General features: G+C 36.5%; 1 protein-coding gene across 2 annotated transcripts; it reads right to left on the bottom strand.

Annotated features, from left to right (window-relative positions):
* Positions 1 to 13,289: 13,289 nt before the first annotated feature.
* LOC149800948 (protein prenyltransferase alpha subunit repeat-containing protein 1-like) lies at positions 13,290 to 54,232 on the bottom strand. Of its 2 annotated transcripts, none has more exons than XM_089955023.1 (8): positions 54,137 to 54,232; positions 45,419 to 45,588; positions 40,712 to 40,787; positions 34,850 to 34,954; positions 30,550 to 30,651; positions 28,624 to 28,855; positions 26,845 to 27,071; positions 13,290 to 16,354 (listed from the first exon to the last, which is right to left on the bottom strand). In XM_089955023.1, exons 1-8 carry the CDS (start codon positions 54,205 to 54,207, stop codon positions 16,075 to 16,077), a joined length of 1,263 nt encoding a protein of 420 aa, XP_089811149.1. In that variant the 5' UTR covers positions 54,208 to 54,232; the 3' UTR covers positions 13,290 to 16,074. The 2 variants fall into 2 exon arrangements, with proteins under 2 accessions (XP_089811149.1, XP_089811150.1); XM_089955024.1 differs by lacking the exon at positions 54,137 to 54,232 and adding an exon at positions 53,532 to 54,089.
* Positions 54,233 to 70,540: the final 16,308 nt, after the last annotated feature.

Here is a 70,540-nt window from a genome sequence, read left to right as displayed (position 1 = left end):
AAATATGGTCAGCTAATACATACTGTAGCAAATCATATCTGACATATGTGCAAAACATTAGACGTTGTCAACCAGTGCAGAAAAAAAGCCATAAACGTTTGCACTGTATGGAACTATATATGTTGGGTTGTTTTTCAAGCAACAAGATTTTCAGAGGATAGTGAAAAGTAAATGCTCATGTACAAAAAAATTGCTTCTTTTGTTTTAAATTTGGATCTGATTTTCATTTATCCCAGAAAAGTTCAACTCAGAAGTCAATTGCAGCCATAGATAGAGCTGGAGAGCATGTGGAAATTACTACTATGAACAATATTCCAAAGAATTACAAGAGTCATCTAAATGGAACTAATGTATAGGGGTTGTGAATGGTGGGAGAGGGTTGTGCTAAAATACACCTCACACGTTTGGCTTCATGGTTTGAAAAAAAAAACAGAAAAAAAACCCAACATAATCTAAACAAAATAATTTGCACCCAAAGTGCATTTTAAGATTACCCAAAATGACAAATATGCAGATATTCATAAATAAAGTTAAAGAATAGAAATTTGTAATCCTTGGCAGTATTTTACCTGAGAACCAGACACTATAATATCTATACTGAGTTAAAATGTTTTATTCCAACATTGAAGACTTTATAAAAGTCCAAATATGAAAGTTTTATTTTTGTTGCGCCCATGTTAGTTGGGGAATGGAGCATAACAGTTACTTTTCAAATCACAACAGTGGTAGCAACACTTTGTTATAGTTTTTGGATCAAGTTTTTCATTTGCATTCATTTCTTAAATATTTTTTAATTCTCTTCATTTTTATTTTTTCATTTCCTATTATTTCTTAAATCCCTTGTTAGATTTTCTTCATATTCGGTATGTATCATTATGTAGATAGGACACATGCCTTTATTACCTTCGAGTTGAGGTCAAAGACCTAAAAATTGGTATTAAGGTTCTGGTTACAGCTCTTAATTTGCATGTTTCCTAAACCCAATGATGGAATTTGTTCATATTTTTTTAAAACCCCCATGAAGCTAACACAAGTTAGTAAGATGCTTGCTTTCTAATTTGACCTTAGAGATGAGTTAACAGTTAAAGAGCATTTGCATTAGGGTTTGGATTAAATTTTCTCATTACCTTGTATTTCCTAAACCCCTTGGTGGATTTTGTTTATACACTTGATGAGTCATTATCAAACTAAGACTGTTCATTCTGTGACATGCTTTTGCACTCTCCTTTTTGACAGTGGTTTCGATTCTACAGCAATGCTTTGATTATGGTGTTGACATGCAGGGCCTGACCTTGTTAAGTTTTTATTTTCATTTTTCTTTAATTATTCATATTTAATCATAAACATGCACTTATGTAAATGATAAAGATCAGTAAAACTTGGAAAACTATAAATTTGCAGAGCTGCCAAACATGTAGTGGACCTTAATGGATAAGTGTAAGACAGATTTCTGTTTCTTTTTGTGACTGTTCCAGCATTGAAGCCTATGTAGTATATACTATTAACTAAGTACTTATTATTATTAGTACAAGGATATAAAGTATATTAATATCAGTATAAATTATTTGATATCTTTATACACTATTTATGGCCTTTAGATCACATGATGTTTAGTCCTTCTGGCAGACATGTAGGAGCTGAAGAATCCTGTTTTTCACAAATGTTTCTGAATTCATTTGAAACTGGTGATAGAACCTGGGATTTGTTTGGTTCACGTTGGTTGCAGGTGTAATCTCATTTAATTTTTGTGCTAGGTTTGTATGAATGTAGACCTGTACAATGAAATCAAAATCCATAGATGAACAAAAGAGAATTGTCAGGTTCAATAACATCAGTGATATATATATCAGTGATATATATATATATATATATATATATATATATATATATATATATATATATATATATATATATATACACACACACACACACATACAGATCCAGATCTTCTGGTGCATTGTGCGATGTCAGAGCTGGGACTGTTCAGTTTACAATTTGACTCAACTTGAATGCTAACAATTTACATGCAGCTTGGTTAGGCATATATGAGATTTGCAAATACACTGTACCAGGTAATAAGCAGTAAATTTATTGACAAATTAGAACTAATGGATTTGTTTTTAAGTAGTTATATATCCAGTACGCAAGATTCATAGTATACATACATTTGTATATATGTATGTACACACACACATGTACGTCATGCTAAATGACCATACTAGAATAAGCATGGCCACCATTATATGTTGGGAACATGATTTAGAAATACTGTGTATTGAATGAGAGGAAAGACAATTTTATCAATCTTTACAAATGAGTAAATGAATGACGAAACTGAAAATAAACACATCATTTATAATTATATCGCCCGTGTTCTCCATGAAACACATTTTCATTTGTAAAATATTCTTGTATATGGCAGGGCAACAGAGTACTGGCCAGTAGAACCTTTTAGCTTCATGCTGAGGAAAACAGCTGTTGATTTTTTTGTGGTTGAATGCTAGGACAGAAACATGAAGCCATGCTTACTGTCTTTAATGTGTCATATATACTTGCTTATAAGATGAGTCCAGCTGCAAACTTCAAGCAGCGGCAGATCTGAGTCTGTGCAGTTTGTAAGGAGTAATTAGTAGAACAAGCAACATAGACACAGATCTGCTGGCACATTATATGATGACAGATATGGGTCTATGTAGTTGCATTTGAACTCATTTTATAAGCATCTTTATAGGGTATGAATTAACCCTTTAAACTGAAGTAATATTCATTGTAATAAAGTTTGTTATCATTACTTTTTAGTCTGTCCTTCAAGCTGTTATCCAAGTGTAAATTTGTAAGCCTCTGTAACTCTGGTTCGGTCACTTGTACATACATTTAACTCAAACCGGTATTATTTTGCTAATAAGGTGTTTTCTGATCTTCATGGGAGGGGAATTTAGTTCACATAGAAACACCAATGGACAGCACAAGATTCAATACCAATGTTTGCTCAGTTTTTCATAAATAATTGAAAGATTTTCAAAATTTTTTAAATGCTACCAAACACATCTTCACCAACAGCATTTGGCAATAACTGAATGCAGTTCTATGTTGTTTGTCTTATGAACCCAGTTTCCAGATTGCTACATCTGGATAAAACACAAAATTAAATTTTAAAAAATTGGTACAAATTTTTTTTTAAAAAAGCAAAAATATTAACATTTTATTAAAACTTACAACTTATTTTTGTATGTATTTCTGCAGTTTTTGAGGAACAAACTACAGATTTACCAAGGCTGAAGACTGATCATTAGCTTCTGTCAGGTGTAAAATGACCATTAAGTTCTCAACAGTTGCCAAAACAATGCCGGTTTAGCCATCTAGTAAGCACCTAATTAGGTTCTCATGTAATCAGTTGCAGACATCACTGTGTCAGTTAATTCTTTCCGGATCTGAGTAGAAGCCATGTCATTTTAAAACCAAAGTAAAAGCTGAAAAAGGTGGATTTCACTGGGCACAAATTCTTCATTTGGTATTTATTTCTTACAGTTGTGCTACCAGTAGGCATTTGCCACCAATTTCATCTTGTGACATTTATTGAGAAAATATTTTTTGCTATAGAAAATCTTACAAAGTCTATGATTATTAAAATTGGTAAATTTCTTATGGATGATTCCAAATTTCCATGCACTAACCACAGTTTTGAACAATAAAGTGAGTGATATTGAGCTTTCATTGACCAATTTTTATATAATTTTTTTTTCATGTAAAGTTAGGGAAGCATTAAGCTGCCATTGTCATGACAAAGTATTTCCAGAGCATATGTGATCAAGATGATACCATTTACATCAACAAGACAATCTACCAATTGCAGCAAGCTTACATTATGTTGATGGTGGTAAATTGGTACATCTGTATTGTCTTGCAACCAAAAAGCAACACTGGTATGTAAATTTGTCATGTCTACATAATGATAGTGACAAATTGCTATAGGTAGCATGCCCTGGTAATGTATAAATCATATTCATGTATGAAATTTAAAAAACGTCTCATATCAGTGGTAACCTAATATATTCCTACTAAGCAATTAGGACCGTATTGACTGGCATCTTTTTGTGTAAAATTGAAAACCCTCTGTGCCAAGATGTAGTCACAGACCTGGCAACTTTTACGACTTTGCCGTAAGTCTTATGAAAATTATTCTTAAAATATGGACTTGTGACATACTAGCATGAACTACGGGAAAATAATGGTTGCTGATAAATCCAGATAATTGGTTCATCCGTGTTTTATTTGGATCCAAGTTTCATCTTAGAATTAGTGAAATTAGTCAGGGAACCAGACTAACTTTACAGCAGCACCCCAGACACTTTAAACTGTACCTATTTGTTCATGAGAAGCATCTGCATGATCAAACTGTTGATTATATAATTTTTTTAATGGCGTCCAGAAAGCAATGCATGTTTAAGATGTAAGGGAAAATGAGCTTCTAGAAAAGAGATAATAATCAACACAGAAGAATAAAAAGGAGTATTCAGAATCTTGTGAATAAAAGCTGGAAAGGACACGATTATGTTTATTGGACATCACGTGCCAATGTGAGTATGTCTCATGGAAGGAGATATGATTGCCGTCATCATGTGAAATCGAAAAGAATTTCCAAGAATTATGTTGAGAGATAGCAACAAGCCATTGAGCTGCACAGAGTTTGTGCAACTGTACTAGTGGTAAATAAAGTCTACGCTTACTTTACAAACTTTTAGTTGAACATAATGTTTATCGTCGATGCATCAAACTTTTAATTATGTTTTCCACTTTTACATTTATTTAGCAGTTAATGCTATGTTGTTACTGAAAAATAGTCAATTTTACGGAAAAAAAGTCAACTGCCTTACTGAGACAGACTGGTCAGGGTTGGCAGGTCTGCTGTCAAACTTGATCAGATTCTTTTAAGCACTTTTTGATTTGAAGTTGCTAAAACAGATTTCTATTTTTAGTTATAATGGCCATGTTTGATGGCAGAGCATCATTTACACAAATCTGAAAGGTCTTCATGCAAGAATGTTTTATTAGGTTTTGTCCAAGTCAGTTCAGTAGTTGTAGAGAAGAAGCCATTTTTAATTTTGTTTTTATTAATGTGGCCATAATTCAAGGCAGAGTATCAGTATAAAAGCCAATTAATCCAGGATACATTTTAAAATATTTGGTTAAGTTTTGTGAGTTGTTTTGGAGAAGACATTTAAAGGCTTTTCTATTTTTAGAAAGACTTGTCCTATATAATGGTAGATCAGCAGGGGTTGTACAAACTTAAAGCCAGTCTTCATGCAATGATGTTCTCTCTGAAGTTTCATCAAGCTCTGTTGAGCAGTTTTTGTTTCAGAAGTACTTTGCTGGTTTCCCTTTTTTCAGTTGTGTCAGCTATATATAATGATGGATTAGCATCAAACTTTGTGCAAACTAAAATGACTTCATGCATGATGATTTCTATCAAGTTTGGTAAAATTCTATTTAGCAGAAAGAAGAAATCCTTTAAAGGTTCATCTGATTACACTGGACAACAAATTTTTACAAAAGTCATGTTACTGAAATAAAATTAGTCAATTCTTATCAATTTTTATGTGCTGAACACGAATATGACAGTCAAATTGCAAAATTGGCTCTAGTTTTTTTGTAATCTGCAAGAAATTAATGTTTACATAACGAAATGCATTCCAATAGTAAAAGGTCAACTGTAATAGCCTACCTATAAAAAATCAAGTCATTGACTACATCTTAGATTTCTTCGCCTGTCTCTTGTACAGCTGTTCGGGAGCATCTCTGAGGAGTGTCCAGCAGTAGTCAGCCAGCATTGTAGTGGACCATTTTCCCTGGTATCTTTGTTCCACTGTTGCGATATCTTGATGAAAACGTTCGCCGTGTTCATCACTAACAATACCACAGTTGCTAGGAAAGAAATCCAAATGGGAATGAAGGAAGTGAATCTTTAGAGACATATTGCAGCCAAGTTTCTTATACTTCATCAACATGTCTTCTACTAGTTCCTTATAGTTTTCTGCCCTAACATTTCCGAGGAAGTTTGTAGAAACTAGGCGAAAAGCATTCCATGCTTGTTTCGCGTCACCTTCCAGCAAGTTGTTGAACCGGTCATCTTTGAAAAGCTCTCGAATCTGAGGACCCACAAAAACTCCCTCTTTAATCTTTGCTTCGCTGAGTCGAGGGAATTTTTCATGCAGGTATCGGAATGCTGGCAAAGTCCGGTCAATGGCTTTCACGAAGTTCTTCATCAAACCTAGTTTGATGTGAAGGGGTGGTAGCAAGATTTTCTGAGCCTCAACCAGAGTTGGGTGTTGGATATTCTTCTCTCCAATGGCTACATTCTGCCTGTGAGTCCATTCCTTCCTCATGTAGTGCATTTCCCTTGCTCGGCTATCCCACTCGCATAAGAAACACATGTATTTTGTATATCCTTGCTGCAGTCCCATTAAAAGGCAACTACCTTCAAATCACCACAGAGGTGCCAGCTGTACTTGTTATACTCAATGGAATTCAGTAGCTGCCTTAAGTTATCGTATGTCTCTTTCATGTGGACAGCATACGCTACTGGAATAGATGGAAGAATGTTTCCATTGTGCAAAACCACAGCCTTGAGACTCAGTTTCGAAGAGTCCACAAATAGTCTCCATTCTTGTGGGTCATGAGTGATTTTTAAAGCATTCATGAGGCCCTCAATATCGGAACAGAATATCAGATTACTTTCCTTTCTGAAGAAAGGCTCCAATTGCTGGTGGCGCTTTCGATATGCAGTAATTGTGACATCTTCTTCTAGAAGATTCCATTGTTGGAGTCTTGATCCTAGCAATTCTGCCTTGTTCTTTGATAAGTCCAAATCACGAATCAGGTCATTTAGTTCTTCCTGTGTTATTCTGTGTGGGGTTGATGATGCACCACAGTGAAAATCTGGATCACTGCATGCTGATGGACCAGGAGAAGAACAGGTCGACTCACCTTTGTCTTCGTCAGATGAATCAAGAGAATATTCTGCTGGAGGTTCTGGAATAGGAAGTCCCTCACCATGTGGAACTGGTCTCAATGCAGACGGAATGTTTGGGTAGACTATTCTCGACTTCTTTCGCTTCGTTATTCCGCCGGAAAGAGGAGGAACCAAGCAGAAGTAACAGTCATTTAGGTGGTTGCTTGGCTCTCTCCACACCATTGGGACTGCAAACGGCATTGATGACCTTTTGCAATTCAACCACTGTGAAAGCTGTGTTGTACATGTAGCACAGCATATATGCGGAGCCCAAGGCTTGTCTTGGTCACCAACCTTGCATCCGAAGTAAAGATGATATGCCTTCTTCACTTGAGAATTGATACTTTTCTTCTGATTGGCAAATGTCACTTCCCCACAAATATAGCAAAAATTGTCCGCGGTATTAATACACTTTCGAGGCATTACTGTTCTTTATTGTACGTAAATGGATAAAATAATAAGTTTTATGTAACAGTAGCTTGAACTGTCTCGCACAACGTCTAAAATATTTTAAATGCTGAACCTATCTGATTGGGCTTTATATAGTACACTGCTTACGTCAGCTTCAGCAGCCGCCTGGCATTAGTATAATAGGCCTACACATGTATAGTACACTGCTGACGTCAACTTACTTCAGCAGCCGCATGGCATTAGTATTGCATTGCATCAGAAAATGATGCAATCAACTGTGGATGATGTGAGCATGATGGTATTATGCAATGTTACATCATTATTCCGGATGTTGCTGCAGTCCTACTGGAGAAATTTACACAGTGAAACATAGAAAATGAGGTATATGAATATCTTCAAAACGAGAGCCAATACAAATTTTTCACGGTTATATTCGTGTTCGGCACACCAAAATACAACAGATTAGGGCCTTTTCAAGTCAGTAATGATTTCACTGTTGACCAGTGTTATAGTAATGGTGACCATATTTGATTGCAGACAATAATCTTTTTGTTCCAGTTTGAAATGTCTTCTTGCAAGGAGGTTTCTTTCAAGTTCACTCTAATTCTGTTCTGAGGTTTTGGGAAGTTGTTTCAAGATTTTTCTATTTTTTAGCAACAGTGCCCTTTCTATTTGTAGTACCAGCAGTCATATTTGATGGTAGATTGGCATCATGCATAAAAAGAATGCCTCTGCTAAATTTTTATCAATTTCTGTTCAGCAGTTTTTGAGATGTCATTTAATTGTTTTTATTAACTTTAGTAATATTGCCCAGATTTTATGTCAGTGTCATCATTTGTACAAATCTGAAAGTCCTTCAGCCAAAATTCATCTAAACTGGCCTTAAAAATAGTGATTGTTTATGCAGTATAAAAGATGCAGGGTCATACTGATCTATTGAAAACCGAGACTAGTTGTGCTTATAAGCTTCTGACATACACTACATTAAGCTTCAAGAAAAAGAGCAATAACCCTAATAAACATAGCTGAAGTGATTTGTTGACATGTGCATCTTCAAGTAATAACCATAATTTGTACCAAGTTTAACTCGCACAAAAAAACACTTGTACTAGTCATGCTCTTTATTCTGCCATGCACTGCATTCATTTGCAAGCCATAAAGGGCAATAACTCTTAAGATAATTATGGGGAAAATTGTGATTTCCAAGTCAATCAACAAGAGGCCCAAGTAACCTTGAGAATACAAATCGGGCTGACATCAGCCTAGCAGCCAAATGCAAGAACAGTTGGCCAAGTAATCTGGGTCCCTTGAATGCTTTGTTAAAATTTCTTCCAACACTGTTTACTGCATTTATGAAAACAAATATTTCAAGGTGTTACTTTATTTTTCTATTTTTATCCATATTTGACAGCACATCAGATAAAGGCGTTACAAATTATGAATTCAAGCTGCGATGCCATGAACCTTAAAGCAGTTAAAAGAACAATGCAGGACAGACTGGTTTACTTTTGGTACATTATTTCCAGTTGTTTTAGATATTTAATTCTTTTGTACTTTGGGTTTGCATGTCTTCAGTAGGGGTATACATGACAAAAAACCAATTTGTATTGAAACCATCTTATAGATATTCATGAGGGACATACCAAATTTTTTTTGTTGTCATGTCCAAGTTGATGATGTTCACAAGATGCAATACAAAAGTCTGTCATGACCTATGAATTTTAACCTGATATCATGACCTTTACATACTATCAAAATACACCCAAATGCTAAATTTGGTTAAAATCCAAAAATTATTATTTGTTTTTAACTTGCATATTCATGACCATCACGCATAAAAAAACCAAGTTACAACTTGACCAAACTGGCAAAGATAATCTTCTATAGATAATCTTCTATAGATCAACAAACAGTGACTGTTTGGTAATGACAAATTCATACTTGTTTTGTCATGCCCACAAGTCATTACAGATAAAAGCACCAGTCAAAAGCACTGGCTTTTAAATACAATGTAGATGTCACAGTGCTGACAATTAACTTTGCTTATTGAAAGCAAATGAAGAATATACTTACTTATATACTTATAAGACAACTACCATATATACTTGCTTATAAGTCTACCCCCCCCCCCCCCAATTATGGGCCACAAAAGCCCATTTATATTTGACCCTCCTATAAGTTGGAGTGTATTTTGCAAGACAGGAAAAGAAGTCAAACCAGTGTAAAATACAACTATTGCGTGGGATATGCTGCAAATATATGGACAACTTAAAGTCTGGCCATCTTAAAGTAATAAAATCCATTAAAATCCATACTGCCTGACATTTTAAATCCATATAGATGATAAATCCATGCATTCAGTTACAAGTTACATACTGGTATAGAAACTAGTTCAGAATGATCTGTATCACAATATCCCCAAATTCCACATTTTATAATTAACCTGTGAATGTTAAAAAGTCCATATTTTTGTGATTTCACAATATCCGATAAATGGCACTATATAATGTCATGTGGTACAAAGTCCTAGAATTCATCTTCACTGTATGATAAAGTTCTGAAATTCTCTATCATCGTCTAGTCATTGTATATCATCTAGTCATCATAAATATCCAGCTCTTCCTCTGCTTCACTGTCATATGTGGGTACTTATGTTCAGACTTAGCTTGGGCTCTAAAAGTAACACATTGACCATGCAGTCTGTGAAATCTATTAAAGGATGCAACTTAACATGTGTCAATTGTGTGGCAAGATAATGGAGTTCAAATAAAACCACCTGTTACTTGGCACTGAGCAAGTATCAAACTCATTGCTTGATCAATGGCTTGTCATGTGGTAAACAAAGGGGACACTGACTTTATAAGCCAAGGTGGTGCTCTACAGTTTCGTATTTTGCATAGGGTTAGGATTTTAAAGAAAATGAATTTCCCCTGCTTTCCTCACTGGTTATACTGGCTATTTAAAAAAGACCTTGTATATCTTAGGTATAATGCAAAGAACCTTTAATTCCCTTTATTTTGGTGTATGATTGATGGGTGTACTATGGGTTATAGAGTATACAGCTTGGCCTTACTTCAAATGTGCACCTTTCAAAAAAGTGCTAGCTCTACTTGGTCATTTTCACTTCCTGAACTTCAGAGGTAAATTGCATAAAAAAGAGCCGATGACTTTTTTTTACATTTTATATATTTGGTAATTCATTCATTGCACTTTCAGAAGCTGCTATTGTCTAGTCTGGCAAAATTCATTTTCCCTATTTTAATAGTTGCTATGTATATTGTACTTTAGACTAATTCAGACTGATTTTTTAACACAAGGGAGCAGTCATTTTAGTTAGCAGTGTGCTTAAATCATGTAAAATTTCCAAAAGTACAATATCCAAAAGAAATATCATCCACATTACATTAATGTAGCATAGAGGTATGCCAACATTCTCTCCACTGTGCATGTTTTAAATGCAAACGACTTCACCTTACATATGTCACTCTCTCAAAAGTACATATTATCTGGTGAGCGCCCCCATAAAGAAGATATAGGTATTATTTTTGTATGATTTAATTATGTTTATATGGCTGAAATATTTAAGTCGCAAGCATCAAAACAATCCTTTTGAATAATTCTCCTGCCTTTCCCCCCACAGAACAGTATTTATGAGTGTCAGAGTCTCTAACAAGTCCAGCCTCCACCCCCATGATAAAAAGTGAGCTATTTTAAGAATGCACATTACATTTTGTAAACATAGCAACCAATGTTATGCTGAATGACAGGAACATGAAACTAGCCAGAATTATTTCTGAGATATCAACAATGAATTTTACAATTAGAAAAGGGAGGTAACTCATCAGGTTCATAAAGGTCAAAGGTCAAAGTGTAAAATATTTGCCTATTGTTTAATATGGAAGAAGCGAATTCACTTTCTCTTCATTTATTTTTTTATCTCATTGCAAATAAATGAAAAGAAACATTTTCACCATATATTTCTGTCACTTATTGCAACAGTTTTAAATTTAAGTTGACTCTATTCCTATATTCCAAGACTTCTAATTTCCCCATAATTAAGGTCACTACTCACACAAACATACCTCATGGCAAATTATGTAAGCAAGAGCAAAATGATCATAATTAGCTCATTTTCATGCTTAACATCAATATGAATGTACCATTTTATTCAGAACATCATACATAATTATACGAAAATAAAAAAAATAATTGCAAACATTTTTATATTTGTTTTAAGGTGGCGCTCTACAGTTTCGTATGTTGCATAGGGTTAGGATTTTAAAGAAAAAGAATTTCCCCTGCTTTCCTCACTGGTTATACTGGCTATTTAAAAAAGATCTTGTATATCTTAGGTATAATGCAAAGAACCTTTAATTCTCTTTATTTTGGTGCATGATTGATGGGTGTACTATGGGTTATAGAGTATACAGCTTGGCCTTACTTCAAATGTGTACCTTTCAAAAAAGTGCTAGCTCAAAAAAGTGCTAGATCATTTTCACTTCCTGAACTTAAGAGGTAAATTGCATAAAAAAGAGCCGATAACTTTTTTTACATTTTATATATTTGGTAATTCATTCATTGCACTTTCAGAAGCTGCTATTGTCTAGTCTGGCAAAATTCATTTTCCCTATTTTAATAGCTGCTATGTATAGTGTACTTTAGACTAATTCAGACTGATTTTTTAACACAAGGGAGCAGTCATTTTAGTTAGCAGTGTGCTTAAATCGTGTAAAATTTCCAAAAGTACAATATCCAAAAGAAATATCATCCATATTACATTAATGTAGCATAGAGGTATGCCAACATTCTCTCCACTGTGCATGTTTTAAATGCAAACTACTTCACCTTACATACATCACTCTCTCAAAAGTACATATTATCTGGTGAGCGCCCCCAAGGGATTATTGTCAAACAGGCACAGGAAGTTGTAGAACCCTACATGGCACTGAACAAGTATTAAATTCAACACACAATCAAAAGGACTGTCAAGATGAGAACAAAATAGGGCTACCTTTACAAGCCAAGGGATTATCAGGCAATGTGAACTAGCAGAAATAATTGGGAATTTTAATTCCAACTTAAGGAAAAGGAAGACAAATTAAATCAAAACTTTAATTGTATTAAACAGTGTTTATAAAGAAAAACACAAACAGTAATACAAATACAGGTTATTCGGACTTTCACAAAATCGGAAGTAATATATTTGCTAGTAAACAGCTATGGTAAATAGCATTAACAGACTCTTTACTTTGCAGTGCATATTATTTAATGTATCAGTAATATTTTTAAATCATTAAAATTAAAAAAACTGAAGATAAAAGTATTGTGTGTAAACAGTGTGTGTGATTTGGATTTTTAACGTAGCTTTAACTATTTTTCAGTCATATCGCTATGATGTACTACAGTGTGACAGTTGATAGTGATGTCGAGCACTGGGGCATCTTGCTGCAGACATGTAGCATGATGTCCCACCCAGTCACATTATCCTTACATCAGGCCAACCAGTCCTAACACTAACCTTTTAATGCTGAGCACCAAGCGAGACAGCTGTTTGTACCATTTTTGTAAGTCTTTGGTATGACTCAGCTGGGGATCGAACCCACAACCTCCCGCATCCGAGGTGAATGCTATAACCACTAGGCCACTGATAAAAACAGTGCATACCATATATATGCATTTGTGAATGGGAATAATAGCATGAAAACTGACATTATTTTTATGTACTGCAAACGTCAACTTTTCACATTACCCTAAATTTATCAAATTTTTGAGTATGTCACTCTTATAAGATCACCCCTCCTCTGCATCAATAGAAATTTCAGAAGAAAAAGAAATTGTCAATTTACAAGTAAGTACAGTAAATACAAAGTCTGGGCATAATTTATTGATGTGCAAGACACTTTGATCATAAGCTCAATGAATTAAACATATGTAATAAAAATTATCACTGTTTCCAAACTTATTCACAGATCTGCACCATTATCATTCTGTCTCAATTACATACTCCAAAAAGTGATTTAGTAAATTTTCCATGTCGATATGACTAACCCTTCAAAAGAGTAATGATAGGAATTTTTGTGATTGTCACAAAGGTTGACATTTCTGAAGTCAGATCTGCACAATTTTTATTTAGTCCAACTATATACTGTACAAATATTTTAGTGACAATTCCAAGTCGATATGACCATCTGTTCTGGGGGTAAAGTATTTTCAAGATGGCACTGTTGGCCATTTTGTAGGCTAGATCAAGTTCATTTAAATGCAGGACCAACTATACATTACAAAAGTGTCTGTGAAAACTCCATGTTGATAAAACTATGTCTTCAGGAAAGAAATTATACTATGATTTTCAAGATGACTGCCTGGAATGTTTTGGTGAGGTCAGAATGGCACAATTTTCATTTTTGAAACCTGAATACTACAAGAAAGTGTTTGCGGGGAAAGCTGCATATCATTGCAACCATTTGTTAAGGAGGAGGAGCAATAACAAAATTTTCAAGATTGACTCACTGGTTGCCATGGTGGAGATCACAATGGCACTATTTTAATTTAGGACTAATTAAATATACTTCCCGTAGAAACCATATTTTGATGGGACCATCCATTTAAAATTGTAGCAATAACGACTTTCAATCAGTACAACATACCATCAATTACATATATTTGTGGGGGGAAAAAACCATGTCAATATGATCATCTATTCTGGAGTAGTCCTAGCAAGATTTTCAAGTCAACCACTTCATGTTGACAGGCTGGCACCAGTTTCATTTAAGACCAACTACTAAATCAGAAAGTCATCAGTGAAAACCCCATGTCAAAATGACTATATGTTCACTGTAGCAATGACAAGATTTTAAGGAGATCACAGACCAACAACATAAGAAGTCTTTTAGTAAAAACATTGTTTCATCCATCTTTTTGGATTATGCAGCAATAATCAGATTTTCAAGATAGCCGCCATAGCCACCATAATGGATGCCATTTTCATTCAGTGCCAACTAGACCATGGGATGAAGTTGAGAGCAAAGTTTTGTGACTTTACTATCAGTAGCTAGGATTACAGATACCATGTAGATAATGGATGACGATTCATCTCTTAAATTCTTCTAGTCTCTGACAATAAGAAATAAGTGATCTTCTGGTCTTTGATAATAAGAAATAAGACGAATTTTGGTCTTTGACAATAAGATACAAGACTTCTTCTGGTCTCTAACAATACAAAATATGAATTCCAATGAAATGAATCTAGTAAGAGTCATAACCAAAATCTAAGTCTACGTCATATTTGGTTAAAATGGTTTAGGATAAATGACAGTGAGTTCAAGTCATGTTTACAGTATTCTTTATGTAGCAGAGGAAACAATACAAGAGAAACAAGAAACAGTTTAAAAATCTACAAAATTTTAATCACTATTTGCATATTTTATTTCCATTGTAAATGTAAGGTGTGATATTAAAGCAATTATTCATAAAATACAAATTAAACCACCTGGATTTAGGTGTTACTAAATATCTTGTACAGGTGACATAAATGACATTAACACCCACAAGTTAAACTTTGTGATTTAATATGTGTATCTAGACAGCAGAAGTTGTGACTAGAGAATATAAATGCATATCAAAGAACATATCACAGATCTTAATGTTATCTAAATAGAATAGGTACACCAAATATTAACAGTTTACAACGACAAGAATTCATTGGAATGCTTTATCTCACCAGCTCCATAATTCCAAAACACCAGCAAGATCACTAAAGCAATATGTAGATCAATGTCATAATTATAAATACAAGTCTTCAAAATGAACGTATTTACCTATGTCACAGAAATGGAGATTAATACAGATTAATACTTAGCATGAAAGTTAGGTCATGGTCCAACACTTTTGCAGAGGGAACAAAGAACTCTGGATGAACAGATCCATGAAGTTTCATGGCTGCACATGCAACAGTGTCACAGAAATGGACCTGAATACAATTTGTTTTTATATCTAATCACTGGAGCATGACAAGATAACTTCAACCTACTTTTGCCCATGGTGAGTGGTCCTTCTAAAGATTAATGCAACAAGTTTCATGATTGTATAAGCAATAAAAACACTGCATTTACAAATGCAAAACCTTTACTTCTCAATGAAGCATGAACAAAATGTCACTATGACCTAGTTGTGCTGGAAAGTGAAAAATCTGATGAATGGATCCATCAACTTTCATAGCTGCACATCCAACAGAGCAAAAAAAAAGAGCCAAATGCAAAGACTCAACCAATGAAGTGTGAAAAAAGTATGTCCTTGTAACTTATTCTTACTGTGAGAACAACTACCTGAGAAAGACAAATGCATGCATGAAACTTAATGACTGTAAATACAGCAATGTTACAGAGTTAAATACAAAACCTAAACCATGAATCCAATGCCAACAACAATGAAGACAACACCATCAGAAATATGATAATACATATGTCTTGCCTTGGCTAAAGAGGTGAAACAATGCAACACCATCACATATTTAAATGACATTTGTAAAATAAATAAATAAAAGATAGCCAAAGTACTTCCTGCATTGCTTGTAATGAGTATTACAACTGAAGATTACTCAAAAAAGGTGTTCTGGATTAACAAGGCATTCACAGTAATACTGTGTAGAAGGGACTTCATCTTGAATGTTCAAGACTAATCTTTTCCATCCATTCTAGGTACCGTTTTGCAAGGTGTCTTTGATACAAATTTGATGACTTCAACTCCTTTTTAGTTACACTATCTACTTCTTTAACTTTTAATACATCATGGTCATTTTCAAGTCGAGTCTTTTTTGAAAGTTTTGTGGATTCAACAGGCTTTTCTGGGTGGTCTCCTCTGTCTTTCATGTCAATGAAAGACACTGTTCCATCTTCTGGGCTAAATATTTGGTAATTGATGTGGAAGACGAATTTTCTGAAACAAAAAGAAAATTTTCCTATGGTTAGGTATTTCTCTACAAGAAAGCAAATTTGAAAGTAAACTATGTTTCTCCGAGAATACTTACCCAATCACACTATGTTAGGAATATTAGCCTGCTACTTTGCGAATTCAGCCCTACAAAAAGACAAATATTGTCTTTTTCTAGTGCAATTAACAAAGGGCAATAGCTCTTGTTCATTACCTCCCCTTGGCACATCCAGGTGTTGCTAGTATTGGTGGGGTGGTTGGGAGGGTTTTCAAGTAATGTGATTGGATAAGTATTCTCAGTGAAACATAATTTACTTAAAAATTTGCTTTCTACTCTGAATACATTCCCCAATCACATTACAATACGCAAATAAATAACAGGAGGAGGGGATGCTGAGCATCCAATCTCTACCTAGGGTATCCTTCAGGGAAGAATAGCTGGCTTTCCCAAGCAAACGATAACCTGTTCTCCTAATTACATAAGTTACACAGCCTGGGGTCACTTGACCTGTGACCCTAACATATAGTTAAGAAGATGAATACAGAAATAATCTTACCTACAAAATTTAACTGGCAAATCCAGTAGAGCTAACAGGCTGTCTTGATTAATTTAGTTGGGTCTGGTGGCCATCTGTGTTGCTGCCACTGAACCAACGAGATTCAAGGTCCCCTGAGACATTAATCTGAGATGAAGACTTGAGAAGGTTGACTCTGCATGCAAGCCAACAGCTTCTATTACATCTTGGATCCAAATTTTGCACTGGAATGCAAGGCTCACAGAGATGGCTTGAAGCATCTGAGTAGTAATCTTCATAAGGAAACTCTGGTGAGACATCAGAGTACATTAAGCACACAACCCACTTTAGCCACTGAGTATGAGCTCGAGGGGTTATATCATGTGTTCTGGCTCACACTGGAAGGAAGAGGTGTTTGCGCATGCATCTATGTGTGTTTCAAGTAGTGCTTCAGAGCAGGATCAGGACCTTGCATGGCTGCTGTTCTCAAACCATGGAAGAGACTGAGCAAGTGATGACTTTTTGGTTACCAACAGGTGGTAACCTACTTTGGGCTACAAAGCCTAGTTGTGTAAATAGAACAACTGAACCCTCCAATTTGAAATGAAGAGAGGTTGGGTCGACATAAAGTGCATGTAGCTCTCCTACCTAGCATGAGGAAGCTAAAGCTATCAAGAAGAATGACTTGTGCAATAGTGTCTTTAGCAAAATGTGGGCTAGAGGTTTGAATGGCTTAGAATCAAGCCATGTTAAAGCCCAGGATTGGTTCCATTTGGAAACAGAATGAGGGATTTTGGTTGACTGAGACCAAAAAGGTCTAAGAGATCAGATAGGTCTTTATCATGCCCAAAATCAAGATGCTGGAATGTGTCCAATATATTGGGGGCAGTAGCCTTTGACAGTGATTGGGGACATCTATTTCTCCTCAAAAGCCAGAGGAAAAAGTCAGCCAGTTGAATTAGATGAATCTCATAAAGAGAGGACAGCCTTTACAGTGGGTCCATTCGGGTTCTACAAGTCTGAGATACTGCCCATGGGGTTCTGCAATGCACCAGCCATGTACCAGAGATTGATGGAAGAGTGCCTTAGAAATATGCATCTGACCATCTGCATGATCTATCTAGATGATATCATCATTTTCGGTGAAACCTATGAAGGGCATTAAAAAAATCTGGAGGTCTTAACACGGCTCAGGGAGTGTGGCTTGAAGTTATCTCCGAAGAAGTGCCAATTCTTCATGGAAAGGGTCATATAGGTCAGCCATGTTGTATCAGAGGCAGGTGTTGAAGCAGAACCACCCACGATTGACAAGATCATTATCTGGCCAGCTCCACACAGCCCAGAGGAAGTGAGGCAATTCTTTGGATTTGATGGTTACTACCGCAAATTTGTGAAGAACCTTTTGAAGATATCCAGACCATTATCAGAATAAATGCCAAGCACTTGGAATAAAACAGGTAAGCGTCAGAAGAAAATTCAACAAAGACCATGGAAGTGGGGACCAGAACAGGAGAAAGCCTTCAACAGCTGAAAGATGCCCTCTCTTCACCACCTATTCTTGGCTATGTTGACAATGGGCAACCTACTGAGCTGCACAATGATGCCAGTCAACACTGCCTTGGTGCAGTTCTGTATCAGATTCAAGTTGGCATCAAGCGAGTAATCAGCTTTGCCAGCAGAGGCTTAATAAAAAGTGAGTTGAAATTATTCAGCGCATCGACTGAAATGCCTAGCATTAAAGTGAGCAATCACTCAGAAATTGCTGAGCTTGAGGGGTACTGAACAAGGACCTGGAGGATATGACAGACTTATTCAAGAAATGGCATATACAGCCAAGCACAATAAAGAGTCTCCTGCATCTTCCACCTTAACAATGCAAATGTAAATTGAGAGCTTTGCATCCTCCTCAATGGGCAACAACAAAAGAACATCCCAACACCAACATACCTTGGTATGACTCTGGACATCACTGACATTCTACAACCAACTGAAGAAAAATGCAGTAAAACTTAGCACTCAAAATAACCTACTCCACAAACTGGCTGGCTCAACCTGAGGCGCTAGCGCTCAGACACTCAAGACATCAGCACTGACCCTCTCTTATTCGACAGCCAAGTATTTCACTCCTGTCTTGGCTCGATCATCCCACACTAAGTTAAATGATGTCCAGCTCAACACAACAATGCGCATAATCTCTGGAACACCATGTCCTGCTCCTTTACCATGGCTGCCAGTACTCAGCCAAATATTCGCAATGAAATCCAAGTCCTGTTAGAGACAGACTTGATGAGCTTTATGATTCTGATCATGCAAACATGATTTCATCAAACCAGTTTCCAGTTTGTTAAAAATTCCATTTTCCAGATGGACAAAATTCAGGGATGGATGGTGGTTTGATATTTCCCAGTTCATTAGAAAGCTGGTATGATCTAGTGATCTGAAAGAGAGGTGATCGTTCCTGCCCTGGGGTAGAATAGAACTTACCAAATTTTCTGGAGGATGTCTTCCAGGTATGCTACCTCATTGTAGATGATGTTGATTGGAACAGGATAACAATGTAATCCATAATCTCAGTAAAAGCCCAAGGCCTGATGCTGAGACCAAGGTGAGAACTTTTAATGATTAAACTGTTGTGGTAAGCAAATTATAGAAAATGTTTGTGACATGGGGTGGATAAGGATGTGAAAATATGCATCAATCAGATCGAGACTGATACTTGTCCCATCTAACAGAGAGGTGGATTGAACTCGCCATATTCATCTTGAATTGGTTGAGGCGACTCGAGTCAATAGTGGGTCTCAACTTGCTGTTTGGTTTCCGAAAAAGAAAACAGCCTTGAATAAAACCCCAGGGGACTGTGGTCTTTGTACAAGTTCCACCACCTGTTGTTTTTTTTGGGGTTAATGAGCAACCATATATCTCCTGTTGTAGAAAGCCTCCTTCTCCTGATATGACAGTGCATCTGTGAAGAGGGGACAGGAGAGGGGAGGGGATTACCGATGAAGGAGGTTCGAAGCCCTTCCAAATGATCTGGATAACCCTTTCCCCTACATTCGGAGGAAATACGGAGATCCAGTGATCTCAGAATTTGGTTTCTTACCACCTCTGTATGATTGCTTCCTAGGGATCAATATTGGTGCACATGTAACAGAGAAGATCCCCTGTCCTTAGGCCATTTAACATCCCATCGCTCTGGTGGAAGATGATTGGTTCCAAATGCCCATGTGGGTTAAGTGGCAAGGTGCCAGATTCAACAATTAAGAAGGTGCAATGACATCCTGAACCAGCTCTGACGGTCATGGAGCAATTTGTTCACCCTAAACATACATAAAGACACTTTAAAAAAATATATGCCAGGGTACTCTAATTACTCAAAGTGTTCATATGAAAATGGTACAAAATTCAAAACTGAATCTATGGGTGACTACTCTACATTAAAAGTGCCTTTCCTAAGTACCAAGTACATTTTAGTGGAACAGCCCTAATATGTATTGAGAATTACTTCAGTGGAAGAATTTAAAAACTGTCAAATTCTCAAATAATGATTATTTTCTATGTCTACAAACAAAGAACATTTTCTACCATAGCCTCTGTTTCTTTTTTTGTATGTTATCAATATATGATACCACATGTGTTCATTAGTAACTGCTATTGGTTAAAATTATTAGTCTTAAAGCTGACTTTATTTTCAAAAATTATTACTGTCACATGTGTCACTAACAATTAATTAGTTTGTCGTTAAATTGTAATTTTAAGTGGTTTACTTAATCAAAACTGGTTTCAAATCTCATCTAAGGACAAGTGCTATAAATGATAACTAAACACAAGAATGTTTCCTGTTATGATGGGCTTTCGTTATTAACTAAAGACTGATTTCAATAATTTACAACAACAACTATGACAAATTAAGTACTAAAATAAAATTTACATAGAAAGAACATCAAAGTCAAGTTACCACTTGATGCAGAGCAGTATGTAAATTTTCGCACCAGTATATGCTAATATGTAGTTGATCAACATGAATGCATGCTGTACCTAGGCAATTTTTCTTAGGAATACTCTATATATGGGCACACGTGGACGAATATCCAAGAAATTAAAAAGATAGTATTTTTTCATGGTTATGCACACTTGCAGAGATGCTGTCAGAAGAAAGCAAGTGTGAAAATAATGCAATTATAACAAATTTGCACATTTGGAAAGCAGTAATGCATGAGAAGTTCCACAAATTAGTTAAAAATCATGCATATAAAACTGCACTCTCTGCAGTGTTTAATTTTTATTTAACTATTAAGATAAACAAATGTAAATCTGTAAGGATACATATTTGATCAAAATAATACCTCAGTACATTCAAAAGTGTGCATGTGAAAACATTAGCCAATTTCTGAAAGAAGTTTAAGTCGGTCAAGTATGGCTGTGTGGGAAATTGTTGATTATTTTCAACTTTAAGTCAGCAGTGGCACAAATGTGTGAAGTGACTGGCAGAATGAAGTATATGAAGGATAAATCAGAGCTTCTTGCTAAATAGAGAATGATTATTTTAAAATGATGTTAGATGCTAGGTTAGATGAACTGTTGAGTCACTAAATCCCATGCATTTTGAAGCACAGATATCCACGAAATGATACCTGTAAACTGGAAAATTCTACAAAACAACCATAAAAAAACAGTTTCCCAAAATGCTGAAGCTGGCTAAGATAGCAAACCATGAAAAACCATGAAAGAAGGTTCTCACCACTGAACACTGTTCATTACATAGATAAGGAACAGATTCAACTCTGAAACAGTCAAAAAATTAATGCTTATATAACTGGAGCGTGAATCTTTTCAGGAGTTTGATTTCAGCATAGCTGTCACGGAATGGTGTAAATGTTGTTAATTAAATACATGTACTTGGGTTTCATTTCTTTTCTCTGTACAACGATACCCGAGGGTGATTATAATATGGTCTATGTATTTCGAAATCGTGAGTACGATTCATCCTGTGCCACACGTGCAAGGTGCCTTTGATAAAGAATAACGAAAATTCTAAAGGTATAAATACGTTACTACATGTAAAGGACCTTTACAATACTAATGGTTTTGTCAGCAAGCGGCCTGCTTAAAGGATTCGCACAACTCCAGCTGTAGGGGTAGGTAATTTTTGGGTTTTAAGTGATAACTAGTGTATTACCATATTTGCCTTTGCATGTTTGTTATAGTTTTCTTTACATACCATAATGCGTGCATTTTTTATTCTTGTTGCGATGTAGATTTATATTGGTAATGTAAAGCTACATTTTTTAAAAGAATTGTTTACTATTGTCTTATCAAGCAGGGTTAGGTTTACTATTGAACCTCTGTTTTGTAATTGCCATTATAATATAATCTTTTTAACTTACCATGTATAACGTCCTTACGTTATGTCTGTATCAAGTTTAGTACACTGTATCGGGTATATTTTCAGCTGAGTGAGTGAGTGTTTTGATGGTAGGAATATCCGGGGTGTCCGGTGTTGTCAGAGGGTAGAAACGTCCGTGTGTCCGGAGCGTTTAAGGTGCCGGAGCGTCTAATGTCTAGCGTCCGGAGTGTCCAGAGGGACTAAGGTGACCCAGCTGTAGAGCCGTCAAAGGACCAGGGGGTCCGGAGGGTTTAATATTTCAAGTGTCCGGAGGGTCTAATGTTTCAAGTGATCATAGTATTCCGAGGGTCCGGAGTCTATATTGGTTGTGAAATTGATTCTTCGGAGATGTGGAGCGGATATGGTGCACGGGTGACGGAGTGCATCTCCACACAAGTATTTTTAGCTGTATGGTAATTTTGGGTTAGTAAGACCCAGTGTATTATTCAGGACTGGAAGGATAGATTGTATATCCGTTCTTGTTTAGTGACATAATTTCGCTACCTGAGCGAATACATTTTTTTCTATTATGTGTAAACGCTTACATTGTTTACTATTTGAGTGAACTATATTCATCTTTCCATTATTGAATCATTTGCGAAATCATTTATCCTGTATTTTAGGGTTACTGAACTAATTTATTTGTATATTTTTTAAATCTTTGAAACTGTGCGGTTTTTTTTATGTTAAATAGATCCAATATTTGGATTATAAATACGCACACATCTTCATAATCCACTACTCATATAAATCGCCACATTAAACCATATATGTGTCGTCAAAACGTGTTCTGTTGTTAATCCGAGATATCCCACCCGGTTATCTTGTTACAATAGCCCTAACAGACTGGAACTGGAAGAAAGAGAACTGGAAATTCAGGTGTTGAGTAATTAATGAATTATGGCAATTCCCACCCCCTTCTTTTTAACCTTACTCTTTCCTTGTTTTGGTGACAAGGGGGAAGATCACTCCTTTAGATACAATCCTCGCAGTATCTTTGCATTTGTGTTTATATATATATATATATATATATATATATATATATATGAAACTAGCAAGGCCACTGATAATTACGGCCATCAGTGTTACTACTGTACAGGTGAAGGTATGAAACTGACACCTGCTACAGCTGGGGTTTACAGTGTTAGGGTTTCTCCTATCTATTTGTTTCATGTGTCAACTTGCAGGATCAATGCTAGAAAGTCAGTAAGGGGTGCTATAAGACCCACTATGGCTGCAATAAAATTTATGATTGAGTTCTACTAGATTGAGCAGGAATTCACTAGGCTCAGTGGATATCCACCTCTCATAGTGGACATCCACTAGACACTTAACCCCTTGCCTGATGTGACCACAACCACTGCAGCGAGTGGGCAATCCAATATCCACAATGCATGTATTGTAGCTTTCTGCTTACTAAACTGGTGAGATGGAAAAATTCTAAATCTGAGTAAAACGTTAGGCATAGAGTAAGATTACATCAAAAGTTTTAGTCACACACACTAACTGATGTAGAGGATATATGGCTTTGAAAATCTTTATAACACATATTGTTGATAATAATGTTACCTCCAGAAAAGTGATAACTATTACACACAATTTTTTAAATATCCACGTTTATAAGCATGTTTAACCTATTATGGAGTAATCATTATATCAATATATTTTATGTAAAGAAAATGTAAGAACGGATTTTGACCAGACCAATTGCTTTATTCAAAGAAAATGTAAGAAAATATGATGAAAGTTTGAAAAGCCCCACTAATACTTTTATATAGAGAAAATGTATGATGAACTTTATACTAGGACCATTATCACTTTCATGCTGATAGAATGTAAGAAGAACATTTGACTAGGCCCATTATCACTTTTATGTAGAGAAAATGGAAGAACAAAAGGCACGACTCACTTCAATTTAATCCACAGGGCCTTAATCAGCAAAGCGTATATTGGGAAATAAAGTTAGGAGAACAGGCATACTGGAGCTATATTGCCTCTAAACGATGCTATGAAATTCTGGAAATCAAACTCATTCAAATTCTAATCAGTATGAAGCAGCAAGATAATTTTAGTTGAAACCCAACATTTCTTAGTAAAGTTGTGCCATAAACTTCAAAGTCAGTATGATGGGCAATCAGGGGGCATAACTCCTGTAAGTTATATCATAAAATACTTGTAATGAAACTCATCTAGATCTCATAAGTGTAAAGCCACAAACAAAATTTGGCTGAAATCCAACAAAATCTAGTTAAGGTTTGCTGCAGAAATTAAATCAAAAGGATGATTAATTGGGGAGGGGATGGCTGCTGTCAATCACTAGAAGAAGGCTGGAAATAGCAGTCTTATAAATCTGCATTCAATTGGCTTCAAATCCTACAAATCCTAGTCAAGGTATCTTGCAGAATCCAATTTTTAAAGTCAAATTTGTTTCTTTGATAATACTTACCAGATCACAGTACATCAGATGTACATCCACTACATGGCAAATCAAGCTAAATAAATAAAGATAATCACCTGGTCTTGTGGCTTGTTTTAGCAACAAAAGTGCTCAAAGGTCACCTGCTTTCATTGGCAGAAGCTGAAGAAGAATGATCTCTGTTTATATTGAAGGACTAGTACCAAATTCCATCAATCAGCAGTTTCTCCTGGGGTGGAAGTCTACCATGGATGTGACTACTAAGAAGGCTTTGGGAGGGTGTGTCTCCTATTCCAGGGCAACTGTGTGTCCTCACCACAACATTATGAAAAATATGTCATGTGCATGTCATCATTTTCTGCATAAAGGTTGAATGGGAGAGATGTCAAGCCGATACTAATACATTTCTTAGAGGAAGGTTCATTCACCTGGCATGCCTCATTGCTCAAAGGAAATGATGGTTGGGTCACTTCAATTGATGCATGGAAAGGTAAGTCTTTTCTTGACATAGCTGAATTGAAGAAAGATGTTGGAACCTGTGAGCATTATTGATGCAATGAGCTGGCTGTGGGAAATGGTGCATGAAGCTGAGGGTATATCCATGCTTGCACACTGTGCATATCACAGAAGGTCTGGGACAGTTACTGGGTGTCCAGTTATAATAAATGGTACTGGGTTGTGACATGGCTCGGTCAGGTGATGGACACATCTCCTCTTGGTTAGTGATATCGTCATGGATTTGGTACTGGATAGTGTGGGATGGTTCACAGAATCCAGTGCCATTTATACTCTGCAACTGGGGAAGAACCAGAGTTGCAACTGGTGTGACTGGGTGTTGAGCACTATATATGTCTCAGAGCTGGGACTGCATATATTATTATAGTATCCAGTCCCAGAAATCAATGGTCAAGACTGCTAGTTTAAAAGCTGAAATGGCTGTGGTCTAGGTCTAGCTGCCATTTGGTGCCAAAGCCTGGTACTGGCAATCCAGGGAATGAACACCATAGCCCAGGGGTGTAAAACATATACTGCCAACTGACACAATTTGTGTAACCCATGGCCCGTGTCCTTACATTACCCATAAGTAAATATGCTTCTAGTATAGAAAGACAACTTTTGCAGTGGTGCCTGCTTAGTTCCAATCAAGGTTGATTCTGGCCCATGTAAACATTTGAGTTGTGCCACAGCCAGTACCAGAGTTTGGTCATAACAATAGCATCATCATGAGTGGTCCAGGTGGCCACAATTCCAGGTCAGCACTGGTCCAAGACATTGTGCAAAGACAATATGTCCCGGTTGTGGCAGCAAGGTATGTAGATGAGAAAAAGCCTGTGAAGTCAGAGATTATCAAATTTTCTTCTAAATGGGTGATATTTACATCTCTAATGAATATGTACTGTAAATCATTAATATGACTCCTTTTTGCATGTATATTATTTTAGCACACACTGATGCATAATTTCTTAAACAAACAATGATTCAGCCATTTTGTGCATATCCCCTTACTTAGGCCTTAGCCTACTGATAATATACAGTAAAGAAGGATACATGTTTTAAACTAGGGTACATGTTTTAAACAAGGGTACATGTTTTAAACTAGGGTACATGTTTTATGTTTGCCAGATGCTGTAGTATCTCTTTTGCACATCCATACATTTCTTTCAAAGAACATGGAAAACTTTAGGTAAAAGCTGTAACTACATCTCTGAAGAAATGTAATGTCTGTATTTTTTGTAGAATGGTTGATTTCAGATATTTGTGGTACATAATACACTGACTGCCCCTGAAAACAAAATGACTGTTTACAAAATGTTACTGCAACTATTGTCTGACTTAATCTCAACCAAAAGACATAATGAATGTCTTGTTAGCTAGTGGGGTAGCAGATGTACTCCTTATGCATAATGATTTGGTAATTTATTTGAATATTATAAGCAAACTGCTTTACAGACTGACAGATGGAAGGAGAGACATGATTACTACATGGCTCTACCTACTTTTCATCAAGCGGGGCCCTAATTAAAATCCTGTTTACTTCAGAAATGACAAGAAATTTAATTAAGAAAGAGCAACATGGTACCACATCCCTTCCCATTCACAACAGGATTTTGCAACATATGTATGTCACTTACTTATTGTCGTTCTATTTCCTTTACTAAATTCTATAAGTTTCCTCTGTTACCTGTGTGACCAGAGGGCCTCATGCCCTGGATAGGTGTGAATGAGATCCACAATGAATTGGTGTTCCTTCTGTAATAGATTCTGGTACAGCAGCTTAAATTGGTTGTGTAGACACTCAGCCTGCCGTTGTAATGAGCTCAACAAAAACTGTCTATAGTGAAAGCCACTGTGGTCTGACACATGTTTGCTAACCCATCCTTCTGTCTTCTGTAGTTCTCCTAGCAACAGCTGAAATTGACCAAGCTGGTACCAGTACATTAAAAATGAAGGATTTCTGAGATGATGAATATAAAATACCAAAGAATATTTAACTGTATTTATCACTCTAAATTATAAGACTGTGATAAAATCTAGACTTCACAAAACAGTACAATATGGTACAGAAAAATCCTTTTGGCTTGAATAAAGTTGGCTTCAACAACCTGGCTATCAAATGTTTTTTAAAAACCCTACAGAGCTTATATTTATTTTAACCTATTCATGATAAGGATGAATTTCAAGAGATGATAGGAACAGTTCATTAAGTGTTGAAGCTATAAAGAACCCACTGTACATAAGAATTTTCCTGGAAATGATGGAATAATTCTGTTTTATTCCAGTAGAATCATCTTTAATGGAATTGACAAAATAATTCAGTGGTTTATTCTAGTAGCATCATCTTTACATTTTCAGATTAAAAGGTCTTCTACAATTTAATATTTTCTTGACCTTGACTTTTGATTCTGCTGTTATGAAAATTGAGATAAAAATTTCTTGCACACTGAGATCTTGATTATAAGTTGGGAATTCATCAAGGTATTGTGTATTATGAGGTTGCAGAAATCTTTAGCTTCCACAGTAAAATTTGACAACTATTCTCTACAAAATTTGGTACCCTTATTAAGCTAGTTGTCCAGATGTGCCATTTTCTATTCACACTTCTTCCATTTCAATAATTATAATACTTTTAATGTTTTGTCTGTTTGTCCATCCATCCCTCAACTGATCATCCACACTTTCATTTCTAGGGTAAATCTCCTAAACCCTTTAAGATTTCTATCTCAGATCTGGCACAAATATTAGACTAGTGTCAAACATGTGCCTTCTGCTATTCAGGGTTCTTCATTTCAAAATTTTGAATGTCTACGTTTCATCTCTCCATCCTTTCATTAACCATAATTTTTTTCTCCAGAAATAAAGAAATCTGAACCTCCAGTCCAATAAATGTTTCATATAGATAACTTGAGCAGACTGAAAGTTATGCTCAGGAAATGAAAATGCTTATACATAGAAAGACAGATTATTGTTGTTGTTGTAGGGTTTAACGCCATTTTTCAGCACACAATAGGCTATACATGGCAGCCAGTATTAATGTTGGAGGAAAAACCAAGGAAATCCCTGCAAAGAACCACTGACCCTCGAGAAGCTACTGGCAAGCTTTCTCACCTACCCACATTGGCCGAATCCGAGACTCGAACCTGTGCAGACAGAGGGGAGATGGCAGTGATCCATAACGGAGAACACTTTATATCCTCACTATACTACATACCAGGAAGATAATGAAAGTTAGACTTGACTGCCCCCACTGGGTACACAGTCAGGACTAAGTGAGGATTCATTGCTACCCTTGGCAATACACTTACAATGAAAGCTTATGTAAAAGTGATGCCTGAGTATTCACATTTGTTACATATTCAAACCATGATATTATGCAAAAAAAAGTGAGGCTTGAATGTTCCCAGTGGGCACATGTTCAAGATAGAATGTTGAATGTGTACAAGTGAGTACTGGATACTTCTACCTGTATGCAACAGTTGTGACAGTGTTGTATCACCCATATTCTATGGCTCCAGGCATAGTAGTTACAGGCATATTTCTCAGCAGCCTTTTCACACAAACGCAGCTCTGCTTTCATTTGGGCTTGGTACTCACTCATGGGCTGAAGTTTCAGATCCTGGTGACCATTCTCCACCCCATGCTGTACAACAGGCATGCCACCAACAAATTCTAAACTGAGGTCTATTGCTTCCATGCTAGAATGAAATTGTACACATTATCATATATGTGTGCATATCTGAAAAACTTCAAGTGTTTTTTTTTCACTACTGCTCAGTAAAAAGTTCAGTAATCACTGCATTGAATTCCTAATGCTAAAAGTGACAAGATAAATTTGGCATAAACCTGGGTTTTCAATAGATGCATACCCTCGTGTTTTTAATGTATGGAAATTAAATATGACCAATTTTTGAGGTGTGGAATTTTGACTTGTGCATCTTTTGGATGCACACAGATTTGCAATCGAGCATCAGTCTTAATTACCCTTGATTTGCTGCTTAGTTTCTTTCTAAGCGTATGCTGTCCATAAAAAATTTACTGTAGGAGGCACTGATTGACATCTGTCCGACAACAGTTTACACCTTGCCGGCCAATAATATCACATCAATGGAAGATATATATGAACTAGGCAGAGATAACTGTTCACTGATGATAGGTCAGGCTTAGGTACAACTGAATTAGGTTGGAATGTTTTAAGTTTGAAATTTATGACAGAGGAAGAGGAAACACTTATGACATAAATGGACTGCCTTTTGATCAATTAGTATTGGTATGTTTGGACATCAAGTTATAATCAACTGGTCAGAACTTGGCATATTATGGGGCTCTCGAGGCCGGTTTTCAAAGTAAGTGGACCAAGCTGACAACTTTAATTGTTTTATTGGCAATTTGCTTTATTTGGCAGGAAGTTTAAAAATTTGGAATCATCTATGACTTCACTTACATCTGTTGTTTTTATTTATCCTTCTGATAATTGCATTTGTGCTATTCTTCATAACGCATTATTTTCCTTGCATTTATTCTGCTTTTCATCCATTTTTTGCTTCACTTAAGTCATAAAAAAAAACCATTTCTGGGTCTATACAATTGGTGCCACCAGTATGTTATTGTAAGACTGAGTTAACTATAAAATCAAACAGTTCACAATGTGAATATGGTACCATTAATCCACACAATTATGTATCAACCCCACTATGACTTGGTATCAATTTTAAATAGCATTTTTATCCTTTAATTTTTAATACCATTACAAATATTTATAAAGTATTTCTTGTAACTGGCAAAAATAGATACAATCACATGCTTTTAGTCATTAATAATTATCTTTAATTTCATGAAGTAGTCTTTATACTGAAGCTGGTAGGACAGACCAACTTTATCCAACATCGTTTTATACTGACAACAGTAAGGCTGCAAAAGTTACCAAAATTGCACACATACACAGTATTAAATAAATAAAATAATGCCATTTAACTGAACTGATCTGAAACTCAACCTCTGCCCAGATCTACAAGTTAAGCTTACAGCCAACATATTTATATGCAATCCCATGAAAATATGTGTGCCTTACATTATATACCTCATACTGCAGCTGCTTCATTTGCTGTACAACTTAATCATGATATTGTTTCACAATGATATATAAATATATATGTACCTGATGAAATTTCAACAAAAAAATCAAAATGCAGTTGGACCTACAACCTGGACATGCACATATGAAGCTTTTGCAGGATCTACAATGTCTATGAAAATGTGAGATGTCTCACAAGCTTGAAACAGTGTTTCTTTACAATAAAATTTTACTCATTAATGGTTCAAGTAACGAATATGTAGAAAGCAATTTTTGTACTGGGAATCATCCCATTAGAAAAGTACATTGATGAGTTACCTGACAAGGCCCTGCTCGTAAGAACAGGTGCTCCCATTGCTAGCTGTGCTGTCATGGCTGGATGACAAGAAACTGTCCAGAAACTTGCCAAGTACCCATTTCCTGGTGGAGGAGAAATATGGTTAATTGGTTAATTATTGCAGTCTAACTCTAAGAACTGCTTGGTATGGCTCAGTTTTTTTAGGTATTCAGAAAGAAAACTGGAAGTCTCTGTCCCCTAAAATTCACAAAACACAGACTTCAACAAGTTTAATGAACCTGGTTGGAGGGGGAAGGGAAATTAACAAATATTCTTAATTTGTAAACATATAAAAAATCTTGCTATTGATAATAAAAATAGCACTTTTTTACATCCTTTAATTAAATTAGATAATACACATGCCTCTTCCTTATAATAATTGTATTATGGCTCAGTAAAAGTTTCAAGTATCACCCATGCCCTTTTACTTGTATCAACAAATGTCATAATGTAATCCACTATAGTGATACATGATCAGCTAACCTTTTGACACAACAAAAATTGGCTGCTGATACTCCAGACTTCTCTCACACAGTGCTTGTCTCTCACACTATATCACTGACCCACTTCCTGTGAAGTCATATTCACGACACATACATACATTTAGCATAGTTCCTTGAACTCAGATATCAACATCAAACTTTAGGATTATATTGGCCCTCTTGGATATAGGAAGTTACTAAAGCATGAAAGTGGAAATGAATAATACTGCTATAGAAAAACAAGTAGAGGGAACAACAAGAAGATGGAACATACACAATCATTTTAAATGACAAGACTGATGGAAGACAAGTATAAACAAAGAATGAAAGGAATGACAGAACATACACATACACTCAAAAGGAAAAACAAAACAGACACATCCAGCCAGTGGTTACTATTGAATCAATGGATTCATTATTAATCTCTTGGTGTTTGCTTTAATAATTGTGCTTGTCACAACTGAAAGTGAATTTTATGGAATATTATTTGTGAATAGAATTTTACAGATATTATGTTCTTACTGGCACAGTACAGAAGCTGTCTTAACTTCGATGTTTTAGCTGACAATAACAGACTCTATTATATGTGAACAATTCAGTGTAAATGCAGTTTAATTTATTTCTCTGATAAGACTGGGCTATGTATCAACAGTTTTTTTCTTCACTCCTCGAATACAAGCATTGTGACTTTCAAATGGACTCAAAAGGAAAGCAAGTAATGTTTTGTTTGAATTCTACGATATTTCTCATGTCCACTAAATATTTCCTCATTTGTTGCATAAGTGTGCCTTATGTTTACTTGCCCTCTATATGAATTATCTTGTCCAGCTGTTGGCATCCCACTCAAAGTTTCTCTGCCTATTATATCAATAACATAGCTAGTAAAGTGTAGGCTTCAGTACCTACATTTCCTATTGTTATAGAAAGCTCTCTAGTGTCAACACATTGTATTTCACTGGGTGTCATCTATAGTGTAAGCTTAATCATCCCACTTTAGTTCCAGTTTTGACTATAACTTACACAATTTTAACAGGCAGGCACATAACCAATTCATACCTGACCTTTTAAGTTCTGATTTTCTTTTCAGCTGAAATATTTTAGTGTCTATTTTCTCAATTAAATTTTGTTCAATTAATATAATGGATATAATATAGTGTAATTGTGGTATAAATAAGAGCAAGAAATTCTTCCAGTGTCAAGTCTCTGCTTTGAATATTATATTGTTTATCCGTATTATAATTGTGGTATACTATGGAACGTACTGCTGTATGTTCTGAAAAACCATGGTTATATTGCAGCAGAACAAAACTGTTCATGGTACCCAGCTCTGCCATTTCATTTCATACCAACTAGATATCATAGGAATTTTTGGGGTGAAAACCCCATGTTACTATGACTACTCCAGAGAAGCAGTGATAACATGAGTTTCAGGAAAACTCACTGATGTATGATCATCCATTCAAAAGGAGCAGTAATAACAACATTTTCTAGATGGCCACTGTGGTAGCTATACTGGTTGTCCAAGTGGCCCCATTTTCAATCAGGACCATCTAGAATATGGAGTGACTGTGTTTGGAAAGTTTCTTGGCAATGTTCCAAGTAGCTTAAGAGTACATATAGTAGTGGTAACACTTGTTCTAATTGATGGGCAGACAATGAGCAAAAGACCATCCCATAAGCTCTTCTGGTCTATGGCCAGTATAGCTAAAATTAGAAAATAACATTATTTTTTTAAGACTGTACACAATCCTACATTTCATACTGCACTACTTAATTTGCCTAAACACAACTGCATGTGTCTGAAGATATTTGCTCAATGACATTTGCATTGGATCAAATACTGCACACTAATAGCAACAAAAAAACTCCACATCTCTCTGGTACCTTTCCCAACCCATAACAGAAAGACTGACCAGCAGAAGCCATCAAATAATCACAAAGATAGTTCTGTTTTTGTATCACTAGATTACAGGTCCATACAACAGAAACCCTCAATTAGCTAGTGGTATGAACTTAATATTGTTAAAATTCTGCATTAAAACACAACACAGACTCCACTGGTATTTTGCTAAGGCTTGCTCCAACTAACAATAACAAATAACAGAGAGGTCAAGGCAACAACTAGATTTGTATCTGAAAGACATAATATTCATTTATGTGCAGGAAATGCACAATCAACCACTCCAATGTCAATACTTTCAGGGCTGTTCCATTTACAGACCTGCCAACCCTGATGAGTCTGTCCCAGTAAGGCAGTTGATTTTTTTCTTTAAGATTGACCAGCTTTCGGTAAGGTGTAACAAAATATCAATAACTGCTATTGTAAAGATGGAAAACATAATTAAAAGCTTGACGCATCGACAACAAAATTATGTTCAACTAAAAAATTTGTAAAGTACGCACAGACTTTATTTACCACTAGTACAGTTGCACAAACTCTAGTTCCAAACCCTATGCAGCTCAATGGCTTGTTGCTATCTCTCAACTTAACATAATTCTTTGGAAATTCTTTTCCATTTCACATGATGATGGCAATCATATCTCCCACCATGAGACATACTCAAATTGGCATGCAATGTCCAATAAATGTAATTGTGTCCTTTCCAGCTTTTATTCACAAGAATCTGAATACTCCTTTTTATTCTTCTGTGTTGATTATTAACATGTTTCAAAAGTTTATTTTCCCTTTCGTCTTAAACATGTATTGCTTTGTGGATGCCACGTTTAAAAATTCTATAATCAACAGTTTGATCATGCAGACGCCTCGCATGAAAAAATAAGTGCAGTTTAAAATGTCTGGGGTACTGCGGTAAAGTTAGTCTGGTTCCCTGACTAATTTTACAAATTCTAAGATGAAACCCGGATCCAAATAAAACACGGATGAACCAAATTTCTGGAGTTTTTGGCAACAAACATTTTTCTGTAGTTTTCGCCAGTATGCCATAAGTCCGTATTTTAAGGGTAATTTTCTTAAGACTTATGGCAAAATTGTAAGAGTTGGCAGGTCTGCATTAAAACATAACTTGTACCTAGAGAAAGCAGTGTTTTCAAATTATATGCTAGGGATTTCTGGTTACTTAAAGAGTTCATAAGAAAATGATACAAAATTCTTAACTGCATCAATGGGTGACAACTCCACATTAAACTGCCTTGACAGGGTCTCAAGTATATTTTATTGGAAGAGCACTCAGTACCTTAATTAAAGGTAACTTTAGTAGTAGTAGTAGATGAGCTATGAAACTCAATAATGTATTATGCAGTCAGTGCTAGAATTGGTATGAACATTAACCATATACAACAGGCCTTTCACATTCTAACACTTCTGAATCAATGAGAAAAATACCCAAAAATATTATTAAAAACAAATGACCTTAAAAATGGCAACACACTAATTTTCTGATATTGGATTCACATGATATGTTCTGCAGTGCTTTGGATCAACCATTCTTTCAGTTGTTACTATGGCAGGCAGATGTTTAGCACTCACACTTATGGATGAGGTATGCTTTGTGAAAAATATTTCAATAGCATTAACAAAATTGAAAAATGTTTATACTGCACCAGAATTAACCAAGAGATTTTAGTGTCACTCGTGCCTTTAATATATATATATACATACATACATATATATATATATATATATATATATATATATATATATATATATATATATATATATATATATATGGGATTTGTTTTCCTTGTTACTCAGACATTGACATTTCTTGCTACTGTGATCAAATTTGAAAGGCCTATGTACATACATCCTTGTAGTTTTCTGAGTCTTCTTCTAACTCACCTGTGCGAGAAAGCCTCTGCACTTTTGGGATGTTTAGAGAGAATAAGAGCACCAAACTTTAGCTCTTCCAACACTGTTATGTCACCCGCTTCAATCAGCTCCTTCCTGTATAAATAAAACATGTTGCTCAATGGAATGTGGTTTTTCATCTATGAATATTATTATCATAATGTTACTTTCTGCAAAGGCAGGAGAAACAGGTGCAATCCTGGTATATAAGGGTAATAATAAATATATGAATTTGCAACAATATTTCATGTGAAAACAGCAACAAATACAAATTATCAAATTAATGATTTACAACTAAAAATGTGCTCCTGGAACTCTGATGCCTCATAAAAGAACCTATAGTAAACACAAAATTTCATCAAGGTGTGATAGATGGATGAATGGATATGATGGGGCATAAAATCTAATCAACAAAAGACCTAAAATTTACATCGGTACCAATGTCTTACCATTCATTGCTGAGTCAATAAAATGTAAATGAACCAAACATTCATGTTGTGAAGCACAGGTACAGAATTACCATTAAAGTCAGAAAAAGGCCTAGACCAGCCTTCTGAATGACTGCTACCTGCAGTTTGATACTGATGTTTGACTATATGACTTTATATAAAAGATAAGCAATATTATGTTACAACACTTTAAACCAAAAAATATATTGTAGCATTGCGTGATCATAATTGGCACTTTGCAACTGTTGTTAAAGATAGCATACATGGTCTGTGATTACAGTGTTAACCAACTTGTGTTATAGGTCTATTTTACTTAAGTTACATACAGTCAGACATTGAATAACCATATTTGTTACAATATCATAAATGGACTGTAATAAAGTGTCTATTTAAATTAAAACACTTCCAACAATATCAGTGCACTGTAAGGAGCACTCATTACATCAGTTCTAATGGAAGATTAATTTTTTGGGGCATTCCATGTGCAATGAACTCTACTATAATCAATGGCAGTAATCATTATTTCAAATTCCCTTGTAAGTAATACTGTATTCCAAGACCCAAACAGTATTTTGTGTGTTTCATGAAATAATGGGTAATACGTCTTCTCTAATATTTTAAATCTCCACAACCTAAAATAAATTGGAAAACACAACTGAGTGACATAATTCTTTGTGTTCTGCAGTTCAAGTGTTGTCCATTGGCATTCTTTCTTGATAATCACATTAATATTTACACTTAATCATTTCATAAGTATGGTCTTAACTTTCACCATTGAGCCACATACATGCCATAACTTAACTCAAATGAACAAAACAGAATGTCAAAGACACTATAACTTTAGTCAAAAACCACTCTCACCCTGTGCACAGATGATCCTAATTGTTGCTAATGTTCATTAAATTACTGAAATTTAAGTTGACATACGGTAAAAGTTGGCCCTGTAATGTAACAAAGTTGACATCCAGTAAAAGTTGGCTAAGCATTGTAACAAGATTCACAAAAGCTTCTGGTGACAGTGGCATGAGTGCTTAATCAGTGCTTTCTATGTCTTCAGAGAGTGGGTCATCAGTTTTTTTAATAAGATCTCATCATGTGAATCATCACAGTCTTGTGGATCTCGATCCTATTGACAAAATGTGTCTCCCACTGTACCCGAGTCTGATCTCAGCATAACAATGTGGGGAAGCTGTATATTACTGTCATCATAATGGGATACTCTAAAAATAGAATGAGACATCAGAAGTTTCACTTCGTCATGGCTTTTGTGGGTTTTACTAACTTGTTTGCAAGAATCATTGTCTCTGCAGTCTTTTGATTGCTTTCATGGTTTGAGCTTGATAAAGGTAAAAAACAGATGTTAGCCATCCCTGTACAACTACTGAACTTCTACAGGAAGCTTAGCTGCCCTTACATATGTAAATGACTTGTGCAGAATGCAGAGATTAAAAGACTCCTTTCATTTAGCAACAATTTGTGACTCCTTGGGTACAATTTGAGAATCCATTTGATTCTCAACCACTAATCTTGAAAGTGCATACAATCAAGTTGTAGTGGACTGCTACCCTACTAAATGTGGACTTTATGCATTTAAAGTTATGAACTGTTGGATTGTGCAGTGTTACAGCTACTGTTGAGAGTCAGAAAACTCATTCTTCATGGTCTTCACTAGAAACACTAAAATACTTCTATGACATGACTGTGATTGCAAATGCAATAAGTCTGATGACTTAAAAAGCAGCAGCAGAAGAGTTTAACAACATATCAGCACAATAATGGTCATAAGGTGCAGATTAAAAATAACAGTTCTACAATGAAAGAGCTGGTCTTAAAGTGTTTCTCCTAATGAATAAAATATTTTCATGAAAGGTGTCATTTCTGGGATACATACAGTTTCCAACAAAGGAATCTCTACTAATCCAAAGAAAACAAAGGCTGTCCACAATTCCCCCAACCCAAGAACATGTCAAATTAATTGTTTTCTAGATCGTTGTTTAGATTTATCAAAAATTTGGCCTCAACAAGGAAACATCTGATAAACTGACAGAAAAACAAGCACAGTTTCACTCAGTGGAAAAGAGTCATGCCACGTTTGTACAGTTAAAGACAACACTTACATCTGCTCCAATCACTTTCATTACTTTTCATATGGAGTTAATTATAAGTACTAATCATGGTCATGACAGGGATGTTGGGATTTAAGAACACAAAGAAACCAACAACTATTACTCGACTGAAATTCTCAGTGACCATGATTTCAAAATAACTGATAGTACTGGCAAACACAGCTAAATTCTGACAGTTTAACAAGAAGGCCTTGTGAGGATGTAATTATTGTGAACAACATGAATTTACTGGTGCAATCTGCAAGAAAACCATGTGAAACATGTAATTGCTGTGAACAAGAATTGACTGTTGCAATCTATATGAAAACTATGTGAGACATGTAGCTACTGTGAATAACAAGAAATGACTCAAGTAATCTGTATGAAAATCATGTGAAACATGTAATTACTGTGAACAAGAACTGGCAGAGACTGTTAGAAAACCAAATGAAACATGTAATTACTGTGAAAAACAAGAATTTAGACTGGTGCAATCTGTATAAAAACCATGTGAGACATATAGTTACTGTGAATAGCAAGAACTGACTCAAGTAATCTGTATGAAAATCATGTGAAACATGTAATTACTGTGAATAACAAGAAATGACCCAAGTAATCTGTATGAAAATCATGTGAAACATGTAATTACTGTGACCAACAAGAACTGGCTCAAGTAATCTGTATGAAAATCATGTGAAACATGTAATTACTGTGAACAACAAGAACTGACTGGTGCAATCTGTATGAAAACCACGTGAGACATGTAGTTCCTGTGAATAACAAGAACTGACTTGAGTAATCTTGTGAAAATCATGTGAAACATGTAATTACTGTGAACAACAAGATTTGACTGGTGCAATCTGTATGAAAACCATGAGACATGTAGTTACTGTGAATAACAAGAAATGACTAGAGTAATCTGTATGAAAATCATGAGATACATCTAATTACTGTGACCAACAAGAACTGGCAGAGACTGTCTGTAAGAAAACCAAATGAAACGTAATTACTGTGAACAACAAGAATTGACTGGTGCAATCTGTATGAAAACCATGTGAGACATGTAGTTCCTGTGAATAACAAGAACTGACTTGAGTATTCTGTATGAAAATCATGTGAAACATGTAATTACTGTGAACAACAAGAACTAACAGAGACTGTCTGTAAGAAAACTATGTAAAACATGTAATTACTGTGAACAACAAGAACTGACAGAGACTGTAAGAAAACCAAGTGAAACATGTAATTACTGTGAACAACAAGAATTGACTGGTGCAATCTGTACGAAAACAATGTGAGACATGTAGTTACTCTGAATAACAAGAAATGACTTGAATAATCTGCATGAAAATCATGTGAAACATATTTACTTTGAACAACAAGAAGTGACAGAGACTGTCTGTAAGAAAACCAAGTGAAACATGTAATTGCTGTGAACATGAACTGACAGTGACTGCCTGTAATAAAACCATGTGAAACATGTAATTACTGTGAAAAAGAAGAATTGACTGTTGCAATCTGTATGAAAACCATGTGAGACATGTAGTTACTGTGAATAACAAGAACTGAATTAAGTAATCTGTATGAAAATCATGTGAAACATAATTACTGTTACCAACAAGAACTGGCAGAGACTGTAAGAAAACCATGTGAAACATGTAATTACTGTTAACAACAAAATTTGACTGGTGCAATATGTATGAAAACCATGTGAGACATGTAGTTTCTGTGAACAACAAAATTTAACTGGTGCAATCTGTATGAAAACCATGTGAGACATGTAGTTACTGTAAATATCAAGAAATGACTTGAGTAATCTGTATGAAAATCCTGTGAAACATGTAATTACTGTGAACAACAAGAATTGACTGGTGCAATCTGTATGAAAACCATGTGAGACATGCAGTTACTCTGAATAACAAGAAATGACTTGATTAGTCTGTATGAAAATCATGTGAAACATGTAATTATTGTGAACAACAAGAACTGACAGACTGTCTGTAAGAAAACCAAGTGAGACATGTAGTTACTGTGAATAACAAGAATTGACTAGAGTAATCTGTATGAAAATCACATGAAATATGTAATTACTGTGAACAACAAGAACTGACAGAGACTGTCTGTAAGGAAACCATGTGAAGCATGTAATTACTGTGAACAACAACTGACTGGTGCAGTCTGTATGAAAACCATGTGAGACATGTAGTTACTGTGATTAACAAGAACTGACTTGAGTAATCTGTAAGAAAATCATGTGATACATGTAATTACTGTCACCAACAAGAACTGGCAGAGACTGTCTGCAAGAAAACCAAGTGAAACATGTAATTACTGTGAACAACAAGAATTGACTGGTGCAATCTGTATGAAAACCATGTGAGACATGTAGTTACTGTGAACAAGAATTGACAGAGGCAGTCTTTAAGAAAAATGTCAGCTGTAAGATTACTGTGAACAACAAGAACTGATAGGTGCAGACTGTAAGAAGACCATGTGAGACATATAATTACTGTGAATAACAAGAATTGACAGAGGCAGTCTGTAATCCTAAGGAGTGTTATCCAGTGATTGATAAATTCTCAATACATGTAACTACAAGAAGCCAGTTTAATCTTTAATCAATTACAAAGAAATGCACAACTCAAGCTATAGTAAAGCAACTGTTACAGTTCATTAGTGAAAAAGTGAAAAACAGAACAGAAAAAATGCCACAGTAGCTAGTATGATAAAATAACCAAAGAAGGGATTACATTAAGATTCAAGATGAAACTCTACTGGATTCACATCCAGTTTAGTTGGAAAACATTTTGTAGTTAAAGATAGCACTTTATACAGAAAATGGTGGGAAGATGAAACAATGGCATTAACTGATAACTTTATTCAAATATCATTCTCACTCTGTGCACAATTTATCTTTATTGCTGAATGTGTTCACCAAACTGTGAAACTTAAATAACTCTGTGTTTGATGACTAAAATTACAATTTGACATTGCACTGAAGCAAAGCCTGGTTTGCTTTAGCTACAAGTAAAGTTGTTTGCTGCATTTAAGATTCTGAGGTAGATTCAGCTGTTTGTCATTCAAGGTTGAATTTTTTTCTTTCCTCATTTGTAACAGCCAAGTTCGTAGCATTTGTTCATGGCAGTAATTATCACAAAACCACTTCTAATGAAGTCAAACATCCTGGGGTGAATGTTGCAAGATGCATATGATGAAGTCTCAACCATGTTCTGTAAAGTGCTTTATTTCTGTTCTTGCTACAGATGTATAAAAAATAACAAGGACTGACCGAATCTTACCTAATGTTCCAGGCAGTATAGCATTCTGGGTTCACCAGTAACACAGCCCGACTCATGTTAATAAGCTCAATGGGCTCTGAAACAAACCAGGTACACAAATGTTAGAATAAATTGGCGAGGTACATGATTATCAGTATAAACTGGCCTGGTATATGATTAGCAGTATCAAAAGACCCAACATGATTTACAGAATTAGCAGACCAGGCACATGATCTGCAGTACACCCAATTACTAAACACATGAGGATTTATTTTGTACACCATAAAAAAAATACATGAATCCCAGAAATGTTTGAGAATCTGCTTGTGACTCCCCAATGTAGCAAAAACATAGGCCAATAGCATTGTCTCTTGCCAATGTAGCAAAAACATAGTGCCAATAGCATTGTCTCTTGCCAATGTAGCAAAAACATAGTGCCAATAGCATTGTCTCTTGCCAATGTAGCAAAAACATAGTGCCAATAGCATTGTCTCTTGCCAATGTAGCAAAAACATAGTGCCAATAGCATTGTCTCTTGCCAATGTAGCAAAAACATAGTGCCAATAGCATTGTCTCTTGCCAATGTAGCAAAAACATAGTGCCAATAGCATTGTCTCTTGATCAGACTCTCAGTCCTGAAATCCTAAGAAAACTCCAGACCAAGCATATAAGTATCAGCACAGCAGGCACACCATTAGTAGTTTAAACAAACCAGACATATGATTCAACCCAGGCACATAAATGGAGGTATAAATAGACTAGGCACAGAATTCATAGTATAACAACCCAGGCATATAAAGGCAGTATAAATAGACTAGAAATAGGATTAACAGTACAAAATGACCAGACACATTGTTATCAGCATCAACAGAATAGAAACATAATCAGCAATAGAAAATGAGCAGACATCTGGTTACCAATTTAAAAAGACAAGATGCACGATTAGCATTGTAAACTATAAAAAGACCAGAAGCATTCTCAATTGTATAAACAAGACCAGGCATATAATAAGAAGTATTAAATGGTGAAGCACATGACTGAATGTATAAACTGACCATGGTTAGGATCATAGTGGATTATTTCTCAACATGGTTAGAACCATACTGATTACTACTGAGTATGAAAACAAATTCCACAATTTAAAAACATAATTAACTATGATCTTTCTCTGAAAACAATAAGACCCATTCCACAAATTTAAAAACACAACCGACTATAATCTTTCTCTGAAAAATATAAGACCCATTCCACAAATTTAAAACTCCAAAGAACAATGATCCTTCTCTGAAAACAATAGGATCCATTCTACAAATCACAAATTTAAAGACCCAATTAAAAATGATCCTTTCCTGAAAACAATAACACCCCTTCCACAAACCACGAATTTATGTCATATATTGCAAAAGCAATGAAACTTAATTTAAAAAAAAAAAATTTAATTCACAGTATTTGAGTTGGGGAAAAAAATAAAGAAATATGTCCAGATCTCATCAGCAAAACCTAACTGCTGTTGAGTGCTTTCAAATACATCATCATGTAGCTACTTTTGAATTCAAATCAATTCAATCCAGAGGCTTGCAGTGCAAACACATAATTAATATCAAACACTGGCAACATATGTCATGTTCATAATTTTCTATAAATAGGGATAAAATTATTACTTGGTGTTTTATATGAGTGAATGAGAATGTTCCATCCTATCTACTACCATTCCATCATTGCTTTATTGCTTTATCAAATTCTATTCAATTATATACAGTTGTGGAAAATATGTTGACTTGTGAAGCATTTGTGAACTGTTAAATCACAATGGTTCAAAGATGTACATTTTCTATTATGTCTTTGTCTCAGAAACAACCTGCCATCAATGATCACTCCAATCCCCAGATTTAACAGATTCCACAGAAACAGAAAGTTTGTAATAATTCTGTGAAAAGTGAGAATAAATCTGCTAAAGTTGTAAGAAAATTTAAGGATGAGTAGCAAATTGAATTTTCATGGATTAATATGTTGTGAAAGATGATATGGTGTAATGATGCTGAAAAATCAAACCTTTTTGCCACCGATGGCAGTTCCAGTCTTCAGAAATAAAGGAAAGAATAATTATGTTTAATATACCATACATACAGTCATAACTAATTAGAATAAAGAAACATTTATACAAAACAATCAGTAATGGCAGGTCTCTCTCATTGTCTGCTTGTTTGTTTCTTACAAAATGCTATAAAATAATTTCTTCTTATTCAACCCAACAGATTGGGGGCATGAAACCTGAACAGTTTACTCCATGAATAGACACTTCTTAGAATGTATTCAGGTATTTATGTGACCCCAGGTCATTAGGTCAATATTGTGGCTAAGTTAAGCACATGAAATAACAACTGCATCAATGATGCTTACCACCGAATACTTCCAAGAGCACAACTATAATGAATAAGTAGGAAATGTTAGAATGCATAAAGACATAAGTTGCCAAAATATTCTATCTTTGAAGAACAAGTAGCAACGAAATTAATGGATTTGCTATACATCGAAATAAGGTACCATTCACCAAGATAAGGAACATCATTTTAGTTTGCTGAACATGCAGCCATTTCCTTTAAAAATTTCAACATTAAACATTATTTGTGGTATTTTACATGTTTTGTTTAGTTTAAACATAATTATGCAAAAGGGTTCTGGCTACAAGTTCTCACAACATTAGATAAACCCTTCCCCATCCAATAAAGTGGTACAATTCAAACATAACAAGCAGCAAAAGAAAACAAACAAATAAGATGTGCTAATAAATGGACAAAAATTTGAAATCTTTCATTTAACAACGAACATGAAGTCCAAGAACAACTAGTCTCGTTTTCTAACTCACTAACTTATTTTTATTCTTATCATGATGAAGTTAATAATTAATGCACACAACGCAGCTTGAAAACAGCATCTTGACTGCCAATATTACGGTAAGAAGTGAAAAACTGAAGTAATGTCTCTGAATTTATATAGATTAGTATAGTTATTTATTGACTGTGTTGTTTATACCATACCAAGTAACATAATAATAATAATAATATCATCATCATGACACAATTACTGAAGGTATGCAGTACATGTTCGTCTGTAACTACTCATGGAAAAATTTAAATGCATTCAATTAAAGATTAATGGAATATAAACAATACCAGTATCATTAATAGTTACTGCACATAAAGTCCATTCACATGTAAGAACATGTATTATAAATGATTCAAGTAAGAATGCAAATAGGCAGATGAATTACATTATATGAATATATCATGAAAATTGAATTTAGTAATCATTATGCAAGCTATTTCAGCGCTATGTAACTATGTTGTTACTTTGTTCTTTTCTCTTTTGCATGTTAGCATGAGTGGCGGTATCTTCACAGTCTGATTTTAATTATACTGAAGTGAATGATGTTGTGTGTTGTTCTTTTGTTTGTTTGCCAAACTGCTTAGCTTTGTTTTCCATAATAACACAGGAGGATCTTATTAAGAATAGTCTATTATGAACAATCCCAGCTATAAGCTTATGACAGTCAAAAATGAATAACTATTGAGACTTCAATTTTGATTCTGGTGATTTTCATTTTAACTTGAGAGCTGATGGGGTCAAGGGTCAAATAACTCTTTAATATTTAAATCTATTGAGATCCCTGTAAATATACACAGAGAGCCGTCCAGAAATCCTGTATTTGCTAGCATGTCTGGCAGATCAGAGGTTTTAAATAGTGCATACTCAGATCAACTGTACATCAAATATAGGATATCTCAAACATCTTTATATCAAATTGTCTTCTACTGGTTTATCCATTACACTGTCAAATAAACACATTAAAAACAAAGTAAAATTAAAGCATCACCAGGTCTAGTTTACACGTTGTTTCCTTATTTGATAATGAAAGGCATCACCAACAAAGTTTAACTCAAAGGTGACTAGGTCAAGTTTATACATTATTTCTTTCTCTTGCAATCAATACAGGTGTCACTGACTAGACTTGTTTTGTCATTACATTGGTTCCCCTCTTATACATGTGTGTGTGTGTGTGTGTGTGCTTGCGTGTGTAACAACAATTGTAGGAGCCATGAGATACCACAAAACATGTTTATGCATAGTAATTCTGATGGAACCATCATGTAAATAACTTCATATACTCATGAGAATTACAAGTTTTTTTATTGCGTTATACTACTATAGTCTTCCCTAACAGCTTACTGATAGACTAATTTTATGAATACTGAATAGTCCAACTCATCAAATCTGTGCTCTATGAATATAAAAAACCAAGACTTCATGAACCTGACACACTAGGTAATACTGCATAAGAAAAATCAAAGGCATATGATGGAAGAACTACTATCAAGAAAGCTGAGAAGGTCAGATTACAGTTCTGTCCCATTCCAACAAGTTACTGGACCTGTTGCAAACCAAGCACACTGTTTTGTTCCTGTAAAGGTAAAGAGATATTATCAAGCATCCTTGCTCTCCATTCATTCATAATCAAATTAAAATAAAATATATTTAATTTTGATGGGTAACACCAAAATTAACCTGACCTGTCAAAACAATAGTTTGTTTATGTGATTCCACTTGGATAGCATTGAAAGCTAATGCAAAAGAATTCAATAAAGTTTCACAGCCTACCTGTTTCTCCATGCTGATACTTATATGTGCATGGCTGTATGTATGCATATGTGTGTGTGTGAGAGAGGTTACCTAGAAACTGTACAGGAGGCCCCTTGTTTCTCCAGGCTAGTACAGTGTGATAGGCATACTGGTAGAGAACCTTCACACTCCAAGTCTCCAGCCCCAGTTTGTGGTCCACCAGAATGATAGGACTCTTGTTCTGCTTCGGTTCCAACACTGGGAGAAAGTCATACTCATCACTGGAAAGAACAAATTTCCAATACAATCATGAGTTAGACCTATTTGAAAAATTTTCAACACAAAGCTAATTGATTAGATCAATATTCCATCAATATCTGCTCCATGGAGCTCAATTTAATGATGATAATTAAAAATTCAGTAACAAACCCTGCTCCTAAAAGTACATAAACAATTCCTGTAAGTGACTGATTGATCACTAAATTCACTTTCAAATGAATTAATAAATCCCATGCAACACCTCATGAAAACTGAAAACTCATGAATCATAAACAAATTATGGTCATCAGCCTGAGGAAAAAAAATCATCATCTGGCCCGTCTTTTGGAGGCTCTTAGCTTTTCCATTCTTAAAGAACTGGCCCTGCTTAAAAATTGTAAAACCACAAAATCTATCCACTGCACAGGCAAAGTCAGTGACAAAAGCAGTAACAGATGCCAAGTCAGTGACAAAAGCAGTAACAAATCTATGACATACACAGTAATATGTGCCAAATCAGTGACAAGAGCAGTGATGGATGTCATGCAAGTGAAAAGAGAAATAACAGATGCCAAATCAGTGACAAGGGTGGTAACAGGTGCCAAATCAGTGACAAGATCAGTAACAGGTGTCAAATCAGTGACAAGAGCAGTAAAAGATGCCAAATCAGTGACAATAGCAGTAACAGGTATCAAATCATTGACAAGATCCGTAACACATGCTAAATCAGCGACAGGAGCAGTAACAGATGCCAAATCAGTAATGAGAGCAGTAACAAATGCCAAATCAGTAACACATGCAGTAACAGGTGCCAAATCAGTGACAAAAGCAGTAACAGGTGCCAAATCAGTAGCAAGGGCAGTAACAGGTGCCTAATCAGTGACAAGAGCAAAGAGATGTTTATATGCTTATAAGACCATCCACTGAGCTCCTTTGGTCTATGACCAGTAGAGCTAAAACATGAGCTGGAGGCATTGACCTAGATCCCAAGTCAAAATCCTCTGACATGGATTTAGATAATGATGTCCAGTGCACTCCCTAGAAGAATAAAGGAATTGTGTTAGCTTTTGCTGTTGTGGGTTTGATACCATTCTGCAGTACCTGATGGCCTATACATGGTGGCCAGTAAAAATATTGGAGGAGGAACCCAAGATAACCCTGGGATGATTCACTGACCCATGGCCAGCTCCTGACAAGTTGTTCACAGACCCAGATTGGCCAAACTCAAACCTACACAGACAGAGGTGAATGGTCAGTTAGTGGTAAGGTAATCACTTTAGACCACATGGTCACTGCGGACCCAACTGTGTTTGTAAAGTGGACAACTGTCATACAACTGTAGATATGGTCACTGAACTCATGTACAATTCTGTTCAACTGTCTATGTAATTAGAAGAGGTGCAATTTTGTTTTGTACACAATGTTCATAAAGTAATCTTTTTCTACTTCTAAACTATTATTCTGCACTGGTGAAAATAATCTGATGATTTTCACTAGTGTTGATTAACTTTAACAAAATCTAAAACTTTGGAGAATTTCTTTTTACATGCTATCATTTAATTATATTTATCTTCCTGATTCTGTTCTGTTTTGCCTCAAGTGGTACAAGATTGTGCACATGTACTTTACAATGGGTAAGAAATTAGCTTGTACACCCTATAAGTCAGGTAATGTCAGAGTAAAGAAATTGTATCAAAGATTCTTTACAACAATGCCTGTTCACCGTTATTTGATTTAATTAATAAAGGACAAATACAGGACTTTTCACACTCCACAGATCCAAGGTAATTTGCATCATTTATTTTTGTTATGTCCACTTATCTGTTAAATACACCAGAAAAGGAGCATACTGACACATCCATCACCCAATAAAGTGTTTCAAAGGAAATGCCTACTTCTAGGGGCCCTTTTCATACATGTATGAAAGTAACCACAAGGTGTCTAATTTCAGAATTCTGTATACAGATGCTTTAGTTAATAACCTTTCAAAACAATATAACATACACAAAATAAAAATATGGGGACAAACCAATCTTATTCTCCAGCTGTAGAAATCTTAAGTTTTCTTAATTCCTTTTTTTGCACCTCATTCATTAATTGCTTATTCAAACAAGGTAAAGATTCAGAAATTTTTTGCACAAACTTTTGCAAGAGGTCATGCCAGTTCATATACACAAATGTTAGAAATGTGTAATTCACGTGTCAGTAGATAAGCTGCAGACGGCCCATTTTAATTTTTAGACATAACAAAAATATTTAAATATTACAATAGAGTAATTTTCATTCAGAAGTTTGCTGCTTAACTTACTATTATAAACACTATGTGACTGCATTTTTAGCCAATGTCTAAACTTTCGGCATGATGTTTAAGAATCAAAATTGCAATAACATTTTAAAAGCACTTTTTAAAAGAATTCTTGTGTATGCATAAAGATCTAGAAATATATGTTAACTATAATATTATTCATAGAAAAATAGGTTAATTATAACATCATTTGTTTTGTTTATTTAATTTGTATCATTTGCTCACTTTTTTCTTAATGATTATATATTATATATATTTGTATTTTGGACTTGATCCTGTCCAATTACACTGTGTATCTGACTTGGGACACTGATTTGTAAACAACAACAGAATACATAGCTAGGTATTTCCTCATGGTTGTGGATTAAATATTAGGATTATTATCATTGTATGTAATCATGTTCATCTGAGTCTAGGATACTGGAATTTCCCCATGATAAACCTGGTCTACCTGATACCTGCCATGATCTTTTTTATAATCTTAGTAATAGATCTTGTCTTGTTGACAACTTAGACTGTTCTAGAAATGAACTATTGACCGACATTCTGGTTCTATTGTGTATCTTAGCTTTTGTATAATGTTGTTAACTTGAGAAATTATTCATAAGAATCAATCCTTATTGTTGAGTCAGTATTTTTATTTGGGTGGAATTATTTATTCAAATTATCATTTACTGGAAATACGAAGTGCTCATCAATAATATTCTTGGAAAGAAACATGAGTTTGGAATTATAGTGAATTCAGACAAGAACATTTTTGGATTATATTATTGTGATACACAAAAGACTCTTAGCACATTGCCACAACCCAGGTTATTGGCACATTAACCAGGGATGGCGCTGGCTTTAAAAAAGCTGTTGCTAAAAAAAACTCAATATTTTGTTGCCAATTTTCAAAAAACGTCACCATTTTTATAATACAGTACTATCTGTTTATCTCAACAGCCTCGGGATCCAGTGCAATATTGTTGACAAGAGAGGATCTTTAAATAAGATGAGGGGCTGAAAATAAATTGGAATTACACATACAAGTGAAATTTTTATGAGATAACCTGTTGTCAGTGACTAGGATCTACGCAGAGAAAAAAATGCAAATTTTCATTAAATGAAGACAACTAGTCTGAATTACACTTGTATATTGACAACTTACATTTGTGAAGTACACTCCACAATGTGTTAAATAATATACATGCATGTGAAAAATCCATAAATTTGAGTATTCGATTACATGTTAGAAAATGCATGCATCAGTTAAATCCCATTAGAAAACACAACTAAAATGTATATATAAAAAACGGTGGTCCTCATTTGATCTATATCCCATTGTCAACAAAAATGTTTCCTTAAACAATTCATTCTGATATTTATTATCCTAGTAGCACATGGCTGTATAGTTGTTTATATGCTACATGTACATGTACTTAAATTGGCCTAGATTTTGGTCAGCCAGAGACAACTACCATGATGCCCAGGCTACCATGGGGATGAAGCTATTCATAGGGAAATGAAAACGTGAACAAATTAAAAAGTTTAACATTCTTGCGAGATGACCCACCTTCATTTAACTCAACAGCCAGATATACATTGTTTCAAAACACTGCAACTTTAATTCGGTTTTTAACCACCATTGGTAGCAATTGTAAGCATGAACTTTTTTGTTGCAAACAGGAAAATCTCAAGGCACAATAAATATGTTCCAATCACTATAAAAATGTAACAATGCTTTTATTTAAGTTTGGTGCCAACTTTCTTCTATCAAAGGTCTTCAGCTTGCTTTGATAAAGGTTCATGTGTTATTGAAGACGCCCTCTGAAAGACCAAACAAATGCCCATTTGTTATTGGTGCAACAAAATCAAATGTAAAACATTGATGGAGACAGAATTTTGTTTCATTTGCTTAGTATATATACAGAACAATCAGTGCTTCAAAGGTAATCAGTTTTCTTTGAAGTTTCAACAAAACTATTTTTTCTGGTACATTTTTCAACAAGGAAAAAAACTGACATCATCTGGTAGATTGTACGCATTCTTGTTCCTGATTTCAGACTCAGTGGTTGATTATAGCTAGTCAAGCAGCATGACTATTTGTGTTATATTACAGCACAGAGTACTAAGGCCAGACATCAGTATAAGCGGATTATGATATAATAACACCATGCTAGGGTGGTTTGTCAATATAAACAATGGATTTGTTTATGTAACAATAGATTCCAATGCAATTTTATATCCGAGTTTGCGGCTTCCAGTCATGGTGCCTTTAAATTTGTCAACTCCAAACCCAAAACTGTATATAGAATTTTTTACAGCCAAAAATATTGTCTCCATAAAGATCACCAGACGGTACATTTTGTCTCCAATAAGGAAAAAAAAATCGCAATTTGCAACATTGGCAAGCCCAGCGCATTCCCTGATTATTAAGTTTGAGACTACTGGCATAACAACCCATTCAATATTGGAATTTAATTGGAATACCACTGGGTTTCATTTGGAACTTCTTTATACATTTGGACTTGGAATAAAACTTTAGGGTCACTGGTCACCTATATTGTACAAATGTGATATTATTGTACACATAAAAAAAAACATTTGTTATGTATTCGCACCACATAAATGTTTAATTAGACTTAAAAATCCACTTTATTCAATGAAAAAATTATTTGTAATCTCTGTAAACAATAGGTAGTTTCCAATTGCCAGAAATGGATATGACGTACATTTATCCCTTCTATTCAACATAGCCATTCAAATGTTTAATTTCCCCACATAAATGTCTATGTAATATATCTTAGATCATGTTTCTATACAGCAAATATAGTGCACTGTGTTGTATATGGATGTATCCAATAGAGTGATGATGGGACAAAAGGATTCATTCTTTTTCCTAAAGACCCTGTTTACTACAAAAAGGTGGACTGAAGCCATGGGATCGAATTGAGTGAGGGATGGGAAAGTCCTAAATCCTCCTAAATCCAGTAGAAAGCTCTATGGTGCAACTGAGAAGTGGGATAGAAAGACCATAAGTAAAATATATCAAACAAAGGATCACCGTACAGTAATGTTACTGCAGAATGAGATGTAAAATATTAATGTGTAAAATAATCATAATACTTTCTGAACGTGCTGAGTGTAGACTTTGATCAAACTCTTTATTTAGCATTATTATAACAAATATGAATCCAAAAGGAAATATGAGGTACTACTCTGAGACATTTATCATTTATCGGTGTACAAGCCTGTAGAATCAGCCATTTATATATATATATATATATATATATATATAAATATTGCTTAAGCTTGCCAACAGAATATCAAATACAAAGGTTATTTTATTACAAAGCATGCCAACCCCGGAAACTGACTTTGGATTGTTTTAAGTGTACAGATTTTTTAAATTAAATCGGGTGACATACGTAAGCCAACTTTGGGTTCTTTTAAGTGTGCTGATTTCTTTCTTTTTTTTTTACAAAGACAACCGATATAGGAAAGTCAGCACTGATTCTTTTTTTACCTGTATTAATGGGAATTTTGAAAATAAACTGAATAATGGAACAGTTTTGAAATCGACACAATCTAGTGTGTCATGCACGCATATCAATATAAGGCTGAGCATTAAATTAGTTTCAATAGTTTCATCTAAATGTTTCCTATCCAGGGCCTCCACTACGCTTCTCATTTGGCAACAAATGTAAAAGAATTTCGAAAGTGGCACTATTTTTCACTGACTGGCAAATGTTGCTGGTAACAAAAGTCTTTTAAGTAAATTTTTAATTTTTCATTGATATAAGTGACTCAAACCACTTAATAGCTGTGTTTACTATCTGCGGCAGTCAGTGGATCATGTCAGTAGATGATGAATAAAATGAAGCAATTAAATGTGATTAGCAGGAAATAAGGAATGACTGGGGGTTATACTCTATTGTTCAACATTTGGCAAAAATATTCTTTGTCATTTGTATGTGTTGTTAATTTATATTGTTTTCAAAATGTGAGTATGAGATGCACTTAGGACTGCTCAATGTTTTATGGATTATTTACTTAGATAACAGGTTGTTGTGGTCTTAACTGAGTAACATAGGATGCCGCTATAAGGATGCCAGTCATTGAATGTAGAGGGCCAGAGTCACTGATATTAATCAAAAATGAAAAATTTACTTTATAAAACAAGTCTGTATCAAACACAAAGAATATGGCTAATCTAACTCTGAAAAACAAAAATTTATATCCAGCTGCATCAGAGGCAGCTACCAGGTTACGTGTTGCCCGTATTTCTAATAAAGACTGTGAAAGGGGATTCAGTTGCCAGAATCTGATCAAAACAAACTTATGAATTCTATGGGTATATCTACTCTGAAAAATTTAATTAGAACTTATATTGATGGGCTCAGTGTTGATAATTTTGATTTCAGGAAGGCATTTAAGAAATAGTCTGGGAAAAAAATGAGGCAGATATTGATGAAGTGTCAGTGACATTGTTCATGAAGACTAAACAGCATTTTGTATTATCAGTTATAAAGAACATTCTTATTCATTCTTGCTTTTCATATGCTATACATTGAACTTCACATGGATATAATGATATTTTTATATTTATAAATAATTATTCTTGTACTCTGAAATGTAATAAAAATGTAAAAGCTGTTTTATGATCATGTTTATATAGATTAAAAATGTGGCCAATATAATATTAAGCATATATTTAAGTCCCTGCATCATGACATAACATGGCTCCTTTGGCTGAAAAGTGTCTCCAAATTTTTTAATTTGGCAAATTTCATGGCAAAAAGAAAAATACTTCCCAGGGAGGCACTGCTATCCATAGTTTATAGTGCTTTATTTTTCGCCAGCAAGAAGCATGTACTTCGTCTTGTGGGGATAAATGTAAGTCATTTCTGGTTGGCATCCTCAATAGGTGGGAAATCATAGGTAAGGGGAAGTAACAGCATTTTATACTTCTATTTCAAGTAACTAAATTACTATTTATTCTTTACACTTGATAAAAATAATTATTTTCTTTTTGTGTGAGTATAACTACTTTTAATCATGTAACGCAAATATGATGTAAAAAGAAAAATGTTCAAGTAATGCTAGGGACCTTTAAGGACTGTTTGGGATTTAATTCACAATACTCTTTTTAAAATTTTCACTTGTATTCAAGGGAAATAAATTATTTGTTAACTTTTACAAAACTTATTGGTTTTTGCTCTTTTCTGTTACTAAGTTATGGACCATAGATTCATAATAAATTTATTGAAACATGCTACACAGCTTGCAACACATGCTAAAATATCTTACTTTAGGTCAATAGTGACTTTCTGTAGATTACTGTAAGATAGAGACAATAGATTCAATACTGGGATAACCTTTCTATTCATCTAATGTATGCCAATGTTTACAAATTTTCATTTCAATACATTGGTGTATGCAACAATTAATTGCTTAAATTCATGGAAACATGCAATACTGTGGTACACATTATAAATATCACTCTGTATTATCACAAGTATCTGCTGCAATCATACTAAAGTATTCATACACCCTCTTCTTTGTTTGTACCCCTTTATCAATTGTAAAAATAAAAGGCATCAATGATATCAAATATAAAATTTTAAATTTAAAAATAAAAAAAACAGTACTTTCATTCATCAATTTATAAATCCTAACCTGATTGTTGCCATGGGGTCCCAAACACTGTCAGCTTTTTGGCGTTTCATATCATACAGAAGTTCTTTGGTAACATGGCCGCCATATTTACATGGGCGAGTCTACGTTTTCAAGTAACAGATGTGATGTAGAGAACCGTCTCTGATTATCTCAATAGTTCCGTAAATTTTGGAATTAAATATCTTTGAACACATGTATATAAGAGTTCCTTTGTTTTATTTGTTCAATTTGTTCTGGAAGTATTAAAATTAGACATTGTAAATACTAGACGCAGACGAAACTTTTGGTTTTTACAGAAACAGATATACGAGCCCCTGTTGGGTGAACCAAGTCTATGTGGTAATTATTCTGAGACAATAGTAAGTTTAAACTAGTGGCATGGCAACGTAAATTTGAATTACATAAAAATTCAAGCAAAATTTCACACACAAATGAATAATGGCGACAAGTTCACCCGATTTAAAGAAAGAAAAACAAAACATTGGCAATGTTGGCAACTGAGCGTGTGTGCTCTCCGTTTGTGGTTACCATAACTGGCGAAAATTATAAAGCGTATATCCTATTCTCAACTTGTATACTTCCTCTTTGGAATCATTTCTACATACATGTCTGGATCTTTTCTGAAAACGTTACTTAAATCTGAAAGTAGCCGAGCCCCTCTTTTGTCAGACGCCATTTTGTCTATTTTGTTATATCACGTGATATTTTGTAGGGTCTTGCCTATTAGAAGAACTGAAACTTGAACAACACCGTTTCTGAACGAGCTCAAATACAAATAACTTCATGTAAATGCCGATTAATATATCATTTTCCACTGACATACCTGTAACTGAGATTCAGTTAATTCAAGTCGTTATTCATATATATAAAAAAATATGGACATGCTAAAATATGACAAAATGGAAAATTGCTGCATATTTCAGTAACGTTCCTAATAAAAGTAAACAATACATTTTTCAGTATATGTTGTTTATCAGACATAAGTATGCATATCAACGTTGTACCTTAGCGGAGCTGTCAAAGAGGCATTTTATGTTCCTCTGTCCACATAAAAATTGAAGATATGAGGATTTATTTGATATATGGGGACATTTGGGGTGTGAAAATATCCCTTGGAATCGCACGATGTGCAACACTGCATATAAAAACAACCTTATGGATTTCATAACTCTGTCGGATCTGTGTGCAATGTTAAATACTAGCTTGTAGATATGATATGGTAGTGTTACTCGTGGCGATAAGGATATGTCCTTAGTGTATTAATTTCGCTAGAAGGTGGATAGCGACATAATACACTCTTATTTGTGATATTGGGGTATTCTTTTTACGTGTAGATTGATTTTGCAATATTTTATGCGAACCTTGTCATGAAAGTTCGGAATTATTATTTAGAGTGGATTACCAGTTTCTCACATATTTACCCATTAATTCTGACCCCCACCCCCATTTCACATTTATATAAGAGCGTTAGTTTTAAGAGTGCTTTAAAAAGTTTATTATAAACACGCGGTGCGGAGGAGCACATGAAAATGGCATGTTAACTTTAAAGAGAACTTTTGAATAATTCATATCTTCCTGTCTAAAATTTACCGTTTCTGTTGACAATGCTTCTTTCAGGTGTGTGTGTGTGTGTGTGTGTGTGTCCCTATGATGCTTTGCCATTTTCTTACATTACTGTGAATTTCAACGGCCTGTTGAAATATGTATCTACGAGAAAGATGCAGTTACAAATAAAATTAAGTTGACAAATAAACAGATATACTTGAATATTAATAATAATCTTAAGTATAAACACCCACATTTGTCTTTTTCTTTGTGTCCCAGATGCCAAACAATAAGTCGCGAGTTCGAAACTCGCGGCGGTACACCCAACTTGTTTAACTTGTTTGTATTTTTATCTTCAAATTTTGATTAATCTCTCTCATTCCAATTGTATATGGTTTCTGATACATTTTTAAAAATCCCCGTCTCTAATAGGTAGTATGCAAATTTTCTTCGTTCTTTTGTAATTACGAATGTTTTCCACAGATACTTTATTTCGTATTATCCTAGCGCTTAATGGCCATTACAAGCAATTACCAAGATATATCTTAAATTAATCAAACACAACCCTAAAAAATAAATATAAAAAGGCGACATATTTTCACGTTATGCTTGTAACGCTGCCTTTCTTTTTAAGTAAATACAATGCATATACCATAATAGTTTGGAAATTAAAAGAAGAAAAAGGATCTTGGCAGATCCAGTAATAAGTCTGTAGCTAACAAATCACTAAGCAATGAATTAAACCTAAATAACCAAACATCCGGCACAAAAGTAGTGAATGGGGCCACTTTAGCGACAATGGGAATTAGCATTAAAAACCACCCTGGGCCACTTTGGCGACAATGGGAAATTTAACATTACGTAAACCCCTGGGCCACTTTAGCGACAATTGGAAATTAACATGGGAATATATTTTGGGTCTGTTGAGCGACAAGGGAAATTTAACATGGGAGAAAAAGAAAAGAAATTCTAGGGACAAGGGGAATTTAACATGGGATTTTTTTTTTGTTTTTTTTTTTAAAAATAAAAAAATATAAAAAAGGGGTAGGCAATTGAAAGTCTCTCTTTTCGAGAGATGTGGGTGGCCCTGAAAAGGGCCTTTGGGTTTCTTCTTCTTTAACTAACTCCTTAACTTCTTTATCGATCCCCTTATTTTTTCCATCATTCCTTTCTTCTTCTTCTTCTTTTCTGTTTCCGGTATCCAGTCCGGGTGACCCATGGCTCGGACCTTCTGTTGGATTTTCATCCAGTTAGCGTTCAGTTTCTCTAGTTCTTCCTTTTTCTTTCTATTTTCTTCTTCTTTCCTATCTTTTGCCCACCTGTCCTTGATTTTCTGCACTTCTTCATCTATCACCTTTCTCATCTTTTCTTCCCCTTTTTTCAATTGTTCAACACTCCTTTTGACAAAGGGCCACTCTGACCTTTGTTCTATCTCTTCCAAGAACCTTCTTACTTCTTTTACCTTCTCCATGGCCTCTTTTATTGTCCCCACTCTGACATAAGGGGGATTTATCAGACCTCTCAATCTCTTCACTTCTTCTTCAATTAATCCCTCTATCATCTCCCTGGCTAATTTTAGTTCGTTCACGTAGTGCAGACTTGTTCTTACCCTCCAATCTCTTTCATTCCTTTCAACTCCATATTCCCCATCCACCATCCAAAAATAAACATGCCTTAAATCATTAAACAGTTGTGACACCTCCATCTTCGTTTTGGTTATTCCGTATAATGGTTCTAACATTGAACCTTGTAGGTTCTTATAATTAAAGCGCGGACGTGAAGGAAAACATCCCCCTACTTTCTCATTTCATATAATATACTATCCACATAAGTGAAGCAGCAATTAACAAACCCCAAATCTACTATCCACACACGCAAAGCATAATAATGAAACCCAATAATCTCCTATCCACACAAACGTACGTGAGCGCTTACAAACACACACACACACACACACACGCGCGCGCGCGCGCGGAAAAAAGAGTCAGTGTTTATATTCACACTACTCTACATACACACATTGGCAAATCGATTACTATTTCTTTTCTAAATGTTTGGGGTAGCCCTGAAAAGGGCTGTTTTTTTTTTAAACTCCAGTGACACCTGGTTAATGATGGCACCTTCCAGGCCTGGCACCACACACACATCTTCTTCCCCAGTCTCCTTTTACTTTTTTTCTTGAGAGCGCAGAGGGAGGATGATTGGCTTCAGCACCCCAATCCTTTGTCTCTGGTATCTTGTAAGCCATCCTCTCTCCTATTTTCTTTTCCTCCTCTTCCCTGTGTCTTCTCTCCTCCTCTTCCTTCTTTATTCTTTCCTCTTCTACTATGGCCTCCGCAGCCAGTTCATTTACTATGCGCCTGGCATATTCCAGGTGCATCTGGAGTTCTAGCAGTTTCACAATCCTTGTATTCATTGTCTTGCTGTTAACAGGTCGACGATGGTTAGCCCAACTGACGATCAGTTTTCAAGTTATACTAAAAGCGCGGACGTGAAGGAAAACATCCCCCTAAAACAAAATTTATATTACCTAGATCATGACCAAACAACGCGCGACTTAAAAGAAACACTCACTGACTTTTTTATACTATCTATCACTATTTTAAAAAAATTTCATTAAACAAATAATATACTATCCACATAAGCAAAGCAGTCAAATCAAACTCCAAATCTACTCTCCAGGCACGTCAAACAGCAAAAAACATGTTGTTGTTGTTGTTGTTAGTTGGATTATAGTGGTTTTCGTTCTTTTGAACATGTACCACTTGTTTATTCACGCACTGCGTGATTTTTAATTACTCCTGGGGGAAGGAAAAGGAGCCTCATCCCCCAGGCTTTTATGTACTCAAAGAGTACTTTTTAATTTAGCCACTCAGGTGTAGGACTAACTAGTCCTTAACAACCTGACTGAAAGGCTAATAAACATAAGTGGGAATAGTCACACCACACACTCGTGTTTCTTAGTTGGATTGAAATGCCCCAGGTGTCAAACCAAGCAGTATGTGACTCCCACTACGATTGTCAGCAGCGATGACGTCACATTAGGACACCTGGTCTTGTGGCAGGTGGAAATCGTTCCACATACTGCCACGTGTACGTTGTCCGAGCGTGGTAAAGGAGGAAAGGTACTCGGAAAGCCAGCCATGGATGTCATGTACTCCCCCAGAACGCCAGCCCATACTTATTCCAAATCATATCCAGTTTTACTAATGGACAAAATATACCAATAATGTGTTAGCCACCTCTGCAATTAATCAAATCATAAGAGTTATAAATTTTGAATAAAATTTTCCGAACAAGTTTGAATTTAGTGTACACAGTGTACATACTTACTGAAATTAAAAACCAATCGGTTAAGTCTAAACGACTTATAGCAATTGAGTAACGCATGGTAAAAGAGTAAGTGTGAGAATTTAAACGGCGGTACCAAAACAGATCAATTCAGATGTAAGATTAGTTGATTTAGGAGGGATACCAAGCCAAAATGGATCCCTTTTAGATATTTACAGGCAATTTTAGTAGCCCTAAGAAGGGCTTTTCGTTTTTAGGCAAACGTTCCCCGTCTGTCCTCTGCTTCCCTGCATAGCTGGGCTATTTAGCCGCCTCAGTTTGTTGGCGTAAGGAGAACTGAGTAAGCTTCATAATAGAGCGCCAATTTATGTATTGGATTGCACTGACGAAGTGGCCCGTTTTTTTGATATCATCAATTGCCTTTCCCAGTCCCATATTCCGGTAGACAGAGCCTTCCTTTTTTCCACTCTGTTTAGGTGGTGCAGGTTCATCAGCTTCATCGCCTCTGGATGATGATACTTCCAGGGCTGCTGACAGCGTGGAAGTTTCAAATTCTTCAGGGTCGTCTGCCAACATTGTCTGGATTTGGCTGAGTATGTTAGTAGAAATAGCTGTGGAAGCTTGATTTAAAAGTTCAGCCAGATGTTGTTTAAGAGACAAGGAGACGGTTAGGAGTATTTTTTTTTTCTTTTTCTTTTTTTTTTCTTCCTGAATTCCTTATTTATTTTGATTCCTTATCTTATTGGTTTGGAATGAAAAACTTGTTTTATGGTTGTTTGTATGTTATTATGGAGTCCTGTTTTAATTAATTCCTATTTTCCTATTTTAATTTTTTGTGGCCTTAATTGGTTTTTATTATTCGGGCTATGAACGGCTGTGTCAGTTTGTGAACCTACGAGACCTAGCAGGCCGTCATAATTCCCAAACAGTGATTTTGTAATATTCGTCCTTAACTGGTTTTTATTATTCGGACTATGAACGGCTGTGTCAGTCTGTGAACCCACGAGACCAAGCCGGCCGTCATAATTCCCAAACAGTGATTTGTAATATTTTTAACTGGTCTTTGATTTACTTTCTTAGATTTTTTTGATTAGATTGGATTCGTGTATAAAACTTATGATATCTTTGAATGTTAGATTAATATTGGGGTTTGTGTTCATCAAGAATTCTGGGTATGTTGCAGGGGATCCAATATTATGCTGTTTAACTTTAAACTTAGCCCTTTCTTTTTCAAGTGTATGGCAGTTGTTAAAAATATGCTCTATGTCTTCTGGGACCCTGCAGTGGTAGCAGTTAGGGTTATGTGGTTGTGGTCCTATGTACTGTCCGAAACTGTTACCAGCTTGGTTTTGCCCGTGAGTATTCTATTTATGAATTTTTGTTCACTGCCTTTTGTTTTGGGTGGTTTCCTATTTCTACATACTTCTTTAATGATGGTTTTTAGTTTCCTGCCTTGAGTGCTTGTGTTCCATAATTCCTGCCATTTATTATCAATGAGGGTTTTAGATATGCTATTGAGTTCGCATATGCAAAAAACATGATCATAATCTACTATTCACACAAACGTACTTGAGCGCTTACAATCACCCACACACATAAACATATACAATCACACCAGAAAAGAGTGAGTGTTTATATTCACACTACTCTACATACACACATTGGCAAATCGATTGTTATTTATTTTCTAGAGGTATGGGTAGCCCTGAAAAGGGCTGTTTTTTGTTTGCTATGGCAATCTTTTAGTTTCTAAGAATGCGACGTCCTCTGACGATAGACTTTCTGACCATAGGTCTGCTTCTTCGGAAAGAGAAGAACTCTTTGGTGTCGATACGACAATCGACAAAGCCTCTGTCAGGTTCAGGTTGCTGCTGCTGTTGATGTTGTTGCTGTTGCTGCTCTCTTTCTGCTGTTTCTGAAGTCTGTACTTCTCTGTCCATTCTTCTTTCTCCCTGTTAATTATTTCTCTGAAGAGCTCTTCTATCAGGTCTTCAGTGACTTTTAAGATTCTCACATTCTCTATCTCTTCTGGCTTCGGTATCAGACTGTGTCTGACCCTATGCAAATTCACGTAGGCTTCGTTTAGCTTAGCTAGTTTGGAGCACATCTTCGTAGGAGGATGAGTCAACAATGGATGGTTAGACTGGAGGCTACCCCAGCTTTAAAGTCAAAGCGCGGACGTGAAGGAAAACATCCCTCCACGGTTTTCGAGCCGCAACGTTCAATGAGTGTCATGAGAGGGATAGTAAGAAGTCAAAGAGCATGAATCAAGACTTATATAACCAAACAAACCACAAAGGCATTTTTTCTTCAAAACAAAACATTTTTTTAATTCAAAAATCACTTAACACTAACAAACAACTCTAACATTTTTAACAATAATCCAACAATATAACATCAAACATTTTTTCAAATGACTAACATTTTTTCAACTCACACATTAATTTGGACAGGGTTGACAACGTTGTGAATGAAATTGTGATTTCCACTGTTGGAAGTCATTAGACCATTGATGGACACTACGTTTCCTAGCTTGAGACAAAAGATAAGCATAATGGTCACAAAACCATTTATCTATTTTCACATCGTTTCTAGAAGAAGAACGAGGATCAAAATGAGCCACTAAATGTTCCAAGGAATAGCCCAGGCTGCGATGATGCAGAAAATACACACAATATTGTCCACACACCAAGGAATCTGTGCCTTGTAATTTCACATTATTGAATCGGGTGGTCTGAGCGTTTCTTCTCATAAAGTCAATGATACCGTCTTCCAAAGGGGGTAATCCATACGAATCGAAATATTCCACACATCCTTCTTGAGGAAAGTAAACGGCTACCCAGTGGGTTCCTGGGAGATGACTGTCGTCCGTGTTGATCACATAAGCTTGATGGTCTTGAGGTTTGCGATGAGGAAGTTCATCTTTTGCACAGACGACAGGATTCCAAGAAGCAGTATACGAACTCTGGTTCAAAAGGTAATAAAGTTCCCAGGTATCCATTTATTTGTGTGGTTTTTTCTTCACAGGTAATGATAAGTGATCAATTCGATCCTGACTTTTTGCTTGAAAATGTCTGACAAGTAAAAGGCGTTTAACTCCGACTTCTTACTCTGGTCAAAGAGAGATTCGATGCGACGGCACTCCAGAGACGTTAATGGAGGAGAAGAATGTTTATCCAAGCCTTTATACCACTTATTCAACACGAATTCTATCTCGATGAGACCCCAAGCTTTGTCCAGATATTCGTCCAACTTTTCTTCTTGACTCAACATCAGGCATTTATCGTGTTGAATTTGACTTGGATGATCGTTATGACATCCATAGCAATCTTTCTTGATCAATTCTTTCATTTTATCTGCCAGGACTGTAGCAAAACAGGAGACTAAATGGGCTTCTTGCTCTGGCCATCGGGACTTCATCATGATGGCTTCTTAGTCTTGAGATTCTTCTTCTTCCACGGTCTCCTTACGTTCCATGTCCAAAGTTTCTCCACTAGGTAAAGAGGGATAACAGTCTTCCATGGCTTCTAATAGTCTAGAATGACTTCTCTCAAACTGTTGATTTCTATCGTATTATCGAATAATGCATACAGGATGACGTTCACCGTTACATCAGGGTCTCGGTTTGCAAACTGAAGTTCTACACGAATCTGACCAGATTTTATAGGGTGGAAATGTCCCTCGTCGCTGCCTTGGTCTGGAGTGAAATCAAAACCCCACAAAGCACAACCTCCTGCATAATCGTCTTACGTAATACCGTGACTGGTGTTGGTTCCTAACTGTCCGGTAGCTTCGTACAAGGACAAGTACGATCTCAAGTAATTCTTCGCGGCACCAAAATTAGGTTCAAAGGGTCGGGTACACAAGGTCTTGCCGTCGCGACTGACTTCGATCTTGGACACGCCAAAGTGTTGAAACTTAAAAGGATTTTGTTCGAGGGTTCCGTTGAAAGCTGATTTCCTGACGACACCAACAATCAAACGCTTGGGTAACTGTCCTTGGAACAGATGATCTTCGATCATAGATCGCTGTCCAGCAAGAATGGTGAACGTTTTCACTTCTACGCGTCCTATCGGATACTTGGCGGTCGTTCTGCTAAACGTCTGACTGACGTCGTTTCCCACTTTGGGTAACACTTCCACACGACGCACGTAAAGTCGGGCTTCTTGAATGATGGTTTTGTATTCATTGACATGGGCCATCAAATGGAAAGCAGCACTGCTACGATTCAGTCTCAGGCGGATATCCACCCCGTTTAGCAAATACTTTTCTTGTAACCACATGTCCAAATGCAAACGATCCATCAGTTCTAAACTTCGCCCTTGCAGAATTTTCTTACGACGGTCGTTAAACCCCACATTGTGAGGATTGTCATCTTCTGTTAGGGCTGTGTCGCTAAACGTGGCTACACCTGCCGTGTCAGGTTTCCATACCACGCAAGCATCCAGATGAGTATTCTTGGCTTCTTTTCCGTACGTCAAGAGATTTTCCAAGTAGGCACGATACGGGTAAGTATCCATGTTGCTGCTGACCAGTTTGTTATTCAAGTACAAGTCCACTTCGCTGAACAAGGAATGCATGAAATTGTTGACAGGAACTACTCTAGCATCGCCTCCTGGATTGGTGTTGTCCGTTTTGATCACTTTGACTTTCAAATACAGGTAACTGCTATTCAGATCGATGTAATCTTCGGGTTGTCCTTTGATTTCATACTCGATAGGAGCGGAATCCGTCAAAGAGGAGACGGGATGAAATTCCACCCATTGGGATTCTTGCATGGTCATCATGGTGGGGAGGCATGGCGAACAGTTCCTGTTCTCACTTGGAACAAGCGTAAGATTCTCGGTGCATCATTTTTTTCTATTTCTCAATAATCGAAAACGTCTAAGTCTCGAACGGTTCTTCTTTTCTTTGCCTTTCTAGCTTCAGACGTGTGAAGTCTGGTGAAAGGGTGTTTTCTTCGTTGTCTCTTTCTGCCTTGTCATTGCTGAATGCCTGACTCGGTAGCTTGCAGGGCATTTATAGGTGTGTCTCGTCGGCTCAAAAGGTCTTTACCCGTTTGCAGCAAGACATTTTTGCCAGCCCTCATGAAGGCTTCTTTAGGGTTTTGTTTGTCGATGATGACATTTTGGAGAAATTCTTTGCCTTGTGTCAGTGCGCCATCTTTCAAGGCGTGCAATCCGCGTGTCACCATCGGTTTCAACACCGGAGCCACCGAACGAAAAGCCGATTTTAACATATCTCCTAAACCGTGTCCTCGCTGTCGAGCAACCCCTCGGTACACTGGATACATGACTTACAACTCGTGAGAGAACCGTTTTCGAAAATGGAGTTTCACCGTGACTTTTCCTTTGGTGAATTGAATATTTTGTCCCAGATCTCCTTTTATAGCAATGTTGACCGTGTCCAAATAAGACTTGCTGACAGGCAAATAGTGAGGATGTACAAATTCGCGGTGAACGTGGTAAGTGTTTCCACCTTCCTCGTCAGCGGTAGTGGCAGAATCAACTTTTAAAGGAATGACACGCAGTAACGGCACAGAGGTGTGTCCCATCATGTTGTACTCCACTACATCGGAGTACACAAACATCAAATTCAGTCCTTGGTTCAGTTCTACCGGGGCACGAAATAACTTGCTAAAAGACTCGTTGTCGTAAATGACTGGTAATTCCTTTTTTTTGATCATGACCATTCTCATGTCCATGTCTCCGCCCAACATGTCAAACAATTCAGAACAAAATAAAATGGACACGATTTTACTCCCGCCAAATTTCATCAAGAAGCGACGAGCTGCTTTGTGGCATTCCATGGTGACACTTTTTTTGACACTTTCCAAAGCTTTCATAAACACGACATTAAACCTGGAGGCTATGGTGCTCACCAAATGTTGACCACTAAAATAATAGCCTGGGGGAACGAACAAGTGGTAGGACCACTTTTGAGTTTTGTCATCATAGCTTTTGTGTTCATATTTGCCATGGGTATCCAAGTACTTTTGCAATGATTCGTCATGAACTTCCACCGTAAAAAATTTTATTAGGAAGGACATTGAGGACTTGGGTCGGGTGAATGATTTCCACTAAAGCCACTTCCCAATGGGCTTCGTGATCTAATGGGATGGCCTGAGGTAATTTGGCCGTGTAACAGCAGAACGTGCTCTTGGGAAACACCTCCATGGAACTGTCACTGGGTAAGGTTAAGTAAAATTGGTTGTTATTGTTCATAATTCCAGAGTTCTGTAGCTGTCCGAGGGGTTACTGGACGTCAGAGGAGTGTCTCCGCCCAAAATGGGGATGTTGTTGTTGTTGTTGTTAGAGTGGTGACTGACACTGGCACTGGACACAAGGTTCCCGTGGTTCCCGTTGGAAGAGAATTTCAGGGAGGGATTGGGAAGCAGGTAACCGATGCAACTGCTCAATAAAATGGTCCACAATTGTTTGTCTCCTTGTTGCAAACTGAAATTGGCGATGGCTGCACCGATGACACAATACACCACGAAGATTTGGCAGAAAAAGACGATTTGCGTTTTAGGCACACGTTCTCCACACCACACCCACAAAGGTTGTTTTTGTAAATCTTGCAGAGAAGACTGGGTGAAGGAGTGGTAGCAGTAGTAGCTGCGTCTGTGTGAAAGGGCATGATGGTCACTTCTTTTTATAGTCGATGACTTGCGAAACGTCGATACAAGAATCAAAACTGGGTGGATATCCTTTCCAACGTACTTTGACTTCTTTGACACGTCGTTTGCCCACTTTACGGGTTCTGCGTTCGAGAATGCTTTCGATGTCGTACAAGTCGTCTTCTTTTTTGGTGACTCGTTGTAACTCGGGCAAATAAAACGTTCCTTTGAGCAATTCTCCGTTCATGTCTTCCAATCTATAGACGACCATGCACTCGTCCAGTGACACGAAACAATTCGGTAGTCCAGTTAGGTAAGTAACCTTTGTCGAAAGTGCGTTTGGTTTTGCCAATGAGTACCCAATCTACTACGGCCAACACTCCACTTTTCTTGGGGGCAGTCCTCGTCGGGGACGTACCAAATAGGCGCTCAAACACTGGCACTTCGTTGTCGGGAGTCACGTCTTGCGGGGCACGTCCAATGCTTCGATGGTAAGATTGGTTGTACGCTTGCACCAGGTGCGGTAAGATGTCAATGTACTTCAGAGTGTGATGATGCGTAAAATATTTCCACATGCGTTCTTTCAAAGTGCGTTGAAAACGCTCCACGATGCTGGCTTTGGTTTCGGGATTCTCGGTGGTAAAAAAAAATGAATGTCACGTTTCTTTAATTCTTTTTGGAAAGCTTGGTTCAGAAATTCGGTGCCTTTGTCCGTTTGCCATCGAAGAGGGTGACGACCGCTTTGTTTCAATACCCGTTGCAGGGCTCGCACTAACTCACTGCTCGATTTGGAAGTCAAGGGTACGACCCAGGCAAATTTGGAAAAGACGTCGATGACACAAAACAAATATTTGTAGCCACGATTGTAGCTGACTAAATGAGAGACATCGGTTAAATCGGCATGCCATTGATGATCGATGCCTTCCACTCGGGTGCGACTTCTGGAAAACTTGCGTCGAATGGGTTTGTGTAAAGTGTAGGTAGCTTGTTCTTGTAACCATTGTTGCACTTGAGGTAAACGGAGACTTTTCAGTCGAGTTTTGGCAGCACGATACAATTTTTGAACTCCTGCGTAACCTGCAGGATGGAAGGGATCGTAGTAAATACTGACTAACACTTTTTCCATTTTTTTGTTTGTTTGTTAATAAGACACCCACTCTTGTTGGATGGTACTCTTTTCTCTTGGGGTATTTTCTTGGATTGCAATGCTTTGCGTGTGCGACCGGCAATAGGTGTCGAAGAGGAGGATGTCTGAACAGGGGATATCGGTTCTTGTTTCACTTCTGTCTTCACTTCTGTCTTCACCTTCTTTTTCTCTTGTGATGAAGAAGGGGTGGTCATCATCTTTTTAATCCATCCAATTCTGGAGGTAGGTGGTGTTGTTAACTTGCGTACTTTTTCTGGTGGAGTTTGAAACCCTTCTTCTTCTTCTCCTTTTTCTGTCTTGGTCACTGGTAGTAGTGGTGGTGGTACTGGTGATGGTGCTGCACTTTTCATCAAGGTCTTAAAATCTTTCAGAATGGGAAGAGCTGTTTCGTCTGAGGCTTCCTGGTGAAAGAGTTGCAGATTTTTCTGTTTCGGACAAATCTTGGCGATCCATCAAGGACTGCAATTCGTGTTGTAACTGGGACATCTCGCTCAAATGGGGATTGGGAGGTAAATGCGGGGTGCGTTGTTCTTGCCAACGATGATATTCCATCCATCGTCTGTAAGGTACTAAAGCTAGTTTTCGTCCTTGCATGGGATGTCAGGGGTCGATTCTGAGATCTTGGGACTTCCGAGGGCCTTTTTATCTTGCTCCCACCAGTCCTCCCAACATGGTTCCCAAGACTCCTTTGAGTATGGGGCCTAACAAGAGAGGTAAAATACCTCCACGCTGGACCAACATCTTCTTTTTTTGACGAATGGGAATTTTCTTTTGAACCATTTGGCGAAGAACGTGACGATGTTTGCCTAAGCATTGTTTCTGGTGTTTGGACAAAGGGGTCGTACCTTTCAAGACTTTCAAACAACATTCGCACACGGTATCGATAACCTCTTTGGAGGCCGTATGAATGAGATTTTTTCGTAGGGGTGGAGAAGCTTTGGACAGGACGGATAACATGTCCCCATGTTTGACTAAACGAGGAGGTATTCCTTTCCTTTTCTTTCCTTGGGGTTGTTTAGAAGAGGGATGTTTTCTGGAAAGTGACATCTTTGAGTCTTTAGGAGCACCAAAAACACTGATACCCCTACTTGGTCACAGGCCTTTTTTATATTGGAACGCTTCGCCACTGATTGTCTTTACGTCGTATCAACTTCAGGACAGGCATGACACGTCGTGCAGGGGTACTCAACGGACTAAATCGAGCCAGTTCTTGCTTGGACAAATCCAGTAAACTTTGTAACATGCCCGATCTTTCTTGGACTTTGATTTTGGGAGAAGGTACTTTGTGAGCAGCGGCCACTGCCACTAAATTGGAGGACCTGCCACTGGGGAAGTTCTTGGGGTCATTAACGGAGAAGTTCTTGGTGTGATCAACGTCTCCAAGTACTCTTCAGTTCTTGGTGTAATCAACGGGGAAGTGAATGGACCTGAGGCTACCGGAGACGCGGTCTTCGCCGTTGCAGGTTGTGGTTTGCGAGTGTAAGGTTGCGTCCGGGCCGAAGTGCCTCTCTTGCGACTAGTTTTCTTCTGTGGACTTTTCTTTTTCTGGGGACTTTTTCTCTGTTTCTTTTTCTGGGGGCTTCTTTTCTTTTCCCGGGGTGGTGACTGGTAAGAGGAGGGTCCCGCCACTGGAGAAGTTCTTGGAGACACGGGTCTCCTTGGGGACTTGGTCTTGACATCGTGGCTCTTTTTCTTCTTCTTGGAGGTTCGTTTCGCTTCTTTCTTCTTGGGGAGAAGTTTGGGAGCATTAGGACTCCATCTTAAGAGAGAGCGAATGATGACCCCTCCTAGAGTACCGCTCCCTCCAGGTTTCAAAATGATTTGTTTTTTGGTTTGAGTGTCGATGCGAGGATCGGCCAGTTGGGTCAAAGCGACTTTGTTTCGATCAATAAAGCGTTTGGTTTGATGAGGAATCTGAATGATCCCTTGTAGTAATTGACGTGCCGTCACCGTGAACCATCGTAAGACTTCTTTGAGACTAGCTTCTAAGGCGCGAGCCCGTATTTGTGGATTTTTTTCTCGACTGATGCCATACAAGGCATGAATCAATTTGACGGGAAGATGCGACTGAAGGGACGTCATGTTCAAACTGTGTGTGAGACAGACGAAAAGGTTTTTATAGATTTTTTGTTGAGTGAAATTTAGTCGAGGATGGAGACGTGTACAGGACAGGTCCTCCGTCTTGGCACCAGTGGTGAAACAAGTGGGTACGAAATCGCAAATCCTCGGGGGTCGTAGGTTTCAAATCGACGAGTAAATAGGCGTGTGGAGTTTGAGTGGCATCGTCGTACGCCTGAGTCAGCCAAGGCGTTCCTAACTGTTTGGCTAAGACTTGCACTTGCGATTTATATCGAGGGCTTTTAAACAAGACCACGTAATGCGCATTGAGATTGATGGTGCGATGGGCTTTACTTTGTTGAAACAAATATTGAGTGGTGTAAACGACACTGGCATTACGGTGATGCCCTTTGCGCGTAAACCACAGTTTAATTTCTTCTTCGTCTTCTCCTAACATGTCGTCGAAAATGACCAAATGGGTTTGACGGGAGTCAGAGATGATGCCGTCGTCTTCTTTAGGAATGCCTTCCACAAACACGATGGAATCGCCTTGACTTTCTCGCAAGAGGCTGTACGCCGATTGCCACTCTTTGTAACACCACACGATGCGTTCAGGTGGTCGATTGATCAAATGATGTTTATGTTCGATCGAACGTTTGACAAATTCGGTTGTGCCTGAATCGCTAGGTCCAGCAATGAGCATGTTGAAGGGATGGCGAAGATACAAAGCCTCCCAACTGGCACGATCTAAGTGTTCGTCGATGACTTTGACAGTGGAGGAAGAGGGAGCAAAGACAGCAGAAGTAGCCATAGTGTTAGGAATGTCACTTGTGACACGAAAACAGACAAGACAAGAGTTTATATACTTTTTTCAGGACACGTTTATTGAATGTTTTAAACATGAACACGAAAGACAAAAATACATAAAAGCCAAAGGCTTAAGTATAACGATAAGAGGCACATGAAAACCATCAACGTGGAATAAAAACAAGTGTCTGTACAACATATTTTGGGTAATGTTCTGACCAGTTCTATAGGGGGTAAGGTCACACAAGTGTCCTCCCGAAAGGGTCTTTCAGGCATGTCCACGACAGTCCGGTCCTGGGTGACGGGTTCTTCTTCTGGCACTGTCACTAGCACAGGTTGAAAAGTAACTTTTTTCCTTGAACAACTCTCGTGCATACTGGGCCACTTCTTGGGTCCATGCCTCAAAACCCCCTTTTTTTCCAGGCACGGACATCTGTCCAATGGGGGTGTAAGTCACAAGCTACACACACATCGTCATACACGTCTTCGGTAGCTAAAAGTTGACGAATCTTTTTTTCCCGTTGAGGTCGAGAAGTATCGAGATGAAAACGCAAGGCTTTGAGCAAAAGGAATCTTTCGTGACCATTTAAGGCCATTTGGGTGGTAAGTACTGTTCGTAAAGAGTCCACAAGGAATCGGCTGGTAAACGAAATCCCAGAAAACAAGCCACTAAGACACACACTATGCGTCGTCCCAAATTGATTGGATACAGTTCTTGTAATAATTGATGGTAGTGATCCACGGTTTGAATATGGTCATGGAGTTCCTGCCATGGAATCTGTTCAATCACATGTGATAAAAGTCGTGGCATGGCAAACTGTTTTTATACTCTCTTTGTTTCGGAAACAATACACGCACTTTCTAGCCAGAGATCTTCGTTCTCCAGTGGGGAATCTAAATGCTCTAAACTGTAATCTAAACTTCAAACTTCGATTAGAAGTGTCCTCTTCCGCTAAGTAGATTCCACGTAAAATATGTTGGTAATCCTTTAACTTGTCTTCCTCAATGCGTTGCACTAGGTGAATCTCGAAGTAACCAAAATTATCAACACGTGTATCATCGGTGGCTTGGAAGCATTGAACAAGGTCTGACCATTGAAACAATTTCTAACGAATCAGTTCTCTTATACCACTCAGGTACCAGTGGTTAAACATCTGGTGACGTAACGGATGCAACTGTTCTTTACGTTTGACTTGTATTTTGACCAGCTTTCGGTAAATGCTTTCTCTCAACTCCACCGGCAAAGCACGAATGTTCTCTTGTAAAGTATCCATGAATAGGTCAGTCCGTACAGTTCACAATCTTCTCCTAGAGCAAAAGTAATCCACATAGTGAGTAATTTCTGACCACTGCCATTCAGGATAACGTTCAAGAATCTCATTGAACTCTTTTGATGTAAACGGTTTAGAGTAATATAATAGGATGAATGCTCCCTTGACCCAGAGAAATCTAACACATTGGTTGACTTTTTTCACTTTCCTCTTGTGAATTTCGTGACATAAAAGTTCTACAGTCACCCATTGAGATTTCACTCTGGCAAGC

The sequence above is a fragment of the Sinohyriopsis cumingii genome, chromosome 4 (assembly GCF_028554795.1).
Source record: "Sinohyriopsis cumingii isolate HCF-2022 chromosome 4, ASM2855479v2, whole genome shotgun sequence".
NCBI classification, from domain to species: domain Eukaryota; kingdom Metazoa; phylum Mollusca; class Bivalvia; order Unionida; family Unionidae; genus Sinohyriopsis; species Sinohyriopsis cumingii.
Note: the sequence above shows the minus strand (reverse complement) of the source record. Positions and strands in the feature narration are given on the sequence as shown.

Coding starts and splice junctions, on each gene's coding strand:
- LOC149800948 (XM_089955023.1), bottom strand. CDS start 54,207: ATGGCGTCTGACAAAAGAGGGGCTCGGCTACTTTCAGATTTAAGTAAC. Junction 30,652..34,849: donor GCAGAGGCTTTCTCGCACAG/GTGAGTTAGAAG, acceptor CTCCTCCACCAG/GAAATGGGTACTTGGCAAGT. Junction 16,355..26,844: donor GAGGCCCTCTGGTCACACAG/GTAACAGAGGAA, acceptor TTTTTGTTTCAG/AAAATTCGTCTTCCACATCA.